Source organism: Telmatherina bonti (assembly GCF_933228915.1).
Source record: "Telmatherina bonti genome assembly, chromosome: 3".
NCBI lineage: Eukaryota > Metazoa > Chordata > Actinopteri > Atheriniformes > Telmatherinidae > Telmatherina > Telmatherina bonti.
In genome coordinates this window covers 6,830,277-6,902,365 of record NC_136621.1, presented here as the reverse complement: position 1 = coordinate 6,902,365, position 72,089 = coordinate 6,830,277, and positions in this window count along the sequence as shown.

Sequence of the window (72,089 nt, the reverse complement as noted above, 5' to 3'; positions counted from 1 at the left end):
CCATCCCCCCAACAACCCCTCCCCACAACCCTCCCGCTGCTTCCTACCCCCCCTCTCCTGCACCCTCCCCATCCCTCTCCCTCCCAAGCCCTACTGTCCCCAACAACCCACCCCTCCCTCCCATCCCACACACCCCCTCCCATTCAACCCTCCCTCTCCCTCCCAGTCCCCCCCCCCAGCGACAGCCGGCGCCGGAGGAGTGCAGGCCCCAGACCTGAACTCTCCACATTCACACACCCACACACACACACACACTTATGCAGCCAACCTGCCAGCCCCCTCATGCGGCCCAGGCATCGCCCAGGACAGAGGGTCCCCCGCAGTGGGGTGGAAAACGTGGGATAAAGTTATTTCCAACGATGGCTGGTGAGTTTACCAAAGAGAGACATCCTGCTGCATTCGTTGCTGTGGGTTGCTGTTTTCCACTTCGTTTTTAGGGTCTGATTCAGGTTCCAACATGTAGGGCTGTATGCTATGTGTTGACATTGTATTTTGTTTTTTTTTATTGAGTTTATATTCACCTAATCCTTCTGTTTATGAGATGTTACAATGACGGCGAAAGCAGGTGCGGTGCGCGCTCCCGATGTAGTGCAGTGGCGGGAGGCGGGGCTTAATGCGGAAGAGTCTCAATCCACTCGTTTTGCCCACAGGCTGATCTGACAGCCTACGGAGAGGGTCGGTCTGAAGTAAATAAAGCCATTTGTGACAATAACTCGATCAATCTCAGCCCTTCTGGTCTCAAAAATAAAAATAAATTAGCATGAAATGCACATAATAGTTCCACTTTAAACGATCTCAGCTTCCTTAAGAAGTACAGTCTGCTCTGACCTTTCTTATAGATGTGGTCAGTGTCGCGTTTCCAGTCCAGTTTATTGACCAGCTGAACTCCAAGATACTTGTATTCCTCCACCTTCACCTCCTCTCCCAGGATGGAAACAGTGCTTTGTTTATTCTTGTTCTTCCTGAAGTCAACAATTATCTCTTTTGTTTTGCTGCTATTTAATATGAGATGATTGTCACCGCACCATATAACAAACTGACTGACCAGTTCTCTGTACTCTGCTTCTTGTCCATCCCTGATACACCCCACAACTGCAGAGTCATCAGAGTATTTCTGCAGATGACAGGACTCAGAGTTGTACTGGAAGTCTGAGGTGTACAGAGTGAAGAGGAATGGCCAGAGTACAGTTCCTTGTGGTGCACCAGTGCTGCTGACCTCCATCTCAGACACACAACCTTTCAGTCTCACAAACTGGGGTCTGTTTGTGAGGTAGTCATAGATCCAGGTGGTTGTGGAGGTATCCACCTGGAATTTATGGAGCTTCTCACATAACAAAGCAGGCTGAATGGTATTAAAAGCACTTGAGAAATTAAAGAACATGACCCTCAGAGTGCTGCCTGAATGGTCCAGATGAGAATGTGCTCTCTGGAGCAGGTATATGATGGCATCTTCAACCTCAAGTCCATTACGATATGCAAACTGTAATCAGTCCTGAAAGGTGTTTACTTGCTTGTTGAGGTGAGCCAGTAAGAGTCTCTCCAGGACTTTCATGATGTGAGATGTCAGGGCAACTGGTCTGTAGTCACTTGGTTCAGCTGGTTGTGTTTTTTTAGGCACTGGAACAAGGCAGGAGGTTTTCCACAGCACTGGGACTCTACTTTGTCTCAGACTGGTGTTGAAAAGGTGCTGGAGAATTGGACATAGTTGTTCTGAGCAGGTCTTGAGAACTCTGGGACTGACACCATCTGGACCTGCAGCCTTGTTCTGGTTCAGTTTCTCAAGTTGCTTCTTAACCTGATTGCAAGAGACAAACAAGGTGGAGGTCTCAGGATGTCCTGATGTGGAGGGAGATGAAGCTGTGTTCTGGTCCATGACTGAGCTGCAGGGTAACAGATTGGAGGCGTGACAGGAAAGCAGTGGACTTATGGAGGGTGTGTGGTCTGTTGGGCTGGAGGTAGGGGGTGAACTGAACCTGCTGAAGAATATGTTCAACTCATTAGCTCTGTCCAGACCTCCATCAGGCTGGTCCCCCTTTAACTTGAAGCCAGTGATCTTCTTCATTCCAGACCACACATCCCTCAGGTTATTCTGCTGGAGCTGACTTTCTAACTTCTTCCTGTAGTCCTCCTTGCACTTCTTAGTTTGTGTTTTAAGTTGTTTTTGTGTTGCCCTCAATAACTCCCTGTCTCCATCCCTGAAGGCTTTCTTCTTTTGATGTTCAGCAGCATTTTTCAGGTCCCTTGTGATCCAGGGTTTGTTATTGGGGAAGCACCTCACTGTTCTTGTTGGGACGATGCTGTCCACACAGAAGTTTATGTAATATGTCACACACTCAGTCATGGCGTTGATGTCGTCTCCATGAGGTTCACAGAGGACGCTCCAGTCTGTAGCCTCAAAGCCTCCTCTAAGAGCATCTTCAGCTTCAGCAGACCAGATGTTGATAGTCTTTGTGATGACTGGTTGCTGCTGAACAATGGGCTTGTAGGTGGAGGTGAGAAGAACCAGATTATGGTCAGATCTTCCTAAAGGAGGCAGGGCAGAACAACTGTATCCATTATTCATATTTGCTTAAAATAGAGTAGAGTAGGTAGAGTTGCAGAGAGGTTGTTGAAGTCTCCGGAGGTCGCCATGAATGAGTTTGGATGTTGTGTTTGTAACTGATGACGTCACAGACTGGTGTCTGGTGTGGTACCAGGTATTATATAAACCGCCACCAGAATAACACAGGTAAACTCTCTGTGTAAATAATATGGACGGAAGCTCACAGCTAACAGTTCCATGTCCCTTGTGCATATCTTCTCCTTGACAGTAACATGTCCAGGATGACACCAATGCTGGTTAACCAGCACTGCAATTCCACCACCCGTTAGCTTTCCACTGTGTTGTCTACTGCGGTCTGCACGGACCGTTTTAAAGCCCGGTACAGAAACATTACAGTCAGGGATGTGTTCATGCACCATGTCTTGGTGAAGCACATAATACTGCACTCTCTGTATTCTTTCTGAGACCTTGTTAGCATCTCGAGCTCGTTCGTTTTGTTAGCTAGCGATCTCACATTACCCATGACGACGGTCGGGAGACCATCGGGATTTGATGTGTTGTTTCGCTGATAATCCTGATTTGGGAGAGTTATATATCCATGTGTATAAATTTTGATTAATTGATTACAGAAACATCAATGAATAAAAAAAAACCCACACATTTAATCGTGGAACCTTTGTCAGAGAACACTTTTCTGGTATACTGATTACACTTGAACTTAAGTGATTTTATTTAAAGACAAAACAAGCATCAACAAGTCTAGCATCTTTTTCTGGTAGTACTGAGAACTCTTTGTAAGTAACAATAAAGGAATGTGTAGTTTTCTCTTCCCCGTTACAACACCTTTCTCTCTCCCCTTCCCCGTCCTAAAGAACACACCTAGCTCATCCTCAAGCAGATCCAGAGCAGGAGGTGATCACTTCCGTTGCAAGATCTGAGTTGACGCTGCTTAATTACCTTCACCAAGGAAGTTTTGTTTTACGTTCATCTGTTTGTTTTTTTGTATGTTTGTTTGTTTGTTTGTTTTTTGTCTGTTTGTTTGCCTGTTTGTTTGTGTCCAAGGTAAATTTTTTTAAAAAATTATTTACAGATTTTCATGAAATTTTAAGAAGTTGTTGGAAATGTGCAAAGGATCATTATGGTTTACTGTCAGATATTAATGTATATTAATGCAGAGTGTGGATGAAAACATTTATAAAGTTAAAATTACTGTAACATGTTGTAGACTGTTTAGAATAACTGGAGCTGCAGCTGTTAAAGTATTTGAAATGAAACTTTAACTTTGGGTCTGTTCAGTTTTTGACCAGGGATGTTTTTTATTCTGTTCTAAAAGTTAAATTAATTTTTCCCGACACTAATAAAACTTGGAACTCTTTTACTATTTGATTTATTTATTATTTCAAATTCAATAAAATAAAATTGAAAGTTGCTTTTTTGGGCTAATTTTGTCATGCAATTATTATGCAAGTAGCCCCTTACACATATGTCTGTAGAGGTAGATATGCAGACACTGTGTCACAAAGTCTAAGTTCTTAAGTTCATCATGACCTTTTCAGAAAGCCCACAAAGCCATAATCAGAAATGACTATATGCAATGGATTATGAAATATGTGAAAATATAAGTTAGAACATAAAATTTCCACAACACCAGGAAAAAATTATATGTATTTTACCAGGTTTTAGGTTTTGAAACATCACCGTCTGCAACAGAAAATACCATGACGTCACATGTGCGACCTTTGTTTTCAACAGCATGGACGTCCTCAAAACTGTCGTTATGTGTTGTCGTTATGTGTTGTCCAGGCGCTTTGTGTTTATTTTTATTCCGCCATCAGTACCGCTCCACATAAACGACCAACAGCAAAGGACGATATTAAGGATGGTTCTTTTCCAACACCTAACCATATCATGTTAGAGGTGTGGTTTGTCGAAGTGACGTCATGAGACGGAAGGCGATGTATATAAAATCCCAGAACTCCTATGAATGATGTATGTGTGTGTGTGTGTTTGTGTGTGTGTGTGTCTGAGAAAGAGAGAGGGAGAGAGATAGAGCTCTTGACATTGATGGTTTACAAATGCAGACAAATGATGGGCGAATGACAATTCCCGTAATCGTTCGCTCGCACACCCCATCCCCCACTCCCTGTGCCCCCACCCATCCCTGCCTGGTTGCAATACATCAGTGAGAGTGTGCGTGTGCATGTGCATGCTATCCATCAAAGGAGAGTGCAAAGAGTTGGAGTCCCGAGTGTCGCATCTGTCTGGGAGGGGAGATGGAGGGAAAGAAAGAGATTTAGCTTGTCTTTCTTAGTCTACCTTTCCTTTCTGTCTTATTTTGGAAGATTTAAGATCTTTGTGGTTTTTCTTTGTCTTTTTGTCTTTTTTTTTTTTTTTTTTTTTTTTTTTGTCATATTGTCTCCATTGCCATTGATTGTTCAGTTGAATTAAACAATAAATCCTGCAACATGAGGCCAGAGACACCCAGAATCTGCCCATGTCCAAAGCAGAGCAAACAGTGGCCTGAAATTCATAACAGGGTTTCGTTCTAATTCAACCTTGGAGCAGTAAGTCTTTCCGTCCTTCCGTCCTTCATTCCATCCATCCACCTCCTCATGTGGACTTTGCATCTTGGTGAAAAACAGACTCGATAATGACATCAGCTCCGGCTTGTCCCAGTCAGATCACAGTGCTATATGCTTATTTTTTTTGTTGTATGGTTTGTTTGGATATAAATATGATATTTAACAAGAAGGTGGTGGTCTCACATTAGTTTAGCAAAGACCACAATCAATACAACAAACTAGGGTGAATCTTATATCATCATGTGTAGAAAAATAATCCAGATTTTGTGAAGCATGTACTGTAATTTGATTATATTGTTGTTCACAGACTTATGGAGTTTAAGTTCTACAAACGGATGTAGCTTCTGCAGCTTGATTTACTTTTAGCTAAAATCCCAATTTTCTATTTAGATTGTATTTAGATTGGATAGCATGTTTCTTAATCGACACATAATGACATGAGAACATGCAGAGCCGGCTGAACTCATGAGCAGACGTCGGCTCGTGAATCTATCAAGCTTCAGCAAAAAAAAAAATAAATAAATTAAAAGCAGACGTGGACGACTGATTCGCTCTTTCCGTCCTTTATGCTGGTGTTGTTTACCATCATCCTCCTCACTCTGTCTGTTATAATATCTAACTGTCTGTCTGCAGCGCTCTATCTCTCTCTCTCTCTCACACACACACACACATACACACACAGGAAGCAATAACAATCAAATTCCTCCCCAGTTTTCCCTGACCCCTCCCCCTTTCTATGCCATCCCTCCACCACCACCTTTTACCCATTTCTCCTCCTCTTATCTTTGTCCATCTAATTTTATGAGTGTCTGGGGAGTGTGTTTGTGTGTGTGTGTCTGTGTGTTTGTGCATGGTGTGTGTATGTGTTTGTAACTGTAGAGGAAAATGGCTGCCTGTCACATTAGTGGTTGGATGGGCTAAAAAATCACTTGTGTAATCACATTTAGACGCAAGGCCTGGTCATGTTAACCGCTTTATTCAGAGGTATGGATGGATTTTAGAGAGATGGAATGATGGAAAGAAGGGCGTAGAAGAGCACACATGCTCCTCTTCTTTCCACACGTTTGATATTTTTCTCTCCTTATTTTTAATGTAAAACTGAAAATGTAGAATTTCATTTGAAAAAGATTTCTGTGCAGTAGGTTTAATGAGGGGGAACTGATGTGTTCTACAGCTTCTTAGAGGTCATGAAGCTTTAAAACAAAGATTCCCTAAGCCCTAAAAGTTACACTCAGTGGAAACGTTTTATGTTTTCACTCATTTAGATTATAGTCAGCTCAGCTGAGCTCGTAGGATTTATACATTTTCTGTAATCCTTCATGTTTATAGTCACTGGTGAGGTTAAAGCATGCAGGTTAAGGAAGGAGGAGGCGCAACATCATCATCAGCTCCCCCGATAGCATCCTCTACCCAGGATCATCTTCGTCCAGTTTCTTCTGTGGGACCCCCCCCAAATCATGTCCAGTCCAGCATCATCTTCATCTCACCTTTAGAATTTCCCCTAACAGAGTCTAATCCTGCATCGTCTTCGTCTCTGAGTTCTCCCTTAAGAGTCACTCTGACTCTTTCCCAATCTGTTTCATTTCATCTTGCATTTCTTTGCATTTAAGATGGTCTCACACACAATGATCACATCACACCAGTTCAACATTTACACACTGTTTCCAGTCGGTCACAGAAAAGATTTTAAACCTCTGAAAATCCCAAATTCCATCTGTGATTTGTTCAGAATGCTGAATATGAACCCAGCCAGACTCTTATATCCAAGGTCAGCTAGTCCAGACCAGAGTCTAAACCAGAGTCCAGACCGGAATCCAGACTCAACGTGGATACGCAACATTCACCTGCCAGTAAAGATGAATTTTCACCAAAAGAAACGTTAAAACTTCTTTTCTCATGAAATCTGCTCTGTATCTGTAAACTGATCTAAACTGAAGTTTGCTTTCAGTATTTTATTTGAATTATTTGATATGATTTTATTCTGGTTTTTGCAGACCCTTTTATATGTATTAACATGATTTTTTAAATTATTTTTTCAATTTTCTCTTTATGGTGGTTTTATGTAGCACACTGAACTGCTTTTATGTATGTGATGTTCTTTATAAATCAACTTTCCTCAGCCTTAACTGGCTGCCTGTCCATGCATCCTGCTAAAAGTGATGCTGTTGCATTGCATCAGCACACACACACCCCATAAGCATGCTTTTGGTTCTGTTATTCTAGTAAACAAAGAAAAAGTAAAAGAAACAACTCAAGTCGTGTTGCAATGGTTGATTAGCACATTGTTCTGAGGTTTTGAAGGTGTAGCTTTCCTAACAGGATGCATTATGGATGTTAACAACCACAGAGTAGTGTCCCACAACATTCTTGCTTGGTGCTGCACCTTCCATTGCTTCCCAGGCTCATTGCTCATAAAGCTGCAGCTTGTTCAAACTGCCTGTGGCATGTACGTATTACCTTCAACACAGGTGCCCACTTGCCAACACATGAATATGAAATTACAGCTGCTATAGCAGGTAAAATCACTCACTGCAGCAACCAAATTCAGGATCAAACCACTTAATATCTTTAAAAGTGTGGTGTGTGTGTAGGACTGTCCAGTCTGGTAAATCCTTATTCAGCCTTCAGTGTCTGTCAGGACTGAATATGTAAGCAGACAAGAAACCAGAATCGCTGGGGACACTGCAGCTTTCCTGTCGCTGTCACTCTGTCACACACTCCCTCCTGACTCTCTCAGGCTGGTACACCCACCGACATGCTGTCAGTCGGCTGCAGGTCAGGTCAGGGACACCGTTTCTTTCCCTGCATGCTGTATTCACAGTGGTGGGATGGCTGAGTGGTGACTCTTATCCTCTCAAGCTAACACTTCTTATTGTTGCGTTTTCATCCTGTATCTTTCTTCATATTACCGTTTTTAAGCAGTTTTTTTTTTTATTCCAGTGTAACAAATACTCCTCAGCCACAATGATCAGTAATGCAGCTATTAACATTCTCCTGAGGATCATTTTTAAAAATCAGATGATTTTTCTCTCTCTTTTACTCAAATACAAAACACATTTTAAAGCTTTGAAAGCTGTAACAAACAGCTTTATTTCTTTGCTTTGTGTATATTGACAACTCGGAGGACTTATGGGAAGAAATTCTCCAGCCTCTATGTAAGCGTTTCATAGCTGATGTTTACACAGGCGTATTGCTGTTTTAACCTTTTTGGTCCGGTTCTTAGCCCGCGGCTAACAGCAGTCCAGGAGTCGTGCCTTTGCTTACACTCCGGTTTCAAATCATCTGAAAAGATCTGACATTGATCTTAGCCCAGGGCCAATATATTGCTTCTCTGAGAAGGTGATACACTCCAGAAAGTCTCTTTACGCCAGCACAGCCCTTAAAAGTCTAACTGCAAAGATTTGTCCAGGCTGCTGCACTCTTCAAAGTCAATCCTAAAGCCAACTCCTGGTTTCTTTTTACTCTGTGGTTTAAATAAAGACACAAATAGGTGCTTTCCTTCCTGTGATTTTAGTGGCAGACTGCTCAGTTGCTTGGAGACTTCTGATTAATGTTGCAATCTGTAATTTATGCCTGATTTATGCTTGTATGCATCCTCTCACAGCTGTGCAGAAATGAGTCATGTGTATACTACTTAACAGTGTGTGTATGCCAAAAGTTAACCTTGGAAGATAATTAATATGCACATGCAAACACAGATGTCACTAACTAGAGTAAAAAAAAAAACTGCTTACAGAAATGTTGTTCTTTATGAAACCTTTAAACATTCATCTTTTGACGCTTGCAAATGTTGTTCATTTCAAACCGTCTGAGTTGGGTGAAATATGTTAAATACATGTTTTTGGTTCTTAGCAACGTTGTTGATGTTTCACCGTTTCAAACTGTTCAATTTGTTGCTGCAAAAAAAAAAGAAAAAAGGATGAAAGAAATGAAAAAGGAAAACACCCTTGACTTTATGTTTTTCAGTTCTTTTTCATTTGAAACAGACAATTGAAAAAGTTTGTTTTCAGTCTTTAACTAGAATAAAAGTCAGACAAAGTGTGTCTACATTCTGACTTCTGCAATGAAAAAGAAAAAAAAAAACATAACAGGCATCTCAACTTAGATTTGTTTTCCAACTGTGAGGTCATGTGACCCAGGTGGGGGTCAAAGACCACATTTTGGGGTCGTGGCTTAAAACGTTTGAGTCATTGATCTGAAGCAGTGGTCACCATCTCTGGTCCTGCAGATCTACCATCCAGGTCCTGCTGGTCCTGCTGGTCCTGCTGGTCCTGTGGGTCCAGCGGGTCCTGCTGGTCCTGCGGGTCCTGTGGGTCCAGCTGGTCCTGCGGGTCCTGCGGGTCCTGCTGGTCCTGCTGGTCCTGTGGGTCCAGCGGGTCCTGCTGGTCCTGCGGGTCCTGTGGATCCAGCTGGTCCTGCGGGTCCTGCTGGTCCTGCTGGTCCTGTGGGTCCTGCGGGTCCTGCGGGTCCTGCTGGTCCTGTGGGTCCAGCTGGTCCTGTGGGTCCTGCGGGTCCTGCGGGTCCTGCTGGTCCTGCTGGTCCTGTGGGTCCAGCTGGTCCTGCGGGTCCTGCGGGTCCTGCTGGTCCTGCTGGTCCTGTGGGTCCAGCTGGTCCTGTGGGTCCTGCGGGTCCTGCGGGTCCTGCTGGTCCTGCTGGTCCTGTGGGTCCTGCGGGTCCTGCGGGTGAGGGTGAGCGGCTGCTTAATGACTGGGAACATCCTGCCGGTTTTAGATGTTTCCCTGCTACAACACACCTGACTGTAAGGAAAACGTCTGTTAGTAAGCCGTTGATGTGAGTCAGCTGAGTTGAAGCAGGGAAACATCTAAAACCTGCAGGATGTTCCCAGTCATTAAGCAGCTGGTCACATGAAACTGTATTGACTTGTGAGACAGCATGCAGCTATGCAACACAGTGTTGGGTTTTACTACGTTTTTGACAAATAGTTACGTACGAAACCATCCACAATTTATCACTTTGTCTCACCAAAGTCACATGATTCTTCTAGCCAATCATAAAGACGGACTATTTTACTGGTTTACTTATTATGCCAATATCTTGTGATTTTCAGTTTTAGGAATTTAAATAATCATATTTACTTTATCATTTTAAAAGGATTTATTTTCATAATATTGTCATTAATTTTTTTATTAACAGATTCCATAACAAAATAAGTATTTTTCACTTACTTCAAGTAGTCATATAGAGTTTCATGCATATTTTCATGCATATTTTATATTTGCACATTGAAACACACTGGACAGTCATGTGGAAGGCAACAGAACAGGTAATGATGATCTAGTAAACTGGAGAAGAGCAATGTTGGCTCATCCCTACTGTAGATACCAAACAGCCAGTTTCCCCTTGCTGGAATCTGCTGATTATCACATCATCTAACACACAACTTCACCACGTGTGTGTGTGTGTGTTTTCCTGATTTTACATTGATTCAACACACACTTTTATTCAAATGAACTTAGAAGTGAGAAGTGTGGGATGATTACTGAATAAGTTTGCAGCAGACAGTGTGAATATCTGCTGGGAATGATAGTAAACGCTGCAGAGCAGGAACAAAAATCAATCTGTGAATCCAAACTTTCAGTCAATAAACATGCTCATGTATTTCATGTTCCTTCAAAAGAATTGATAAACAAGTGGGTGATGTGTGGAGCTGTAGAGGTGTTCATGGGCTTTCGGACCAGTCAGCAGGGTAGTGTTTCATCGTGACCATGTCAGCTCGCGATGATGAGGCTATCCCGTTGAAATGGCTCCATCATGTTACCTGAAGAGGAAAACAAATAAAAGGACATCTCAAGGCAAGTTTATTTAAGTTCTGTGAAACAAGGTGATTCAAAGTGTTTCACAGAAAAATTAAAACATAAGAAGAAGCATAGTTTAAAATTAAATCAAGAAACTAGAAAAACACTCGGAGAGTGGAAACCTCCACCAAGCACAATGTTAAAGAATCCTTCTACAACATTCCTGGATCCAAACGGTGATCCGGATCACCACCAGAATTTCATCAGTTCTTCATTTTTACATTTCCAACAACTCTAGAAATGTTTATTAAAATCCCTCCGTAACCTTTTGAGTTATCTTGAGCAGAAAGACGGGGGGAAAAACAGAACCTCCTTGGTGGAGGTAACAACCGGGTTCATTGCACATAAAGCAGATATCTCCCCCCGCGGTGACCCCTCCCCGCTGCAGACCTGCTTCTCCTGGAGGATGGATGGACCTGACGAACAAGAAGTTTTGTCTTGTTCTTGAAGCCTCGAGAACAAGAACTCAGTTCTCGCTTCTCGTGGAGGATGTAACAAGCTTAAGCCAACATTAACAATTTTTTTTGTGGAAATACTGTTTTATTAAATCAAATCAAGCTTTATTTATATAATACTTTTCATACACATGCATTAGAAAGTACTTAACATAAGCACAATTTCCCACTTCACACACACATGCAGCCCAAACACACCTTTCCCCTGACACAAATGAAACTACCTTCCGGATGTTATCTCTGTATCTGGCTGGACAGAAACCATTATTGATTTTGTTATTTTTGAAAAATAACATTTTTTATCCAGAAATAAGCAAAAGGTGCGTCTCATTAAAGTTACCATGTGATGTGACTGAGAGGACCGTTCTCAATGTCAGAAAGACCCATTCGTCCATCCGTCCATCTGTCCTTCCATCCATCTGTCTGTCCATCCATCCATCCGTCCATCCGTCCGTCTGTCCATCCATCTGTCTGTCCATCCATCCATCCGTCCGTCCATCCATCTGTCTGTCCATCCATCTGTCTGTCCATCCATCTGTCTGTCCTTCCATCCATCCGTCTGTCCATCCATCTGTCCATCCATCCGTCTGTCCATCCATCTGTCCTTCCATCCATCTGTCTGTCCATCCATCTGTCTGTCCTTCCATCCATCCGTCCGTCCATCCATCCGTCTGTCCATCCATCTGTCTGTCCTTCCATCCATCCGTCTGTCCATCCATCTGTCCTTCCATCCATCTGTCTGTCCATCCATCCGTCCGTCCATCCATCCGTCTGTCCATCCATCCGTCTGTCCATCCATCCGTCCGTCCATCCATCTGTCTGTCCATCCATCCATCCGTCCATCTGTCCGTCTGTCCATCCATCTGTCTGTCCATCCATCCATCCGTCCGTCCATCCATCTGTCTGTCCATCCATCTGTCTGTCCATCCATCTGTCTGTCCTTCCATCCATCCGTCTGTCCATCCATCTGTCCTTCCATCCATCTGTCTGTCCATCCATCTGTCTGTCCTTCCATCCATCCGTCCGTCCATCCATCCGTCTGTCCATCCATCTGTCTGTCCTTCCATCCATCCGTCTGTCCATCCATCTGTCCTTCCATCCATCTGTCTGTCCATCCATCCGTCCGTCCATCCATCCGTCTGTCCATCCATCCGTCTGTCCATCCATCCGTCCGTCCATCCATCTGTCTGTCCATCCATCTGTCTGTCCATCCATCTGTCTGTCCTTCCATCCATCCGTCTGTCCATCCATCTGTCCTTCCATCCATCTGTCTGTCCATCCATCTGTCTGTCCTTCCATCCATCCGTCCGTCCATCCATCCGTCTGTCCATCCATCCGTCTGTCCATCCATCCGTCCGTCCATCCATCTGTCTGTCCATCCATCTGTCTGTCCATCCATCTGTCTGTCCATCCATCCACCTGCTCATGTGGACTTTGTATCTTGGTGAAAAACAGACTCGATAATGACATCAGCTCCAGCTTGCACCAGTCAGATCACGGTGCTACATGTTTATCACATCAAGTCTTCAGTCAACGAGGCTCTTAGGAAAACCACATGAGCTGACAGATCGACGTCATGATGCCATTGCACTGCTATCTGAACCATGTGATCAAACTACACCTTCCTCAACTTCTCCTGCTCAAGCTTCAACTGAGAGCTGATGTAGAAATTCCTCTACGGTGATGAAATCCACCGTGGCGAGGAGTGTTTGGTCAGGACATACTCACTACAACCTCCAGAGCTCTGAGTGCTGAGCTGAGCAGAACGCTGGAAAAATTGGAAAAGAGCTATGAAAGCGTCCCGTTTGGTGTGATTGGTTCCTTTTCATTATCTAAGGATGCTAAACTAAAAAATTAGCAGCTTCATATTTATAATTAGCAGTGATTCATTGACAGGTTGGAGGGGAACCATGAAACTGTGTTAACGTCCCTTTTTCTGGACGTCTGCAGCATCGTCTTAAATCAAATATTTTACACCAACTGTTAAACTGTTCTGCAAACAATCCAGACCAGTCTGAGACACCAGTTCATGTAGTCAGTTCAGCCAGATGGAGAAAGTAAAAATGTAACTTTACACAGTGCGCTAGCATAAAACCTGTATCTCTGTTGTAATTCCATAGCTTAACAAGGTGAAACTGAAAGATTTTCAGTAAGTTAATGTTTTTAAAGATAAAACCAGACATTTTCATTCAACAAAAGCACAACTGTGCAAAAACTGAGAAAACACAACTGGAAACCGGATTTGAGACCTGATGACCTTCAGCCTGTTTCTCCGTCCAAACAGAAGACTTTAGCTTTACTTGAAGTTTAGTGTTTCACTGAAACCCTGAAACAGCTGATCTGAGCTTCAGGTCTTCTATCCATCTACCGGACTGAAGACGGGAACCTTCAGGTTCACCATCGTTTAACCAGGTTTAATGATACAAACATTCTGCCATTTTTTGATGTTCTTTTGCATAAACGATGTGATTATTGTTGGATAATTAACTAAAAACATTAATATGGAATTACAGAAAGGAAACAGGAGAGTGTTGCTTCTTTATTTGCTTTATGTATTTTTATTATTTACTTATTTAATGTTTAATGGTATTTAATGTGTATTTGTACTGTGTAATGTACTTTGTGTTATATATGTGAAACATGACGTAGAAATTGTACATTCTTTTGACCCACTTTTCAGTTTTCTTCTTCTGCGTAGGGGTGGGAAAATCGAATTAAAAAAATTGAATATCGGGATTTTTTTGCTTCACAATTGAAAAAAGATTTTTTTTTAAAGAAAAAAAAACAAAAAACTTTTTTTTAAGTAAATAAAAATAATCCATTATAAAAAATTTTGTTATTTTTATTGTTTTTATTTGAGAAGCAGAATGATGTTCTGGCCACTGTGTTGTATTTTTCCTGATTGAAATCAAGAAAAATGACGAGCAAAATAAAATAGTAATTTTTTTTGTTTTGTTTTTAGTCCACTAAAATCAGCAATATCGAGGAATTGTGAGAATCGCAATTTAAATAAAATTGGCACCCAAAAAAATCGGAATTGAATCGAGACAAAAGCAAAATGTCACAGCCCTAAAGTATTGCGTGAATCAGTAGGTGTTTCTCTCTGTTTAACAGACCTTCCATTCTGTTTCAGCTGGCAGAAAATCCCTGAACTGGAGCCATCTGCATCACAGCCGATCCTGGTGAGTGGGTCTCTCATCTAAAACTTTTCATTTTGACGTCTGAATTTAATTCGGTCTGTATTTGACGTTTCGTTCTTCTGCTGCTGATGTGGCTGTTTTCGTCTGTCATATGCAGAACAAGTCACACTGCAGGTAAAAGAAAGTTCAATGTTTAACATCCAGACAGACTGATGCAGAGTCTGTAAGCAGGTTTTTAATATGTTTAAAATAGAATTCATGTGTTTATCCATTTACTTGTGCATTTTTGTGCATATCTCACATTCCTCAGGTCAAATACACACACATGTTCAGTAGCATAAAAGAATACTTTTATTTCGGATTTTTGCTTTTATGATTCCCTTTTAAATGTGATTACTATGAAGAAATCCAGACATGTTATGGTCAAGTGCATGGTTGGTTGAGACTTTGTTCATTTAGCTTGTAGAATGGAATAAGATCATTTGTTTTCCTGGCATGAGATCGTGGTTGGCTCATGGACCAGCTGATGTTTGCAGCAGCTTTCCACCATTGGATGATTGACCCAGGACAATAGCTCTGTGTTTGTCCACTGGGGAAAAGAAACAGAGTTTGGCAGATGTAATCCTGCAGTCATAATACTTTTTTTGTGTTTTTAGACCTCATGGTTTCATTCCGGTCATGCTCAGACATCAGTGAGGTGGCTTCATCTTGAGTGCAGAGGAGCAATGGCTGTAATACCTCCTTCCTGTTGCCTTTCATTCACTACTTCCACCAAGTAAAGCAGTTTCAGTTTTCCCTTCTTTACTGTGAGGCGACAAAATACAACATGTCATCACTGCTAAAAGAAGAGAGGAAATCCAGATGTGGGTCCGGTTTAACCATACATAACCACCAGTAACCGGGAATACCCAGAAATAACCAGCAGCAACCCGCAATAACCTGACATAACCAGTTATAACCAGAGACAACCAGCAATAACCTGACATAACCAGTTATAAACAGACACAACCAGCAATAACCAGACACAATCAGCGATAACCAGACACAACCAGTAATAACCAGACACAACCAATTATAACCAGACACAAACAGCAATGACCAGACACAATTAGCAATAACCAGACACAACCAGTAATAACCAGACACAACCAGCAATAACCAGACACAACCAGTGATGACCAGACACAACCAGCAATAACCAGACACGACCAATGATAACCAGACACAACCAGTAATAACCAAACACAACCAGCAATAACCAGACACGACCAATGATAACCAGATACAACCTGTAATAACCAGACACAACCAGCAGTAACCAGACACAACCAGTAATAACCAGACACAACCAGCAATAACCAGACACAATTAGCAATAACCAGACACAACCAGTAATAACCAGACACAACCAATGGTAACCAGACACAACCAGCAATAACCTAACACAACCAGTGGTAACCAGACACAACCAGCAATAACCAGACACAACCAATGATAACCAGACACAACCAGCAATAACCAGACACAATTAGCGATAACCAGACACAACCAGTAATAACCAGACACAACCAGCAATAACCTGACACAACCAGTGGTAACCAGACACAACAAGCAATAACCAGACACAACCTGTAATAACCTGACACAACCAGTTGTAACCAGACACAACCAATGATAACCAGACACAACCAGCAATAACCAGACACAATTAGCAATAACCAGACACAACCAGTAATAACCAGACACAACCAATGGTAACCAGACACAACCAGCAATAACCTAACACAACCAGTGGTAACCAGACACAACCAGTAATAACCAGACACAACCAATGGTAACCAGACACAACCAGTAATAACCAGACACAACCTGTAATAACCTGACACAACCAGCTGTAACCAGACACAACCAGTAATAACCAGACACAACCAGCAATAACCTGACACAACCAGTTGTAACCAGACACAACCAGTAATAACCAGACACAACCAAGTATAACCAGACAAAATTAGCAATATCCAGACACAACCAACAATAACCAGACACAATTAGCAATAACTAGACACAACCAGTAAGAACCAGACACAATTAGCAATAACCAGACACAACCAGTAATAACCACATACAACCAGTGGTAACCAGACACAACCAGCAATAACCTGACACAACCAGTGGTAACCAGACACAACCAGCAATAACCAGACACAACCAATGATAACCAGACACAACCAGCAAAAACCAGACACAATTAGCAATAACCAGACACAACCAGTAATAACCAGACACAACCAGCAATAACCTGACACAACCAGTGGTAACCAGACACAACCAGCAATAACCAGACACAACCAATGATAACCAGACACAACCAGCAATAACCAGACACAATTGGCAATAACCAGACACAACCAGTAATAACCAGACACAACCAATGGTAACCAGACACAACCAGCAATAACCAGACACAATTAGCAATAACCAGACACAACCAGTAATAACCAGACACAACCAGCAATAACCTGACACAACCAGTGGTAATCGGACACAACCAGTAATAACCAGGCACAACCAATGATAACCAGACACAACAAGCAATAACCAGACACAACCTGTAATAACCTGACACAACCAGTTGTAACCAGACACAACCAGTAATAACCAGACACAACCAATGGTAACCAGACACAACCAGTAATAACCAGACACAACCTGTAATAACCTGACACAACCAGTTGTAACCAGACACAACCAGTAATAACCAGACACAACCAGTAATAACCTGACACAACCAGTGGTAACCAGACACAACCAGTAATAACCAGACACAACCAAGTATAACCAGACACAATTAGCAATATCCAGACACAACCAACAATAACCAGACACAATTAGCAATAACTAGACACAACCAGTAAGAACCAGACACAATTAGCAATAACCAGACACAACCAGTAATAACCACATACAACCAGTGGTAACCAGACACAACCAGCAATAACCTGACACAACCAGTAATAACCAGACACAACCAGAAATAACCAGACACAACCAGTAATAACCAGACACAACCAGCAATAACCAGACACAACCGGTAATAACAAGACACAACCAGCAATAACCAGACACAACCAATGATAACCAGACACAACCTGTAATAACCAGACACAACCAGCAGTATCCAGACACAACCAGTAATAACCAGAAACAACCAGCAATAACCAGACACAACCAGTAATAACCAGACACAACCAGCAATAACCAGACACAACCAGTAATAACCAGACACAACCAGCAATAACCAGACACAACCAGTAATAACCAGACACAACCAATGATAACCAGACACAACCTGTAATAACCAGACACAACCACCAGTAACCAGACACAACCAGTGGTAACCAGACACAACCAGTAATAACCAGACACAACCAGTAATAACCAGACACAATTAGCAATAACCAGACACAACCAGTAATAACCAGACACAACCAGTGGTAACCAGACACAACCAGCAATAACCTGACACAACCAGTGGTAACCAGACACAACCAGCAATAACCAGACACAACCAATGATAACCAGACACAACCAGCAATAACCAGACACAACCAGTAATAACCAGATACAACCAGCAATAACCTGACACAACCAGTGGTAACCAGACACAACCAGCAATAACCTGACACAACCAGTGGTAACCAGACACAACCAGCAATAACCAGACACAACCAATGATAACCAGACACAACCAGCAATAACCAGATACAACCAGCAATAACCAGACACAACCAGCAATAACCAGACACAACCAGCAATAACCAGACACAAACAGTTATAACCAGACACAACCAGCAATAACCAGACACAACCAGTTATAACCAGACACAACCAGTAATAACCAGACACAACCAGTAATAACCAGATACAACCAGCAATAACCAGACACAACCAGCAATAACCAGACACAAACAGTTATAACCAGACACAACCAGCAATAACCAGACACAACCAGTTATAACCAGACACAACCAGCAATAACCAGACACAACCAGTTATAACCAGACACAACCAGCAATAACCTGACACATTCAGCAATAACCTGACATAACAAGTTATAACTTGAAACAACCAGCAATAATGAGGCATAACCGGCAATAACCTGACATAAACAGCAAACACCAGCCAAAACTACCAATAACCTGATATAAGTAATAACCTGATAAAAACCAACAATAACCTGGCATAACCAGCTATAACTAGCAATAACCTGGTATAAACAATAATAGCCTGACATAACCATTAATAACCAGCCATAACCAGCAATAACTAATTATTATCAGCCATAACCAACAATAACTTAACCAGCAAAACCTGATCCAACCAGCAATAATCTGGCATAACTAGTAAAAACCAGCAAAAAGAAGACATAACCTGCAGTAACCAAACATAAAAAGCAATAACCAGTAAACCAGACTCACCTGCAGCTTTATGAGTCTGTAAAAAGTATTTATGCATATTTTGGACATAAACACAACTTTACAGTTTTATGGTCATTATATTTATGTAAATAACGGATGGAGCATGAAGGTAGAATGATTAAACCATGAAAAACACATTAAATATTAAGCAGTAATTATTGAACATTGTTTTATCACTGCGAGGAAAAAGACCACAGAGGAGAAAATCAATACAGTAACTAGCAGGTTGAACCGGCATGTTTCTAATGGCTCCCTTTATTGTTTATGTGAATCAGTGTGAGTTTTATAGACTTTTTAATGTCTATAAAACTTACTGATTCCCTTCAGTCATTTGCTTTCATCAGTCTTCATCTTCTGGTCATTTTCTTTTCCCATCGAAACAAACAGCTGACCTGCTTCATTTGTGATTAAGTTGGACTTGTCTCCCTTTTCATTCCACCTCCTGCAATTATTACAATTATTGCAATTATTTTTTTATCCATCCATTTTCTTGAACCACTTAGTCCAATTCAGGGTCGCAGGAAGCTGGAGTCCATCCCAGCAAGCACTGGGCGAGAGGCAGGCACACACTGGACAGGTCACCAGTTCATCACTAGTCATTACAATTAGTGATTAAATGATCCATTTTCTTCTAAATCTCAGCCTGCTGTCAGTGTCAAGCCCACATGGTAAAAGTAATAATGTTTGCTATGAGTTTTGGTCCCAGTGAAAGGAGAGATTCTTTCATTTCAGCTCCCCGAGGTGAATAAAGTAAAATAAGAAGAAGTAGGAAAGTTTCAGCTAAAATAAGGGAGCAGTTGTGCCTCCGATAAGGTCTGCTGCTTTTCTCTACACTCCTGTCTTCACACACAGAGAACACAGCTGCTTTCAAGTCTAAGTGTATTGTATGTGTCCTCGGTGCACTGTGGACTGAGACCGGCGGGTCTCCGGGGGCAGCTCTGGACCCAGGACTCATTTTAATGTATGTAAAAGCTATGGCTCACTGGAGAGCCAGTACAATGGACTGATCACCCAGAGGGATGTGTCAGAGAACAGAGATGAGAGAGACAGTGGTCCAGGTTTGGACATGCGCCAGTGGTCCGCTCCAACTCTGCAATTTCAGCCACTGACAGCGTCACACACATACTGTACATAACAGCGGCCCCGGAGGTCGGATGCATTTGCATATGGCCGTCCACTGTGGCAGGACCTCGCAGTTTGACTCCATCTTAAAATGCTCCCCATCAGTCATTCTGCAGCGCTGCCATGGACAGCGACCAGCGCAGCTTTGACGTCTCAGCAAAGCGCTCCCTCTGTTCGGTGGATATTTCAGGACTCGTGCAGATCTAGCGGATCGCTCATCATGTAGCGCTGCAGCTGTCCTGTCTGCTTCTGTTATGTGCTCTTTGAATGCAGCTTATACATAAAATAAACCAATTAGAAAAGTGAAAATAAGAAGAAGAAATAATAAATAAACTGCACAGCTACTAAAGCTGAAGAAGCATCAGCCAGTCCCTGTCCCATCGGGAACTTTCATCTCATTTAGTTTGACTTTTTATCTCTAAAAATCACTTTGTACCAGTCAGGAGAAAGAAACCATCAGCTTGTTTTCAGGAATCTGCTCAAGCAGCACAACAGCAAACAAGTCCACGTAGAGCACAACGACAAAGGAGGTGCCTTCCACGCAACGCCAAAGTTTAACGGGATGTAACACGAACTTCTACCAGAAAATGTGTAAATACATTTACATGTCTAAAAGTTTGAATTCTGTGTTTTATTGCACCTTAAGAGGTATATTCTAGATTGATGATGGCTTGCATGGCAGCATGCACTTCTTTACCTCTAAATTAAGACATTTTTCATACATTTTACAGAGAATTTTGATCCAAAAGAGAAAACTTTTCTTTGTGAGTATTTCATCGCCACCAGATGTTACAGGAAGCCCCACGGATTTTTATGTGAAACTGTCCGTGTGTGACCCGTCTCCCGTCGCTGTGAGTGAAAATGATCTGAAATAACATGAGCTGTTCTTTTAGCCTGACTGGTTAGGCCTGCAGTGACGACACGACCTCCTCACTCCATCATGCATGTCAATAAGTCTCAGAGAAAACCGGGTTACATATGCAGGACAGTTTGAACTATTTTCCAGTCTCTCATGTTTACTGATGAAACATGTCTCCATCAAATAATCACGTATTACATTATTATTATTATTATTATTATTATTATTATTATTATTATTATTGTTATGTCATGCAATCAAAAGGGACCGGGACCAGGACCAGGACCGGGACAGGGACACATTCCCGCCCTCCTTCCCGCTACGCCCAGGGACGTCCTGAGCCGTTTGCAGACAGGAACTCTGCTATCTGACCGTGATCAGCTCTGCAGCGTAAACCCTCAGACTGCCTCGATACGTTTCTTCCTCTCAGATCTTATAGTTTCCCTCTCTGATCCTCTGGAATGTTCTCTGGGTTTTATAGACTTTTATTCATAAATAATAGATACAATCTTACACATATCAAAGGGGGGGGGGGGGGGGGTTCCCCAGGTGGAGGACGAACAGTTCACTTCCTGAGTGACAACTGATCAGAAAAGTAAAAGATGAAAAATTACTGAGGCATGCGAGAGAAAACAGTGAAGAAGAAGAAAGAAGAAATTGTTTATTTTCTTTGACAGAGGACGTAATTAAGCTGTTAGGGACCTGTTCACATCCTCAGCTATTACTCAGTCACTTCAGCAGCAGATAAACAGCTGCTGGGGTGTAAAATTATTACGTGTCACTAGAGCAGAACTTTGGAGGTCAAGAAAAGAGCTAAAATAGAGCCTTGTAGTGCCTGACAGATATGTGTATCAGGAAAATACTGTTTCATGGACACGTCTGACTGTGGCTTTTTCCATTCCTAGCCCCCAATCACCGAAATGTTTTACTGAAGGCGTGTGCTGGACCTGTGAGTTAAATTCCCTCCCACATATCCAGTGTCTTCTCGTCGTATTATTGAAACCATCTGATTTGTTGCAATGACTCCGTGGAGCTGCAGCAGCATGTCACCCAGTTTCTCTGTCTTCCCTGGGAACTTTCTAAGAAGCTCCTTGCACTGCAGCACTGGGGTTAGCCAAAGGTTAAAACACTTATAAATATTTTACCTGCCCATCCAGCGGAAGAAAAAAAAGCACTGTACTTGTCTGGTGTGCTTTGTTCACAGGAAGCAGTGGGGGGGAAAGAGGGAGGCTCCACGCATCGCAGGTTTGCATGCATAGAATGAATTCATGTGAAATTCCAGAGATTTAAGCCTGTTTATTCTGGTTTTTCATTAGTTTCCCTAAAACTGGGGGACTTTCATTAAACAGATCAAGTTATGTGTGAAAGTAAGCTTCATATTTATTTCCAAGTTTAAAAAATGTATTATTTTAAAGTATTATTGTTGACCTGATGTAACGACCGGATTATTACAGAGAATCATTAAAGCAGAAAGATTAGAAATATGGCAGAAAATCTGTGCATTGCCTGCGTTAAGGGAAAGACAAGAAGGGTAGAGTGTGTGTGTGTGTGTGTGTGTGTGTGTGAAACACTTGCCCTCACAAGTGCTAGGGCAGCTCCAGTGAGTCACATTGCCATGTATACTTCTCTCATCTAACATTTACAAGCCTTCTGCTCTCCCCTCGCGTTACCCATGCTCCATCGCTTCCCCTCCTCTCCATCTCCTGTTTGTCTTTGCTCATCACCATGGCTCTGCTGTGTGTGTGTGTGTGTGTGTGTGTGTGTGTGTGTGTGTAAGGGTGTATGTTCACATTTTCTGTCTTAAGGACATCTCATAAAAAATGTTTGTTTTTCTTCTGTATTTTGTTTTGTTTGTTTTCCTGACGTCAGTGTATTAGTGTGTAAATTATGATTCATGTGAGAGACGCTGCTTTTAAAACTATCCAGTTTTTATCCAGATTTATTAGTTATAATAAATCGTCAAAAGTTGAAAAGAAAAAATAGCTTCAAAGCTTTGCTAACTGCTAGTTGTTCATGCTAACATCTTCAGACGGCAGGACTAAAAGTAGCCAGTTGTTCTGAAGACTAGAGGTGGACTTTAGTTTTCTGTTGTCCCGTATAACTTCTACCAGGATTTTCCATGTATGCCTGTTCCAACGCATCTGACTCGACCTAATCAGTCACTGTGCAGAACTTCATAGGCTGTTGGATTCATTTAATGTGAGTCAGGTGTATTGGAGCAGGGATCTTGAAAACCTGCAGGACAGCGGCCCTCGAGGAACGACTTTGGACCCCCGATCTGATGCCAAGGTCAACGCTGATGAAAGATTTAATGGCGTCTCATGGAGACCCGAAAAGAAACAGCAAATTTGTTTGTTTTTATTGTAGATTTTGTTCTGGTAGGTTTTAAGAAACTCTGCTACACACTCTGTCACACACTCTGTCACACACTCTGCTACACACTCTGTCACACACTCTGTCACACACTCTGTCACACACTCTGCTACACACTCTGTCACACACTCTGCTACACACTCTGTCACACACTCTGTCACACACTCTGTCACACACTCTGCTACACACTCTGTCACACACTCTGTCACACACTCTGCTACACACTCTGCTACACACTCTGCTACACACTCTGTCACACACTCTGTCACACACTCTGCTACACACTCTGTCACACACTCTGTCACACACTCTGTCACACACTCTGCTACACACTCTGTCACACACTCTGTCACACACTCTGCCACACACTCTGCCACACACTCTGTCACACACTCTGCTACACACTCTGTCACACACTCTGTCACACACTCTGCCACACACTCTGCCACACACTCTGTCACACACTCTGCTACACACTCTGTCACACACTCTGTCACACACTCTGCCACACACTCTGTCACACACTCTGCCACACACTCTGCCACACACTCTGTCACACACTCTGCCACACACTCTGTCACACACTCTGCCACACACTCTGTCACACACTCTGCCACACACTCTGTCACACACTCTGCCACACACTCTGTCACACACTCTGCTACACACTCTGTCACACACTCTGTCACACACTCTGTCACACACTCTGCTACACACTCTGCCACACACTCTGTCACACACTCTGCCACACACTCTGTCACACACTCTGTCACACACTCTGCCACACACTCTGTCACACACTCTGTCACACACTCTGCCACACACTCTGTCACACACTCTGCCACACACTCTGTCACACACTCTGTCACACACTCTGCCACACACTCTGCTACACACTCTGTCACACACTCTGCCACACACTCTGTCACACACTCTGTCACACACTCTGCCACACACTCTGTCACACACTCTGCCACACACTCTGTCACACACTCTGCCACACACTCTGCCACACACTCTGCCACACACTCTGCTACACACTCTGTCACACACTCTGCCACACACTCTGCCACACACTGAGAAACTGATTAACATGTTATGAAGCTGCTCTGCGCGCTTTTCTCTACTGATTATTTTGTTGTCCTTCTAATTCATTTTCTTTTTCTCTTTTTGCTCCCCCCCCTCCCCTGAAAATGTTTTTTTCTTCTTCACACATATTTAATTAAATGATGTTCAGAAGAAGACCTTGTTGGAAAGCCAGAGATGTGACATTAAACCGTATTAGATTCGAAACATGTTTAGGTTTATTTACTGAGCAGTCAAGTTATTGTTTTGTTTCTTTTCATTTCTTATTTATCTAAAAGCCATTTTTGATTTAAAACAAGCGCTTCTTTTTTTTCAGCATCCTCTTGCTGACTGTAGTGCTTTACAGGCCTGCTGTTGTTTGTGTTTGAGAAACAATGTCACATGGGAAAAATCTAAAGTCATGCTTGGTTATTACTTATGCTTGTTTAAGGGAGTAGTTATCAAGTTCGATGAGCAAATATAAGCTGAAGCTTTGACACCACAACACCACCTGCCAGACGTTCTGGTCTGAGAAGCCAGCGCATCCATGCTACCTCCAGGGTTAAATAGATTCACACTTTTTAATCATGATTGTAATAAAGTAAATCTCAAGATTCACATATTATAATCACACAGACAAATAGTTTTGTTTGAAAGTGTTTTCCATTTAAAAAAAAAAACTGCATGTCACCCGTTTGCCAGCGATGCTTTCTACAGACATCCACCATCTTACTCTGCAACCACCAAAATGGCAGCAACTCTTCTGGAGAGTTTATCTGAGTGAATGAGTGTGTGCTGGTTCTTCTGCTGGCCTACATGCTGTTTTCCACTCACTCCTCACAACTCTTTTCACACACACACAGCGCCCATGTTAACACAACAGCCAGCCTGATTTGTGACTCTCAATGTGTCAACAAAACAGAGAGATTTCCACAATGCAGCTCCTGCAACCTGTTAGGCCTTCTGTGCACCCCCACCCCAGCCCCTCGTTTGGCCATCATGGAAACAGTGGTGCCCCCAGCTTTCTGGTAACCAGTCAAAAGGTTGAACACCAGAGGACGGGGTTATGGCGTCTTGCTAAGAGGTCGCACGTGTGAGAGCTCGCAGCAAAATCCTTTAAACTTTATCCTAAACTTTTGACCAACTTTCATATTGCAACATATTTTCAGTGCATATCTTCTCGTGCACATCATGAAACCTAGAAGCTCAAAATCTAGTCAACAAACGGCGAGAACTCAACCAGACAAGGAAGCGAATGCAGCCTCGGCTAATGCTAGCGTCGCAGCACAGCCACCGCAACTTCATTCTGATGGAGCTGAAACTCAAGGGACAACAACAAATAGTGAAATCCTCCAAGCCATTTGCTCGTTACGAGCTGACATGGAAAGGCATTCTGCGGACACACTGGAAGCTATCAGAAGTGTCAAGGGGGATATACAGACACATTCGCGAAGACTTAATGAGGCGGAGGAGCGATTATCACAAGCAGAGGATGATGTCACTTCTCTCCGAGGAAAAGTTAAACAACTTGAGCAGACAGTGATGTCCCTATGTGATAAAATCACTAACTACGAGGACCGGAGCAGGCGCTCGAACCTCCGTCTGGTGGGGCTACCGGAGAAAACCGAAGGAAGAGATATGTGTGGATTTCTGGAGAAGTGGCTCCCAGGGGCGCTCGGTAACTGCTTTACCTCGCCGCCAGTCATCGAAAGAGCGCATAGGATTGGGCCACTTAACCCTGGAGTTACAACGCCAAGGGTAGTGATTATAAAGTTCCTGAACTACCGGGACCGAGAGGCGGCCATGAGCGCGGCCAGGAAAATGAAGGAGATTTTCTACGATAGTCACCGGCTCAGTATTTTTCCCGACCTGTCGCCTGAAACCCGCCGTATGCAGCGACGCTACGATGGAATGAAAGCCAAGCTTCGCACTCTTAACATCCGCTATGGTATGCTTTACCCGGCCCTGCTGGTCATCACCCACAACGGCAGGCGCATTGTGTTTAAGTCTTATGAAGAGGCTGATGACTACGTTAAGAAAATGGGATCTCATCCAGATCCTGGAAACGAGGAGGACTGAAATACGGACTACTCAAGATCCACAAGATCCACTGATCTTCACTGGGGAGCAAAAGCCATGATGTTCTGATGGACAAATTAGTAAGTGACTGACTAATGTTATAAAACTTTAAATATTTGGTTTCATTCGTTAAAGCATTGGAGATATTTTCAATATATATACTTTTTAGTTTTGGTTAAGATACTGTTGAGAGCGAGCACGCGAGTATTATGTGCACTCAGTTTTACGTTACCCACAGTGTGGATGAAACGTTTTATTTAACCCAAGTTCTTAGATTGAATAGGTTCATGGGCACATTTCGTTTGGGGAAATGTGCGGTTTTTTTATTTTGGGAGCTTCACTCAAGGTATTTTCTTCTTGATGTTTCTACAAAATTTGAATGTGATAATGATATGTTAGAAAAGTTAGGGTATGTCTGGTAACTCTATTATAAAAGTATCCTCCTGGAATGTGTGAGGCCTGAATAAAATTGTTAAAATCAAACAAGTATTGGGCAGAATAAAAAAGATGAAAACCACAGTGTGCTTCTTACAAGAAACACACTTACTTGACAAAGATCTGAATCGTATAAGGTCGAGATGGCCTGGACAAGTCTTCTTCTCTAATTATACTTCGCATTCTAGAGGGGTCATGATACTAATTCACAAATCACTTCCTTTTATTTTAAGAGAGAAATACCTGGATCCATCTGGGAGATTTATTATACTTAATGGCACTATAATTTCTACTTTAGTTAATTTGGTCTGTCTATATGCCCCTAATGGGGATGACCCTGTTTTTTACCAACATTTTTTCTTAACTATGGCTTCTTACAATGGGCAGTACATAATTGGGGGTGATTTTAACTGTGTGATTAATCCTGCAGTTGATAGATCAAATAGCTCTGATACCTCCCACCAGCAAACTAGAAAAACTATTGGGAAATTTATGAAAGACCTTAACTTGGTGGAGATTTGGAGACAACTCCACCCTGATAAGGCAGAGTTTTCATGCTTTTCCAGCACCTACAAAACATACTCGCGCATAGATTTCTTTTTGGTCTCCTCCAGCTTAACATCTATGGTTCAGGACTGTTCTTATGAATCTATACTTCTTTCTGACCATGCCCCGATTAATTTATCCATTAAACTTCCAAATTGTTTCTCAAACCCACCCTCATTTAGATTCCAAGCAAAATGGTTAAAATCTATTGAATTTGCAGAATTTATTGAAGGGAAAATAACAGATTATTTTTCTTTCAATACAAACCAAACCAGCGCATCAATAAAATGGGAGGCTTTTAAGGCCTATTTAAGAGGAGAAATAATAAGTTATACCAGAACCAAATCTAAATTGCACTTAAATAAATTAAAGGACATTGACAAACAAATAAAATGTTTACAGGACCAGTTATATCACAGTGATGATACAGAAAAATATAAAAAAAACTCCTCTTATTAAAGGCAGAATATAATGAACTCAGCACCTACAAAATTGCTACTAATTTGTTATGGCTGAAACAATCATACTATGATCAGGGTGAGAAGGCAGGAAAACTCCTGGCCTGGAGACTCAAAACAATACAAACAAATAGAGCCATAAATTCAGTTGCACTTGACAGTGGAGAGAATGTTGTAGACCCAATAGAAATTAACAATGCTTTTGCAAAATACTATGAAAACTTATACAAATCCCAATATCCCGAAAGCGATAATGCACAGACTGGATCAACTCCAATTCCCAGTCCTATCTGAGGAGACCAAAAATAAACTTGATAAAAAACTAAGTATTGAGGAACTTAAAGAGGCACTTTCCCATATGAACAGTGGCAAAGCCCCCGGCCCTGATGGCTTACCAATAGAAATTTATAAAAAATTCTCAGATAAATTATTACCGCACCTGCTTGAAATGTTTAATGAGTCCTATGAGAGAGGCATCCTACCACCATCTTTGCGAATGGCAGCCATTTCTGTTCTTCTAAAACCAGGCAAAAATCCAACAGAAATGGGTTCATATCGCCCCATATCACTCATGTCCTGTGACACCAAAATATTGTGTAAGGCCTTGGCTAGAAGGATTGAATCACATTTACCAAAAATAATCTCCAATGATCAAAACAGATTTATTCTTGGACGCCAAGGGTTTCATAATATTAGACGACTTTTGAATATATTATACGAAAAGCAATCTGCCGTTGACCACGCCTTTCTGTCATTAGACGCCGAAAAGGCGTTCGACAGAATAGAGTGGAGATACCTTTTTGAAACGCTCAAGAGATTTGGCTTGGGGGAAAATTACTTGAAATGGATTCAATTATTATACACAGAGCCGACTGCAAAAATCGTAACAAATAGTCAGACATCAACACCCATAAAACTCTGTAGATCCACCCGTCAGGGCTGCCCCCTAAGTCCCCTGCTTTTCCTTTTTGCCATAGAACCACTCGCTATGGCTATACGTAACTCCCCTGAAGTGACTGGAATTAAAATTGGAGAAACAGAACATCGATTGTCACTTTTTGCAGATGATATTGTTTTATTTCTGACCAATTTAGAGAAATCTGTTAATGCAGTGGATAATATTCTGCAAAGTTTTGGACTCTTCTCTGGCTATAAAGTCAACCAGAAGAAAAGCTCCTTGTTATTTCTAAGCAAAAATAACCCTCCCATCCAAACACAGTTTACCTGCACGTATGAAGGTTTCACCTACTCAGGAATCCAGGTTAATCCTGACATAAAGAAAATTGTTCCCCTCAATTATGACCCATTAGTAAGTAAAGTCACGGACTCACTGGAAAGATGGGGAGGGATGCCAATCTCCATGATAGGTCGCATTAATATAATTAAAATGTCAATACTCCCAAAGTTCCTCTATCTTTTTCAGTCCATACCTTTGCATATCCCAGCATCCTTTTTTTCATCTTTAAATAAAAGCTTTGCCACATTTATATGGAATAACAAACGCCCCAGGCTCCGCCTTTCACTTCTGTATTTACCTTACGACCGAGGAGGGCTTAGACTACCTAACATGAAGCGATACTACTGGGCGGCTCAACTATGTGCTGCTACTTCCTATTTTTCTCCTATTGATATTCCATCTTGGATTCATATTGAAAATTACACATTGGAACTGTGTTTAAAATCATATATTTACTCAGCTGAAATCAAACAATTGCTTAAAAACACAAAAAATCCATTTGTCAGAAACACCATCTCCATCTGGCACCAGGCCCATGTGGCTTTGAATGAGGAGTCTAGGCTCTCTGCTCTCTCACCTATATGGGGCAATAACGCATTTAAACCTGCACGTGCTGACATGGGCTTTAAAATGTGGATGAATAAAGGTCTGCACTGTACAGTGATGGTGTGCTAATGTCTTTTGAGCAGTTGTCAAACGACTACAATCTACCCAAGAAACATTTCTTTAAATACCTCCAGGTCAGAAGTTTCATTACCAATCTATTGAAGTCAACTGCAGAACCCCCTTTGACCTCCATAGAGAACATTGCAGTTAACCATTATAAAAACAGAGGTCTGCTTTCTAAATTTTACAATATTCTTCTTGCAGCCTCAAAAGAAAGTTCTCTTTCATATTTACAAGCCTGGAGAGCTGATATGGAAACAGACATTTCAGTTGAGGATTGGAATAATTCTTGTTTACTTGCACAAAAGCAGACCATTAATACAAGATTCCGATTATTGCAGTATAAATGGTCATTCAGAACTTACATTACACCAGTAAAACTTCATCATTTTAACCCCAATATTCCTGATGACTGTGTCAAATGTGGTAAAGAAAAAGGAACACTATATCATAGTATGTGGCAGTGTGAAAAAATTAATATTTTTTGGAAGGAAATCATAACAATAATTTCAGACCTTATTAAATGTAGAATGCCTATTGATAGTAAATTGTGTATTTTGCATATTTTCCCCACTGGTTTTAAATGTACTGCAAACAAAAGAAAACTTGTAAATTTTTGCTTGTTACAAGCAAAATTAGTCATTGCTTTAAAATGGAAGGACACTGAGAGACCTGGAGTGAACCAGTGGATCAATCTGATGTCCAGTAACTTGGCTTTGGAGAAACTGACTTATGTGGCCAAAAACAAACAGGAGGACTTCGAAGACATTTGGCTTCCCTTTTTACGCCTTGTGAAAGACTTTGATTTGTAGAAAAAAGTTTTTGCAAACTGAGTGAATGCTGAGTTCTGGGATGGGTGGGTGGGTGGGTTTCATCTTATGTTTTGTTTTATTTGATATTGTCTTTTGTTGTTGTGTGGGTTTTTGTTTTATTATTATTACCGTTATTTTTATTTATTTTTTTCTTCTTCTCTCTAAATACAAAATTCAATAAACATATTTGTGAAAAAAAAAAAAGGTTGAACACCATCAGGAGGGTTCGTCTATTCACTGTGACCAATTTCCAAATCACTTGAGACACTCAACACGGCTGCACCCAGGTTTTTTTCCATCTGACGAAAACTGTAACTTCAATTTCCAGCATTGTTGCAACGTGACGGTCTCTCCTCCGCAGCTGAACCATCGAACCCCTTGAACCGGAAGAGGAAATAGATGGGCAGGACTACTCACTGGAAAACTACGACTTTCTTCTATTTTCAACATTTTTACAATAAAACTAACTGATTCCCATTGATATTTACATCAATGTTATTATATGGGTTCCATAACGTTTTGTATTTTGACCAAAAATTGAATTTCGGTCTCATCTGACCAAAGGACCTTCTTCCGTGTTTGCTGTGTTCCTCATAAAGCTTCTGGCAAACTGCAAACGGGACTTCTTATGGTTTTCTTTTAACAACGGCTTTCTTCTTGCCACTCTTCCATTCAGGCCAGATTTGTGGAGTACATGCCCAATAGTTGTCCTGTAGACAGATTCCTTCAATACTTTTGGACGCAGCATCTTTCAGTTTTTTTATCTGTGAAAAAAAAATCATCTGTTATTTCCATTGTACTTCACAATAGTGTCACACACTATTGTGAAGTACACACTATTTTGCAAGTGACTGTATATCAGGGTTGCTCAAGTTCAGTCCTGGATATTCGCTGTTCTCCACCTTTTAGATGCATCCCTTCTCCAGAATGCACATATCACATGAATGCCTTGTTAACAGGCCTCAGCAGAGCTTCCTGACATGCAGTTGAAGGAATTTAGCCATTTGATTCAGGTGTGTTGGAGAAGGGATGCATCTAAAAGTTGTAGGATAGCAGATATCCAAAAATGGACTTGGGCACCCCCAACATAGATTTTATTTTCTGTACAATCTTCCTCTCAGTCCAAACTAAATCTGTGAACGAGAATCAATAAAATGTGCTCTGAACAAAGCTTCTTATGTTCAAACGGCCCTGTGAACTGGCCAGAGTTGCTGAGCCCCCCCAGGTACGAGGAATCTCCCTAATGACACTGCAAGTGCATTCCTGAAAGTCTTATTTGATCTGATGTTTACTAAATCTCACCATTTCAGTGTGTCTGACAGTTAAAATCAGGTCTACAGCGTCAGTATATGAACCAGAGTTAAAGTGCCAGAATGGAACATTTAGCCTCACACATTTATTTTTATCTTTTTAATCTAGAAAGAACAAAACTTAAGGCTGTGATCAGTTGGAGCAACTGGGAGAATGTGACTGGAATTTATAAACTCCTTATGTCAGTGATGATGTAGAAGATGATGACAAGAGTTAGGGATCATCGCAACCAATAGTGTTCAGAAAAAAGGAAAAAGTGAAGCATCTGTGCTTTAAAACCAAACTTCATGATCTTTTTCACCTTGCATGAAAAAAGAAAACTCAGAAACAAAATCCCAACTCTTCTACAGCTCAGAAAAATACCTCCACCACATTGTCAACATGTCATTCGTTTTCTGAAACACACTGTTTCCTCCACCAAAAATATATCTTGATTTGATGCCAGTCAGTTTGAAAAGACCTTTCATGCCCTTCAATGGTCCATTCACATTTCTCCTGGTGAATTAAAACAGCTGATGGAGAGAGAACGGCTTGTAGAGGACACATACTGAGACAGAAAGACAACATGTGTTTCATGATCAGTGATTGATACTTTCACCCAGGCAATGGACTGGATCACTGGATAGATTTCCTTATCGGAACGGAATTCATGCCTAAAATTTTATAAGAGCTTTCCTCAAAGGTTGAGCGAAATTCTTTTAAGCGTTGAAATGTGGGAAATAATTACTGGTATGTTGAAACTGCTTCCTTTTGTGACCAGCAAGTTACTTACCAGTGTTCTGTAAGCACTCAATACCAATCACAACAAAGCCTTTTCTTATATCTGCACTTTTCATCACAGATACTCGCAAACTATTCTGAGACCACTCAGAATTTTTGTGTTTGTAATTCACTTTAAGAAACTCATTGAAATTATCTTCATCTGCGAACAATTTACCGTTGAGTCATTCACATTTCCTGTCATAACGAGGTTGTTTATCATTGATGCCAAACTGTCTCTTGGTGTGCATCACTCCCGTTCCTGTTCTGATTACATGACTGCTTAACAGCTCCATCCTTCCCTTCCTCGTGAACAAGACCCCGAGATATTTAAACTCCTCCACTTGAGGCAGGACCTGACTCTCGACCCGGCTGCCCAAAGTGCTGAACAATAAAACAACCAAGACTCTACAATTTAAAATAAAAAAATATTCAATAAATAAGAATAGAATAAAAGAATAACACACAGAGGATAAGCTCAGTTTTAATCAAATGATGACACAAAAAAGTGGGTTTTAAGTTTGTTTGTCTTTTTTAAGGTTTTTGAATGCAGAGACAAACTGGGTATAGAGCATACAGCTCTGAGGTGGTGGGGGAGGCTATTCCACAGCTTTGGTATGGTTTCCATACTGTGCAAAGACTAAAAAACCAGGCTGAGTTTTTATAAAAATGTTTGTATCTATTTGAATCTGTATTTGTATGAACACAGATGTTTGAAAGAAAAAACTTAGAAATTGGCCTGTAGTTAGACAGAACTGATGGATCTAGATGAGGTTTCTTTAAAAGTGGCTGCACAAGAGCATGCTTAAAAGCAGCAGGGACACAGCCTGAGGACAGGGAGGAATCATTCAGGGAAAAAATGACAGCACTGATAGGGCTAAAAGTATTTTTAATTAGAGCAGGATGACAGCTATCAAAAGGGGAAAAGACGGTTTTAAGTGAAACACCCCATCTGAGAGTACAAAAAGTGACACCTGATCAAACTGCCCAAAACAGCTGAGCTGTCTGAGAAGACAGCAGGATCTAAACCAGAGAGAGGGAACAGAGACATAATAGCAGCAATCTTACATGTAAAACTAAGAAATTTGTCACAGAATGAAAATGAAGGTACCACACAGGAGGACATAGAAGGATTGATAAGTTGATTTAAAGAGCTAACAAGAACCTGGGATTGTGACTATTACTTGGTACCAGGTTTGAAAAAAAGTGTTTTATCAGATTTCTGAGTAAACTGATATTTATAGAGACAATACCTCCATCAATAACCCTAAAGGGACCTGGAGTCTATCCCTTTCCCATTGTCTCTCTGCACACCTGCTCAAATGTCTGAGAGCGCAGATGGAGTTGTCCAACCACAGTTCAGATGCAGGCGTAGAGTGCCTAGTCACTCTGGTTGGCCCCCACCTCTGCCACCTCCTGGGTGGGTGCATGGTTGGCTCCAGAGTGGGGCGGCTGGGTTCTGCATTTGGGGATGGCTGCCAGTTGCCCTGGTCTCGGGGTCTTCCTGGTCTGCCTCTTGCCTTTGTGTGGGCTGGGTCCCATTGACACAAACACTTCTTCAAACATGTCTCACTGTATTTTCTGCATGTGACACAGTCCTGCAGGTTTATTCACTAACATCAGCTAGTTTTCTTTCTGTTTCTGATTTGGCTTGTTAGTTTCTGGTGCTCCTGACAGTTGTTGGCTTTGTCTTCCCGCAGGGGGACCATGAATCTGTGGTGGGCTTGTAAATGTATATATGTGTGTGTGTATATGTACATGCATCTGTAGCTGTGTAAATATGTAATCATATCTATGTAAGTTTTTCTCTTTTTGTTTCTCTCTCTCTCTCTCTCTCTCTCTCTCTCTATGGTGTTTTCTCTTCTTTTTATGTTCTCTTTCCATCTGTTTTCTATCCTCTCCAGTCCAGTCAAGCAGTATAAACTCTGTAATACAAAAAGTTATTCAAAATAAGTAGAGACATGAAAAAAAGAATCCAGAATATCAAGGGGATCATCATATTGATTAACCTCCCCTTGGCAAAGTAAATTTGCTCAGCAGAATACCGGATCCAGACCATCGTTTTGCTTGCTTAAATTCTGGCGTGTGAGAGGCTATTTGTCTGCCTGTGTTGTCACGGTAATTGTGACCCTGGACTGGACTAAACAGGGTAGAAAATGAATGAATGGAAGGTTTTTGTCTGTTCATTGACATTCCTGAAAATATTTTTAGGTGAGTGAGGTGCTGTCTCTGAAACTGCATCAAGTTGTGACTGAGATTTTATATTCATTTTATTAGCCTACAGTGTTTTAAATAAAAATCTTAATGGGGATTATTATGGCAACAGAGCAGAGGGAACCACAGCCATGCACATTGTTCTATCTCAGTGATGAATGCTCTTTCACTGATCAACCTAGAAAAAGCACTGGTGGCTTATGAGAGCAGTCCAGAGGGAGGAAGGAAAAGACGATTTTCTGCCAGACTCTTTTCTTCACTTTCTGCTGACGCTGAAGTATATCGATATTAAAATAATCATGAGGTCATTTATTCTGTGAACTGTGTGTGGAAGGGAGATTCAAAGGCATTTTGGACTTATTTTACCAAATAAATATGTTTGTAGAGTCAAAACTCTAATTTACACATTTTCTTTGCAGGCTTCCTCTGAAGCTCAGCTGAGTCAGCAAGATGCATGGTGGTGGTGGTGGTGGTGGGGGGGGGGGGGGGGGGGGTGTTCATGCAACAACCACTTACACAGATTTTACAGCAAGACATCAGAACAAGGCAAATTTACATTACATTCTGTGTTATTGTCCAAATAAAGTTAAAAAGTTCAATAGAGGCTTCAAAATCTGTATGATATGATCAAATAGGATAAAGTTGGAACAAACTCATGGAGGCAGACAGAGGACAGGCTCAGGATAATATACAGTAGAGCACTGGAATTCACTGACTGGTTAGATGAGGATGATGGATGAATTTTACATTCTGTATGCGTCAACTCAGCAAGTTGTAGCTGCAGTGCACCTGGGCTTCATTGTTGTATCATTTTTCATTATGGAAATCCATAATCCATACCTCTCATTCATTTTTTCTCCTGTTATTTAGTGGGGTTTGCCTCCCATCTGATTATTTCTAATCTCTGTATTCCCTCATTTTTGACTACAGATTAAATGTTCTGTTTCCATCATAACGGAACAAGTAACAGGAAACTCCTGGAAGAAACTCTGAAATGAAAAGTTAGTAGACCGGAAATAAAAGGTTTGAATATATATATATATATATATATATATATATAGTGTTTATATTTTAGTGTTTCCCTGGTACAACACATTTGATCCAAGTGAAAAGGTTCTCCAAGAACTTGTTGTCATCTTCTGCACCTGCCTGTTAATGAGCCATTGATTTGGGTCAGGTGTGTTGTACCTGGAAAACACTAAAACCTGCAGGATGGTAGCCCTCGAGGACTGGAGTTGGTGACCCCTGGTCTACCTACAGGTAACGAGAAAAAGGTTGACATTACAGCTCCACAAATAGATCAAAGTCCACTTTGAGTTCTACAACATGTTTTTGGGTTGTGGTTTTTCTAAATCATTGATCCCACTTCATTCTTTAGTAATAGAAATCGTGGAAAGACCTTAAAGACTCACAGAGAACTAATGTTCAGCAGGAATTGAACCTTTTGTTTGCTACGATTGACTTGTGTGCTTTACTTCCCATGTTGTTTACTTTTAGTTTGTTGGAATATTTTGGTGTGTGTGTGTGTGTTTTGACAGTGGCAGTATGTGTGTGGGATGTTATTTCTGCTAATATTTAGATCATTTGTATTTTATCACACCTACTTGTGCTGATGCTGCAGTTTAGCTCATCAAGTGAGATAAAAATGTTTGAAGACTTCAGCCACACTACTGCTTCTGCAACATTTTTCAATGTTTTCTCAGCTTCAACAGGGAAAACAAAGCCTTTGATTTCTCTTTGGGCTGCATCAGTGCAAGAAGCCTCCTGGTTGGAATCTCAGTTGCAGCTTGTCGGTGTGGCGTTGGAATATCTTCCCTGTGAATGCGTGAGTCTTTAGGTTTACTCTGGGAGAACATGAGTGATTGTTTGTCTCTGCGTTGGCTCTGTGGTGAACTGGTGACCTGTCCAGGGTGTGACCTGCCTTTCGCACGATAGCAGCTAGAATACGTTCCAGCCTACATTTGACCCTAAATTTGATTAAGCTGGTGTAGAAAATAAATTCATGGATTCATGATTTTTTTTACAAACTGCTGTTCTATGTTTTCACCTGTATTGTTCAGAGGAATCTGTGCTGGAAGCACAGAGAGGAGGTGGTCAGAGGAAGGAGAAGGAACTCTGCAGGAGTGCTATAAGGATGTTCTGCATATTCAGAGACGTATGGACATGACATCAATGCCTTGACTGAGTGCATCACAGAGTTTATACATGACTGTGTGGGAAACACTATTCCCGACAGGAAAGTGAGGTGTCTGGATGACCAGTGACCTGAAGGAGCTGCTGAACAGGAAAAAAAGGAGCCTTCAGGGAGGGGACAAGGAGTTATGAAGAGATTAAGCTGAGAAACAACAGAGACATTTAAAGGGAAAGTCTGGATGGCCCCCTCAGACAGAGAAACATGCAAAATGTCTGGTCAAGGAGGAAAACAGTGACAGTTTCAAAGGGAGGAAGCATCAGACTGATGGACAAAGCCAAAAAACTGAACGTAACAGTTTAGAATCAGCTTTATTTGTCACTGAGCCAGCGTCCCAGCACAACAAAATGATTTCAGTACAACCCGTCCAAGATTAGACAAAAGCAACATACATGTGACATAAACAGGATCAGGCAGGCTGAGGCAGCAGCCACAAAAGCGGCGCAACTTTTCATGCAGAATGAGGAAAAGAGGACATGAGAAAGGATGGGTAGGTGTGAAAAAAAGTAGTATCACTTCACCTAAAAGGGGGGAAGGACAAAGATGAGACAAAAAAACTAACCCGTGAATAAAAAAGCACATATTCAGACAGTTACAACAACAGGGAACAAATGGAGGGTGGGGGTGGGCGGGGGGGGGATCTCGGGACAGCCAAGTGTCGTGAGACTTGATAACCAGCCTGCCCAAGGCCAGTAAAGGGAGCCAGATTCAGATAACAGCCTTGTTTTTGGGTCAGGCTGAGCGTCATTTGACTCCTCCAGTGGTCTCAATCGGACCTAACCCTAATCCTAAACAGCCAAATTGGGGGTCAGTTTCCACCAAGCTGAGCATCAGCTTCTGCAAGATGTTTCCCACCCCACGGATGAGCTCTGGAACCACAACCAGCCTGCCAGTTCAGGCCAGACTGGCATCCAGTTTACAGTCCAGCTCTATCACCGCTTGAGTTCAAGTGCTGCTAGTGGCTCGGCAAAGTTCATCACAGATCTTCCAAAATTTGTGACACCAGGAAGCCGCACACACCAAACAGCAGAAACCCAGTTTTCATGAATCCAATTATGTAGAAATCTTCCACAGAAAGAAGCATCAGGCACATGACCTTCATCACATATCCAGCAGCAGGCATTCCGTCAGGACATTCGGGCTCCACTTCGCCCGTTCTTTGGGAAAAAAAAAAGGTTTGAGAGACCAGCTGACCAGATCCATGATTTAAATTCAGAAAGAAATGGAGAGAGAGGCTCAGATAGATAGACTGACAATACGAAGAAGCAGCAGAGCAGAGTGGGAACGGGAGGGAGAGGAAAAGCGTCCGTCCTCTCCGAAAGCAGGAAGTGACAAAGTTCAGCCTAAAGCAATCTCAAGTGTTGCTGCTTCTGCTCTCTTTTCTGTGATTTCACCTTCAAAGCATCATCCTGCAGTTTGCATTATGTGATTCGGTCTTTTCTTTCTACCTCATCTACAGAAACAGCATTTTACTCACACACTTCACACATACGTGTCTCCTGTGTCCTGGTCTGATGTGCGGCTGATGTGGATGTGAAGCTCACTGGCTTTATCTGAACAAAGTTAGTTTTGTAGAACACACTCCTTCTTGATTACCTGCCATCGTGACATGCAGCAGATCGGACACAAAAGAGCAAGTTTACAATGAAACGACGGCAGACAGTAGACATCTTCTAACTACAACCAACAAACCACTTAGGCTTTATTCCTTCTAATTAAATAAAATAGATCTTTTTATTCAAATATATAACAATAAAGAATTACGCAACAGATACCAACTGTTTGTCCATCCATCATCCATCTGTGTCCGTCTGTCTGTCCATGGGCGGATGGTCCATCAGGTCGTATCAGTTTAAGGAACAAAGCCCAGACTTTCCTTGCCCTCCGTCACTTCTTTAATCTCTACCAGCGGGAATCTCAGTGTGTTCATCTGGCTCCTCTGGATGTGGAGGAGTCTCCAGCCGATCTTCGAGCCTTCTCTCTGAAGGAGAACCCCAACGCCCGAAGAGGAAACTCAGTTTAGCTGCTTAGATTCATGATCTCATTCCAGAGCTTCTGTCTCAGCTGTGTGATCACGGCCAGATGAAGCCTGCAGAGCTGCATCATCCACAAAATAAAGCCAACCAGACCACCTTGAAAGGACAGCCTTAGTGGGGTTCATCCAGACATCTTTAGTCTTTGGTTTGTGTTGGGAAGATGTAGAATTATAGTTTCAAACAAAACAAACATTTTCTTTCAATAATGGCAAAAATATAGCATCTTTTTATGTCCATTTAAACAAGTTCAGTGAATCTCCATCTGATTCGGGAATTATGTTGAGTTAGAATGAGGATAAACGGTGTGTGTGTGTGTGTGTGTGTGTGTGTGTGTGTGTGTGTGTGTGTGTGTGTGTGTGTGTGTGTGTGTGCATGGGTATGTGTGTGTGTGTGTGTGTGGGTTTGTGTGGATGCTTGCTAAGCAGCAGGTATATCCTCACATCCTCTTCTTGTGCTTGTCATGAATAAACATCTGCTGGGGCTTAAGAGCTTGTAATGTGTACTGTAATACAGCCTTTCACTGGATGGGTGAGTACTATGTGTGTGTGTGTGTGCATGTGTGTGTATCTGTGTGTGTTTTAATGCTCCATATCAGAGCTGCTTGTCAGATAGCCGTGCCTCTGCATAAAGAATCCTGTTCACCAAGCCCTCTGTACTGTCACTCGTGTCCTTTCACACACAGATTGCTGACGTGGTCCTTAAACGCCTCACTCCTTCTGTCCATTTCTTCTACATTGTTTAAATTTTCCCTTTTTCTCCATTATCTCCTTAAAGTTCTTTTCCTAAACACACAAGCTGTTGCTCTTTGTGCCCTATCTCTCTCGCTCTCTCTCTCTCCCTACCTATCTATCTATCTATCCTGGCTAACCACTGGAGGACCAGTAGGGTCTCTGAAACAACTTATATGGTGTGTATGATAAGTAATTAATAGTTAAATAAAATTAAAAAAGATTCTAAATATAATTCCAAAGTCAACAGTTAATTCATACAAATAGGAATGAAATTGTGAAGTGTTTTGTAGTGCATTAAATGGAAATGTTAAAGAGGAACTGAAATTAGCTCCTACAGTAGGGTCCTCACCCCCTTAAAGCAGTCCGAGCAGTATGGATGGGCGTTAGGGGATTGTGCCCTCCTATAGGTACAGCTGTGCCAATAAAGTGTACATAAAAAGATGGGCAGAGCCTGTTTCAAAGACTTTGGCATAAACTAACAAGATGCTGGGCACTTAGACTCCATATATTACATACTGAAGAGAACACAACCCATTGTCTTAGACAGGTCTGCTGGTATAATTATTATTAACAATTATTATTAACAAATATAATTATTTTCAAAAAAATAATAAATAAATATTATTATTTATTATATAAACATTTATATCATTTATAACATTTATATCATTTATATTTATAACATTTATATCCCTGCAATGTTTGTGTTCTGTGTGAAACAGCATTCTTCTAAGCAGAAATAGTCTTCTATGGATGGAAAAATGTAGCCTTGAGCAGAAAATAACATTTCACTGACAGAGAAAAGACTGCAGCCAGTTAGCAAAGCATATCGCCTTGAAATTAGGTATTTGGTGTGTATGTTTGTATGTGTGTGTTAGGGCCGTTGAAATGAAGTGGGTGTATATATGTCTGTCAGTGCTAGGTCTTGGCAAGAGTCTTTGTCAGTCTATTAGCATGAGCTTTGCTAATCCAATAGCCAATACAAAAGCATTGTTTCAGGCTTTGGGCTTCTTCAGTGATATGGTTGTTTAATGAAAACCCTCACACAGACACACACTCAGACACAGTTAATGTTTACACAAGTATAAAACACAAAGTGGTAACTTCTACCAGCATCACAGGACCCTCTTTTATTCACTTTGGTAAGTAGTGTAGGTATGCGTGTGTGATTTGGAGTCATGGATTTTAAGTGAATCTGATTGGTTACCACGGTAGCAACCATCACAGTCACAGTGGGACTAAAACATTAGAAAAGGGCCACATGTGTCCTGCAAAAGCAGATGCTATGCAAAGTGTATTTTAACACAATGTATGATGATGGGCTTGTGCTGTTTAAACAATGAAAGTTTAAGTTAAAATACGAGGAAGACTTTGCGATGCAAAGACATATGCACTTTAATTTATTACTGGACCAGACAAGGTACCACAGAGTTAACTAGAAACCAGGTTGTCAGATTGGTCAAAATTTATTGGAAATGATGCAAAGACTTTTAAAAACTGTCAACAGTAAAACTGCTGAAAAGTAATAAGCTGAGCAGAATTATTCTTTAATTCAGTTCTGATATTTTTGTTACTGATCACAACTTGATTGTTACTGGACTCAACACTCTACATTTATCAAATTAAATCTTTGCTCCCAACTACATCCAGCTAAGGCTCGGCATTTGGACGTGACCCTAATATATCTCATGACATCTCAGGACAGGTTGGAGATTGTGTATTAGTGAAGTGTCTTTCATAAATGAGACTGCTTATATCAGAAGAACCAATCCCTGTCTAAGAGAACCAAATCTTTATCAGGGACTGGACTTTATTTTGATGGGCACACCATGGAACCATTTACGTCTGAGGAAGCCAGGATTATCTCACTATGTAAAAAAGGAAGATAAAGTGTAGTGGTAGAGATCAGACCAGGTACACAGAGTTAACTGGAAATGAGGTTATAATTACAAGCACGTCAGAGAAAAAAAAATTGTAGAAATTAACTGATTTAAAGTGTTTAAATAGTCAGATTTTGGCCTTTAATTAATAGATGTTACAATTACGCTGTTGAAGTTTTGATGGTAATATTAAAAAGAACTTCATTTTTAATGGAAAAAAAACACAAAATAGGACTTTGCATCAAAAAAAAAAAAAAAAGAAAAATAGCTTTCCAACAAACAAACCATGAATATTTGCTTATTAGACTAAAATTGAAGCTTTGAATGAAACTAAATGAAATAAAATGTGGGAGTTGAAGAGCTGACTCTTTAAGGGAGCCGAGTCAAAAGAATCAAATCTTTGAAAAGAGCTGAACTTCCCATCACTACAAGTTTGAGTCTGTGTAGATTTGCAGTGCAGCTCAGCAGATGCTGAAAATAATTATTAAGCAAACCTCAAAGCACCGTCTAAGCATAAGCAGCCATATATTTAGGACTCAAAATAAACTTGTTTGCAGAAAAGCAGATTAAAATGGGTTTCCAGAAACCAATAAAATAAAGTACCTTTCTGATTCCAGTACATGTCAATGCGCTCAGATAATGATTTGGGCAAATAATAAATATTATAAACAGCTTAAACATGACAATTTGATTAGCTTAAATCTATTGAATAAATCCAAAACTCATTATACTCTACAATCTGAAATAAACATGCTAAATACAACCAAAAAATGTTTGGATCATTGGATTTTGTAGTCTTGTGGTTCATTAAAACATTCTTCCAGAACCATGCACCTCCTGTTGCCTCTTCAGGTGGTTCAACAACGGCGAGGCTGTTGACCACCTACGTGATCCTCCTCCATGAAACGCTTGTGTGCACGCCTAAAACTCCGGTTCTTCGGCTGCCAAACAGCATCTCTTTATTCTTTTCTGTCTCACAAGTGAGGGTTTTTATCTCGACCTCCAATACATTTTTTCTTCTTTCCATAGTTTGACATCTCCCGACAAGGATTCTAGACCACCAACTTTTTAGGGCGTAACATGTAAATGACAATGGATTTCAGCTGCTGCATTATCGAGGGCTGATCACTCATACGCTGGGACTGGTCTGACACGAATGTGGTTCCAAACATAAAATCAGTCCTGCGATCAGATGTACTCTCATTTCCTTTTTGTTTGAGAAATGGGAGCCAGTGTTACTAGCATTAGCTATGGTGTACTTCTCTGCTAGTATGTAGCAAACATTAGCATGATTTTAGAACAATTGTTGCAAACCAGTAGGCTAATGGAAACTGGTCATTGTTGAGATGAAAGCATGTTTTAGTGATGTTAAGCTACTCGTCCATTTCATATTCCTCCTTTTATTATCTAGCATATTATCCAGGAAACAATTATCAGAAACGGAATACGTCTTCAACAAGCTGCTATTAAAAGTGCCGCTTTTTATAGGAAAGTAAATCAAACTGTGTTCCTGACTTCTAACTGGGTCTTCATCTTCACCACCAAACCAGTTTGTTGACCCAGGAAACCAATGCTACGGTAGCATCAATGCTTTGTTGGGGTCTAAGAGAACACTAGAGTGAATTGTACAAAGACAGTTGTTCAAAGTCACAGCCAACACTATCAATCAATCAAAATTTAGTTATTTAGCACCCCCGCCCCCACTCCCACGCACAGCACCAGAATCCAGCAACTTTTATACCAAGATTATAAAACTTCTACACACTTCACATGTAGACAAACAACCGATATACAACTCGTTCATATGAATTCATATAACAAAAAATAAGTCAGACTCACATCTTCAGACCGGAATCCCACACAGCAACAAGGAAAACTAGCTAATTCCACACAAAACGTGAACATGTAGGAAATATCAACCATACTTTATGTAATGTTGTCAATGTCTAATTGCAGAGCATATTTCTTATCAGCTTAATTTAGCTTTTAACCCATCAACCTCTGGCAGATCTCCCCGAGGTCGATCTTGTCTGCCATCATCAGTGTCTCAGAAAATGTAGTGGGTAACTCAGTGATGGAAATCTGACCCTTTAGGTGATCTAAAAAAAAGTTTTCCAGCCAATCTATCCTGTCCAGGCAGTTTACAATCTAGCCACAACATTTAGTGTTTAGTCATACTTGAGATGGTAAATCTACAATGATCATACATAGATATGGATGGATTGATAGATAGCATCAATTATCATCATGCATTTGAACAACAAAATTTGAAAGCAACCCCTTATAATACCATTATTTATCACATTTTCATCACCGTTACTATTTCACCAAGGGATCTCTATTTTCACCTGGAAATGATGACAAAGCCACTTCCTGTCAAACTTTGCACCAATCAGGGAGCTTAAATTGATGGTAATGTTGGCGGTAAATAGTAGCATAAATAACTGGAAAAGAGGGAAAATTTTCATTTAGTGATGCATTCATTTTACATCATTTCAGCATGATAATCTGACAGTTGCGGCTGTCCTGAAGACATCATGCCCACAAGCTGACTGGAATTAATAGCTTTAGTTTTTACAGAATGGTTTTTATGGAGTTTTTCATGTAAAGAATATCTTTATTTTACTGCTTGGTATTTGCCTGGAACTAAGAAATTTAGTAATTGTGCCATAACAGCTTGAGAGGCATAACTTTAATATAAAAGTTTTATGTTTATCTGTTTTGTCCAGATGTCCAATATTGCCACAGATCTTTGAATAGGACTAATTCTCATGTAAAACTTACTGATATCCAATGTTGCTGTGATTTAATGAAGCATTTTAGCCTAAAAATACTGGAGTGCCACCAGTTCGGCATGTGTTGGCATTGCAGGGAACATGGACTCCAGTAGTGAAATGCAATGGAGGGGCTGTTTTTCACATATCTAAAACCTTGAGCCAAGCCATTCGACAGTAGCATCGCTTAAGGAATTGCCGGAGGGTGGGCGTCTGAAATGCTTCTAACAGTAGGGATCCGTTGAAACAATTACTATAAATGTACGGCAGGAGCACTTTCCTCCTCATACGACATTTTATAACTTCGCCAATGAAGTTCAAATTGTGCCAACTAATTTGTCTGGCAAATTAGCTTTAGCATGTCTCGCAGCGTGATTCAACGCTTACAGCGATTGGAGTCAAATTGTTTTTTAGCATTTGTACGTCTGGCATTGTGATAAATAGCTCGTCTGAAAATTGGGAAGCGCTGTTTTAGCTATCAAATTAAATTGTTTTTAATCAGTTGGTGTTTTTAATGGTGGCTGAATGCGGGTTCAGTTGTGCTCAACGATGACACAAAGGAGAAAAATGAGACAGCTTAGTAATTGAAAGTGCTGTGACACCTTAGTTAAATAGTTGTATTATGACCATGTTACTTCGGTTTGTTCCATTGTTTATTTGTGTCTTGAGGGGCATTGCAATTGGTCTGTAACCGTCTTAATGGGCTAAATATTTGTGAGAGCATTTTTGTGTGGAGCGAAATGTAATGTGCATGTATGTGTGAAGACAATAACACAACAGATGCATAATGGTTGTTGGCTTTGTGGACGGGTTTGTTCAGGTTTTTAGTTTGAAAGTAGCAGCAGGTGATGTATGCCTGTGTATGTGCATACATTCTGTCATTTGTCAAAACAGGAATGGAAAAGTTTTTATTCACACAAACTCACAGGACACACAGGTCTACTGAGCTCATAGGAATTGTATTACATCCATTAACAGAGGTGAATAAAGTAGAAGTAGAAAGTAGAAGTCCTGTCCGGCAGCTCTTTCCAACCAGTCACGAAACCGGATGAATTTTTTAGCTCAGCTCCACTGTAAGGTAGATGAACCTGTTTGTGAAAACACCTGTTCTCAATGCATCAGTAGATCCAAAAACCTGGCAAGACTTCTACTTTATTTTTACTTCTACTTCTACTTTATAGACCTCTGTTCACAAGAACACACCTTTTTTCTCTAGGCACACATATAAACTCAACCTTACGAAGGAAATAATCATATTAGATTTATTTCTTCTGTCAGGAATTCTACAGTTAGCACCAGAAGACGTGCGATGCAGTGAAATACTGAACTCATTACCGCTGGGTCTCCGTCTCTTTCTTCTCCGCTAACTACCCGAGCTAAGCAGCAAGCAGAAGTGACAAATCCATTCTTTCTGGGTCAGAGACTAAATAAATGCTTGATTGTGTAAATAATGGATCATGTCCTTGTCTCCTGGCTGTCTGAATGAATTTAGCTTTACTCCAAACTGATGGTAATATGATGAGTGCAAGAAGTAGGCCACAGGCCAATTAACATACACACACAGACACACACATTTGAATGCTGATTGTGTAAAAGCAGGAGTGCAGGTGTACAGCTTGTGCATTGATATAGGCCGTTATGGTCTTCACAATTTATTCATTTATGTTTGGAAATGGTTTTTCTTCTATTAGATTTAGAAAGTTTTACTTTAAATTTAGTCTTTTTTTTCAGTCTGAAGGGCTGGGAACGTTTCCTTGTCTGAACCGGGCTGGGCCTAATGTCGTGCTTGTGTGGTTGAGATTTAGGTGGTTGGAGAAGTTAGTTACCACCTCTTTGTAGTTGAAGCTGGTGTAAAAGTCCAGGACAAATGTCCCCCAGGAGGACAAGGAAGTCTAAGTTTAGTCCTGAATATTTCTACATGAGGAGGAAAAAGAGCAAAGGAGCCCAGTGCATCACGGGACGTCTCCCAGCAACTGCGGCCCGTAGCAGCAGGACTAGAGGGATGAATCAGGGTCACCAAGCCAGATCTGACTGTTACATATATCAGGCATGAAAGTTTGAAGATGATCTGAAGGTAGAGAGGAGGTCTGCTTTCTGATGACTGAAGGTTCTGCTTCCTGAAGCCTGGACCAGCCTGAAATCTGGTGCTGGTGCTGGTTCTGCTGCTCATCTTGCAACACCTTGGTTGAGTCAATGAAGGACCTCAGCTTCCTCCAGAAGTCTGAGGTCTGACCTGTACTTTCTTCTAGCTGTCTCTGTGTTGCATTTCCAGTCTAGTCTGTTGTCCAGCTGAACTCCAAACTTCCTGTATTCCTCCACCACCTCCTCTCCCAGGGTGGAAACAAGGTTTTGTTTCCTCCAGAAGTCAACTATCATCCTTTTAGTTTGTTTCCGCCACATTACACAAATTGACCAAGCAGTTCTGTCCTCAGCGCCTTGTCCATCACTGATACTCCCCACAGCTGCAGAGTAATCTGAGTATTTCTGCAGATGACAGAACTCAGAGTTGTCCTGAAAGTCTGAGGTGTATCGTCTGAAGAGAAGTGATGAGAGTACAATCCCTTGTGGTGCTCCAGGGCTGCTGACACACAACCTTTCAGCCTGGTTTTTAGCTTGTCATAAACCAGGTGGATGAGGGGGTTCCACCTGGATTGATGGAGCTTCTCACATAACAGAGCAGCTGGATTTCATAAAAAGCACTTACGAAAATGCAAAAAATAGTATGATCCTCAAAGTGCGGCCTGATTAGTCCAAATAAGAGTGGGCTCTCTGGACCAGGGTCTGCAACCCCAATCTCTGCAGGACTTTCATGATGCAAAACATTAGGACAACTGGCCTGGAGACATCTGGTCCAGATGGTTGGGATCTTTTAGCTTCTAGAAAAAGACAAGTTATTTACCACAACACAGGAACTCTTGTCTGACTGGTGTTGAAAAGGTGCTGAAGGGTCCAACATAGTAGTTCAGAGCAGATTTTCACAACCCTGGAGCTGCTTTCTAAATTTTCCCCGTAGTCCTCCTGAACGTCTTCATTTCTGTTTGATGTTGTTTTTGTTTTCTTCCGTAACTTCCTGTCATTTTTTTTTAAGACTTTCCTTTTGATGTTTAGCAGTATTTTCAGGTTTCTGGTGATCCAGGTCATTACTGAGAAAGCGTCTCAGTTCTAATTGGGAAGATGCTGTCCACACAGAAGCTGAAGTCGCACACTCAGCCATGGCTCTCTCCTTGTGGCTCATAGAAGACACTCCAATCTGTGTCCTCAAGGCGTCCTCTTAGAGCATCTTCTGCTTCAGTAGACCTGGTTTTGATAGTCAGTGTGATGGCCGGTTGCTGCTGAACAATGGGCTCATGAAGTTTTAGGGTTAGAAAACTCACAGCTAACAGTTCTTTGTCCCTTGTGAAGATCTCCTTTACATGTTGAGGATGGAAGCAACAGTGGTTAAAAAGCTCTGTAGTTCCACCTCCCTGTAACTTTCCTCTGACTGGCTTATTCTGGTCTGTTCATACAGTCTCACAGAAGCATCCAGATACATCAGAGTCCAGGATGTATTTATGCAGCCATGTCTCGGTGAGACACATGATACTGCATTGTCTCTGTTAGCATCTCAAGCTAGTCTGTTTTGTTAGCTAACAATCTCATGTTACCCAACAGAACAGGCGGAAGAAATGGTTTGAATCTCCGCCGTTTTCTCTCAGCCTTCCTCCTGCCTGGTATTCTCTTTGCTTCATCTTTAATTCCTTTGGGATTTGATATCTTATTTTGCTGTTTATCTTGGTTTTGGAGAGCTTAATCATTTCATCCTGCTGGTAAACATCTCTTCTGTTACCATGGAAACCCATCATAACAAGTCTTGAAAGAGTCCAAAATACACAAAGAAATCACTTGAGCAGCACAGCCTCCAAACCAGCATGAAAAAAAAAATCCTAAAAATAAACTTGACATTGATTGGTTTAAAAAAAAAAAAAAAAGTATTTCAAAATTTAAAACCATTATAATTAGACCTACTGCTTGTTGCCACCAGGTTGCGCGTTCTATAGTGGCACAGAATAACTGAGGGTTCTGTCTCGCATTCTGTTTTTAGAACCTCTAGGAACCAGCCATAAACCTGAGGTCTGAAGCTCTCATGGGAAAAATTGTAGACCTATAGCTGAGACTGAACCCATAAGAACTCTATAACTTACGCAGGTGTGTGAGGAAGATTAATCAATTACATGGACAAACTGAAATCTATCAGATAAAAATGACTTGAACCAGCCTTATCCGGTTCCTTTAATGCCAAGACAAGAGTCTTTTATCTAAGGCCATGAGGAGATCATTAGTAACCTTCACCACAGCCGGTCCATATCTCAGTAACATGTTCAAGTCCGTGTAACTGAATGTTCTGATCCATGGTATCAGAGGCAGCCCTGATTGGACAGGACCAGAACAGACAAGAGTCTGATCTACACTAGACTGAACCGTGCACATGAGTTGAAACATTTCTTTCAAGAACTATAATGAATATTTTGTATGATTGTATTACAGATCTAGATAAAGTGATTTTTACGTAAAAGGCAGTGGTACACACCCGTTTAGAACAGATATATCATTACTGTCATTGGCTCGGGGAGCCTAGCGGCACGGTAAGGTTAAACTGCCGTACTTACTGATGAATAACGGTACGAATGCCGTGAATTATTCTCCAACAGAAACTTTATTTCTCTCTTTTTTTCCTGAAAACCACATGAAGTTCTAAGAACTGAGAGTTAAAGGAATACATGGTTCAACAGAGCTCAGACTCTTCGTCAGCGTGGCAACGGAGCTGAAAAGAAACCTGGACTTTTCTTGTTCTCCTCTATCAATGAGGAATAATAAGCTGTCCTAGCTTTGTAAAAGGCTCTCTTTTATACTGTTTAATTATCTTTTCAGACTAAGTGAAACTCTTTTCAATTAGACAAACACAGCTTTTAAAGCATGCAGCTTCAAATTAAACCAAGGAGCTGCCTTCTGTGACTGATTGCCTTCATTGTGCAGCATCCTAAGCTCTGAAGTTGTGACTGTCAACAAAATGATGGATGTGTATTTTCAGGTAGCAGAGATCTGCTGGGGAGGGACATGGAAGTAAAGAAAGTAAGAATGCAAGTGAAATTTGCCAACAAAACTTACTGATATGCTGTGAGGAAATTATTGGAAAAGACTGGGTTATCAGGAAATAGTGTTACATCTCCCATTTTGATGCCACATGTCAGAACAAGATGAGAAGTGCGCCGGCCTGAGGACATAATGAGAGAAATTAAGTCAGGATAATAGAGAATTACGGACAAGTCAGCTTCTACACTAAGTTTGTTCTTGTAAGAAAGAAAAAATCACCACTGGAAAGACTCAACTAGGATAATCTCGAATTAATTTTTCTGTATTAAATATATGAGAGAATATTTACATTTTCAGTTCCAGACATGTGTAATTAAATGTTTGGTGATTTTGTTGATTCATTGTGACCTGGAAGTTGTAAAAATGATAAACTAAAGCAAAAACTGCATTTACTTTTCCCAGTAAATATCGTGTTTTCCCTTGTAAATATCACGGAACCTAAAGTTAGTTTGACACTCCTGAATACACTATCATTTCATCTACAGCACTGGTGTCAAACTCCAGTCCTTATGGGCAGTATCCTGCAGGTTTTTGTTGTCTCCATGCTCAAACACACATGACTGAAATGAATAAATAGGTTGACAAGAAGCTGCTTGATGCATTTGGTTTGAATCAGGTGTGATGGTAGAGGTAAACAACAAAGCCCTGTGAGATGCCGGCCCTCAAGAAATGGATTGTGACACCCCAGATCTACAGATTCAGAGAAAAAGGAGGAATCTCTGTATTCTGGGGACAAGACTGGATCCTTTGTTTTTTGGGTTTTTTTTTTCTTCTCTCCAGGCTGCACCCCCACAAGGCAGTCTGTTGGTACCAGTTTTATGTCCTCTACCCTGAATCCTAATTTACCTCTGTTCTTATTTGTTGAAAGGTGGTGCCAGATAAAGCTGGCTGTGAAGCCTCAGTCTGCCCGGATCTGTGATCTGTGTAATTGTTCTATGTTTGTCTATAAAATCTTGGACAGGTTGTACTGGAACCTTGAATTTCCCCTCGGAGATGAATAAAGTATTCTTGATTGATTGATTGATTTTCTGCACTAAAAACAGACATGATTCTCAACTGGAAAACACTGTCTTTGAACACAGTTCACCCTGAAATCCACAAATGCAGGTTAAAGCTCCATCCTGCAAAGAAAAAGCCATATGTGAACAGGATCCTGAATCAGTGCTGCCATCTCTGGACCAAAGCTCATTAAAATTGTCGGAGGTAAAGTAGAATTCTGGATGAAAACGTGAAATTCTTTCAAGAAAGCACGGGTGTGTGTCCTGTAGACTAACTTCTTTGAAGCCCCCTTCATGCACATAAAAATGTATGTCCACTTCAAGCATCACCACCCCCATGATGCTGGTAATCCTTTAAACTAGCATGGTTGCTGGGCAATATATCCACCAGGGGGCAGTGCAGAGGTCACCTTAAACCTCAAAAAACAGCAATCATTGTGACGGAGAAGGAGATCATGATAATGTCAGAAAGACATTGTGGGAAATGGTGGTTGTTCATGTGGCCGTCAAGTACGTCAGGATTTCTTCTACTTCTTTCCTTTACTGCTTACTACTCAGCTCAATGCTGCCACCGTGGTTTCTGGTGGTACTACTCCATTTCTGCCATTAAAATCAAAATTATTTTTCTTGAAACAATAAATGTTTCAGTTTCAGCATCTGGCAGGTCAACAAATGTGGGTTGATGGAATTTGGAAATCATTGTATTCTATTTTCATTTACATTCACATAGCATCTCACAGTGTTATCCCCATAAATGTGCAATGATTCTGCGTGTATAAAGAAGTTTAGGGGAAAGCCCTGAATCATGATGGAAATCAGTCTTGTAGGAATGTTGTGTTGTCGGAAATTGATGAGAGAAAAAAAAAGATATCTGTCCCTCCATATTTGCTGTCGTTACATTCTTTTTTTGTTTGTCTGTCTGCTGGAGGTAGTGCGTCTATCTTAAGGACTGTATATACAAGATGGACAGAGCCTCCTTGACGTCAACCATAGGTTTCTGCACAGCTAAATTAAAGCTCAGTGGGCGGTTCCCACCATCGCCATCTTGTCAGCATCATGCATGTCATCACTCTTGGAAAATACAATACAACACTGACATCTATCAAACCCTGACCTGCCTGTAGCTAAGAGCTATATGAGCTAACCAGGAGAAAGTGGAAGCTAACCAGATAATGGAGGTAGGTGAAGCAAATTTAAATCAAGCTCTTCACTGGCTAAAAACCGCAGTTGTGTTACAGTCTGCCTTCTAGCTGCTGGATATCTGGTACCTGTCAATCAAAAGGACACAGCCCTAATTATGCAAAATTTCCAGATTAAATAAAATCTAAACAGAAGAGTTATAAAATAAAAAAAAAAGACTTCCCCCCACAGATGTCATGAAGGTCAACATGACCTAAACTTCTTTTTTTGTTTGTTTTGTACACTGTAAAAATGTTTATTTCTGCTGTGAAGTTGGCCTTTTTAACATGCGAGTCTGTGGGGATTGACTCACTTTTAGGGGAAATGCAATTTTTGGCACTTACGCATGGCGTACCTTTATCCACCAGAGGTTATAGCTCGGTCTGTCTGCTGGAGGTCATACGTCTGTCTGCTGGTACAGCTGCCGAGAGCTGCTTCATGGTCACATGATGGTCTCTGCTGCTAAATCAATAAATCTTCATCCATGGGGACAAAGCTTGTAAATACAACAGAGGTGTGAAACTCTTGTTTGTTGTGCTCAGAGCTGAGTGTTTTCAGACTCTTCTGACAGGCTGAATAGACAGATAGGTTTAGATGATAAGTAATGTGGACTATAATCAATATGTCACCATATCTCAGATGTATGGAAGGTTTCTTCCACACACCTGTCAAAACCAGTCACTGGAGGTTTCACCTAGGCATGTATGAGCTCAGTTCTTCTTAAAATGATGAACAACAACATAATTCAATCAGGAAATTTTTAAAAACAATCAGAACTGACATCATTCATCAGAGTAAATGAGAAAACTGTGTAATGCACATGAGCTTCACATCTGGCATATTAACACGTCCACATTTTAATGAACACATAAATAAATCTCTGTGTATATGGTAAAGACACATACAGATGGAAATGTCTGCTCAAAGACAGTAAGCTTACGCTGTAAGAAAAATCAGCAAAACACTCTGTAATGTTTCAGCAGCACAAGAAAATTTCTGAAACATACAAAAACAAATTTGTTAAATTGCAGTTAAACTGGATTATCAAAATGTAGTTTATCTTTGCCTTTATCTAAAGAAAAACATTAGCACATATGACAACAATTAAATTAGCCATGAACTAAAATTAAACTAGAAAAGCACTCGGAGAGTGCAAACCTCTGCCAAGGCCTGTAAAAAGTTTCTGGATCCAAATGGTGATCAGGATCACCAAAATTAAATCAGTTCTTCCTTTTCACATTTCCAACAACTCCTATAAATTTGAAGAAAATCTGTCCATAACTTTTTGAGTTATCTTGAACACAAACAAAGAAACAAACAGATAAACGCCAGTAGAAACATAACCTCCTTGGTGGAGGTAACAAAATTATGCATAGAGGTGAATGATCAGTTGCTCAGTTTTTAACCCATCTGTTGTTATCAGTGGGAGCAGTGGGATCCCTGGGATTCCCGTATCCAGATTGACCCTGGCATGTTGGTCTAGATTGGCCCAGATATGATCACAAACACTACAGATATTACCAATTGTAATTACCAATACCAATGTAAAAACTCTTTTAAGCCACTAAAACCATGCAGCAAGGTGGCAGGAATTAGTGAAATTAGACATAATAAATACCTACAAAAAGAATAGAACAACAGCTGCATTAGTATAATGTCAGGACAAAAATGTTGAAAAATAAACAATCACATTGACTACAAATTTTCTGGCCAAAGAGTACCCGACTATCAGCCCACAGCCAATAACAGATACACATTGGAAATCTGCTGAGTCACTGTTCATTTTAATCAGTCAAGGTAAAAGATTATCTTCTCACTTTCAATCAGGTGATTTAGTTCAAGAATATCTGATGTTGTAACCAGTCAACACAACCAGTTAACCAATGGACACAAGCGCTTAACAACTCAATGCATCCAGTTAACCAGAAAACTAGTTAACTTCTGAATAACTAAGCAAAATGCTTAACCCTGGACTAGACCCGGCCCAATCCCGGTCTAGCGGGCTGGTGACAGTAGGTTTTCGATGCTTCCAACCATTTGATGTCAATCTCTGCACAAACCTGTGGATGGCCTGTTCATTTTATTCAGGGAAACATGTAAAACCTGTTGGACAAGACAACAGAGGACCAGATGAAGGGTCTCTGCTCTAGACCAAAGCTATACTGTATGTACATTTAGTTTAATGTAGCACATATTAATAAAGAAAAATGTTTTAATCACATTAACGTTTAATTCAGCAGTTTAATTATTTTCTTTTAAAATTAAATTTTGGTAAAATTTTTATTTATGTGAAACTCTATTGCCTATCTGATGTGTTAAGTTATTTAACTTCACACTGGTACATGTGAACTCTATTTGCATAATCTTGTTGGTATTTTGCTCTGGTTAAAATACATTAAAATGGTAAATGGACTGTACTTATACAGGTATAGACAAGATTATTCAGCTGCCACTGCAAATCAGGTTTCTTAGCAAAATATACAAACTATAAGTTGTTTGCAATAAACAAATCAAACAAGAAACATTTAAAAAGCTCAACACAACTTTCATCATGAAGCAGTTTCTCCAACTTTAACAGAAAAAGCCACTTTTAATGACCAGTGTGGTCTCAAAATTATCCAACCCCCTGAATAAAAGTCAGCATAAGAAAATCGGGTGTGGTCTTGGGTACATCTGATTTGACAAGCAATCAAGGTTGTAATAAGTTGTGTTTGAGATGGATCAGCTCTTCCTGGATTGTTGACTGTGACACTGGTTTATTTTGGAGATGCTAAGCCAAGAGAATTGTCCTAAACTTACAGAGGACAGATCACCACTTTACATAAGCAAGGAAACGGATACCAAAAGAGAGCCAAGGCTTTGAAAGTTCCTGGAAATACAGGGACAGCACGCACATTTTTTACAACTGACTTAGCTTGTACATTTTTGCCAATAAACCTAATTTGCTGGGGAGGTAGAATAATTTTGTCTGTATGACACCTTTCTAGTTATGTGTTGAGCAGCATTTTTACACAATATGTCACTTTCACCCTTTCACAAACTCTCATACAGTACATATTGGTATTATTACACATTAGTTTTACTAAAACACATATTTATTCCCTGATAGATGCATCAGGAGGCAGTGTGGGGTTTAGTGTTATGCCAAACAACACTTTAACACATTGTGTGGGAATCCAAGAATCAATCTGCCAACTTTCCAGTTGATAGATGACTACTCTTCCACCTGATCACACCCCTGCTCCCCCAATAATATGATACAGAAACATAAACTGTAATATTCCAGATTTTTACAGAAAAGTGTGAAACCAGATGATTCACTTAAAGCTGGAGGAAACTTTTTCATATTAATGAACATCTGTGTAATTGCTTGATCTTTGCCAGATGAATTTGCTGAGTGCTGATTAAGCATTTCAGCAATCTTTCAAAATGTTGATGATGAACCGCATCATCAGCATCTGATCTCAGTCTGGCAGCACACACAAAGGAGCCAGACTGTTATGGCAACAGGTTAACACAACATTGAGGATGGAACAGCGACGAAAAACCCTGGCATTTTGGTCTAGATTGGCCCAGACATGATCACAAACACTACAGATATTACCAGTTGTACTTGTACTTGTACTTACTAAAACCATGCAGCAAGGTGGCAGGAATTAGTGAAATTAGACATAATAAATACCTACAAAAAGAATAGAACAACAGCTGCATTAGTATAATGTCAGGACAAAAATGTTGAAAAATAAACAATCACATTGACTACAAATTTTCTGGCCAAAGAGTACCCGACTACAGCCCACAGCCAATAACAGATACACATTGGAAATCTGCTGAGTCACTGTTCATTTTAATCAGTCAAGGTAAAAGATTATCTTCTCACTTTCAATCAGGTGATTTAGTTCAAGAATATCTGATGTTGTAACCAGTCAACACAACCAGTTAACCAATGGACACAAGCGCTTAACAACTCAATGCATCCAGTTAACCAGAAAACTAGTTAACTTCTGAATAACTAGTTAAGTAGTGAGCATGACCAGTCAACCACTAACACATCCAGGAAAAAAAATGTTAATTACTGAGCACACCCAGTTAACCAGCTAACACAGCTAGTTAACCTGTTAACAAACAGCTAGCATGTTTACTGCTAACCGTCAATGTCTGTATGCTAACTGTTAGCATGTATTCTAAAAATTGTTAGAATGTGTACTGCTAACTGTTAGCATGTTCACCACTAACTGGCTCGTTTTTGTCTTTCTATTATTTGATATGGGATGTTTTGCATGCTGTAATAATATTATATATAAATATGAATAAAAAAATATATTAATATTAAATCGATGCTCTGTCCTAATCTTACTCATGCTTACACTGAAATTCACAACAAACAAAGGAAGTGTAGAATAACTAATCAATTCGGCATTAGTCTTTGCACTAATATCTGACATCTGCAAATAAGCTTCTGTCAAGGAACAGGTTTTTATGTAGTGATCAATTTGGTGTATGACATGAGAATGGTTGTGAAGACTGAAGCAATGACACCAGGCTGGTGGTTTCTTTAAATGCCAGTAAAACCAAAGTTCCCCAGAAATCTGATGAGATGTTGGTCACCAAGATGCAGAACAAATAACTGAATCTGTTTTGTGGCTTCTTCTATCACTGCCTAGAGGTTATAGGTGAAATTTATTTATTGCATAAAGTCTCAACCCAATAACACTTTTTATGTGGAGTGGCACACAGAGTGCCAGCTAAATGTCTCATTTGTAATTAGGAATACTTCACATTTCAAGGTTTAGTGCTTTCAAGAGTACTCAGGCAAACAACAGGGCATTACATATCTTGACCTTTTATATCTGAATCTCTTGTGCTTTTGTATCCTTATGTGGAAAGGGTCAAAGTTTGAGGAGATTGTGGGTGATAAAATAATATCTGTGCCTCTAAGGGTAGTGAGGGTAGGTAAGGGTAGGTAAAATGAGAAAATTAGCCAGCAGGGCAGTCATAATAAGCAATCCAGTCCTTTCACTAAGCTAATTGTATGATGGTAGCCTCAACCCACAACACAACATTGAACAAAGTTTTTCTCCTCATTTTTAAATATTTATTATAATATGCAATAAAATGAATAAATTGTGAAAATGAAGAGAATATATTAAGCCTTTAAGACCCGACCCCCCCCCCCCCCCCCCCCCCAAAAAAAAAAAAAGGTAAGAAAAGTTTAATTTTTAATAAGAGGTCTTTATTTGTCCCTTTAAAAAATATAAATGAATGTTTAAAAAAAAAAAAAAAAAGGTAAAACTTTATTTAAGTTTCACTTAAGTTTTACTTAAATAAAGTTTAACTTTATTACCATGCGAAAAGTAAAAATTCTTGATAAGTGTAATAAGTGTCCATTAAGGCTCACATACAACTGTCAGGAGTCCGTTCAACAGCATTGTTGAGCAAAGTTTTTACCTCAAAGTTATGCAAAAAGTCTCTGTATCATATGTCACCCTTGGCTCTTATGGGGTAATATCCTACATGAAAACACAAAGGATTGATTGGTTTTAAATGTGTTTAGCATTGTGACCTCTGTTTGTTCTGAGTGCTGTTTTAGAACCAAGCTTCAACTGGACCAGATGAAGAAGAAGAAGACATGGTAGCCGGTTCTTTTCCCATTTTAACACAAAAACAGTTAAACTACAAGCTAAATCAGCCTAAAGTAGTCTTCAACCTCTCACAAGCCAAAGATCGTTTTTTCAATTCGACTTTATTTGTATAGCGACACTTCACAACAATGTTGTCACAGGGCACTTTACATACACGAATCAACATACACATCATTTTGAGCCAGTTCAGTTTTTTGCGGTTTCTGCTGAAAAATGTAAGGTTAGGGGGTACATCATGGGTTGTACACTTCGCTGTCTAAAATCTACAAGGTTATAACTTTGGCTATGATTGACCAATTGGTATGATTAACCCCTCAATCGAATAATTTGACGGAGTATAATTACATTGATGTCATGTTTGCATAAATCTGACCAATCAGCAATGGTAAGGCAGGAAATGTTTGTGATGCAGAATGACAGGAATTTGTCATTTTTGGTGGGAAACTGTCCCTAAAGCACATCAGGAAACAGTGTTCTTTTTCTAAATGTCGATTTATCCCAGTGGATGGGAGATTTGGAGGCAAGAGTAAAGTATTATTTTTTTTCTGCATGAAGCATAAATTTAGTCTTAACTGGTTTCTGTTTTGGTGAATCTTAACGAGAAGAAAATTATGTTTTTGGAATTGGTGCGTTCAGTAGAGGTGTAATTTGTTCCCTGCAGTTGGGTGGACACAAGCATACAATACATGTGTTTATGTAATTTTTCAGACTTTCTACCTGGTCTTTTCATTATTTATTGTCTTCACTGTGTTTGATGGTGATACAAATGTTTTTTATTACCTCTTAGCTGAGATTCTGGTCTTTCTGTGGATACCACACGTCTATATTTACATTACTGACCTGAAGTTATACCCGTTAAACAGTACTGCCCCTTGGAGCTCTGTGGTGAAAGAGATGCTTTCATGACCTTTAACCCTAAGGTAGATTAATTAGTCCACCTCTTGTTTATTATAAAATGATAAGGATGCTGAGAAAGAGATAAATCTGGAAAAATAAAACAAAGTTGCCTATGTTTTCGTATAAAACCATGTGATAATGATGACTTTTGGAATGATAGCAACACACCTGAGCTCAGAAATATGTGGTGACATGGAGCAGAATTCATGTATCTGAACCACAGCATGTGAAATGATCCTCTTTCACCAACTCTAACATGAGATGAACATGTGGTCAGTTCACGTCTGTCATGTCTCAGTTGAGACTGTGACATGTCTTTCCCCAGAACGAGGGTACACAACTATGTCGTGATTTCATCCAGCAAGTGGGAAGTAAAGTATTGATTCGGTCCTGCTGTCCATAATCACCCATAAGATTTGGACCAGCCAGCGAACACCAGGTAGGTGCTCCTCATGCTGCTTTGGCCAGTCATAGTGTCGATGCAGAACATCTCGGGGTGTGCAGGTGATCTTGTACATGGATGTTAGTATAACATCCCTCAAGCTCTGCCACATTGAGATGGCATCTTAATAGATTGGGTTTATCCCCCACTGATCTCCTCAGATTCCATCAGATTGGTTTCTCTGGGAGGTTATTGGCCAGGTAAGCACCTCAAACTCCTTGTTGTGTTCTCTGAGTTAAGGCTGTAGTGGTGAGGAAATTTACCCAGTGGTGATCTGGCTTACTGTTGAACCACACAGAATTACCTACCGTTTGTAGTATCATCACGGTAGGACGGAGCTTTTAAAAGGACACTGGATGAAAATGCATTACAAATGTCTACAACAGAGTATAGTTTTAAAACTCTCCTCACCAAATAATTTGAACGTTTTAAAAGGGAAAAGTGGAAGCTTCTCTTGTTGAACCTGCATTTCCACCAGGGTAGGAAGATGGGAGAAGATAAAATATGTGATACAATTTATAGTTTTAATACACAACATGGGGAGGCACAATATTCGGGAGGCGTGCTTTGTCTGCAGAAGTGTTCAGTAAGTTTAAAACTGAAATACCAGAATACAACAATACAGGTTTTCCAGCAACATGTTGCACTGAAACAAGATCAGAAAGTTTAGCTGTTGGTGGTTTCAGTGTTATGGATGATTGCTGTAATTTTCCTTCATGTAAGGTACAACAAGGCAAGGTAAGTTTACTTATACAGCACAATTCAACAACAGGATGATTAAAAAAGACAATAAAACATAAGAAGATAAGAAGCATAATTTAAAATTAAAACAATAAAGCAAGGAAAAGGAATTAAAATCCCTTAATGTCATTTTCAAAGTTTAAGTCTGAGTCCATCACTACACCCATATATCTGGCCTAGTTGGCGGCTTTAGAATGAAGCTCTGTGCTGACCTGTAATCGTTTTTCTTTAGCTCCAAAGACAATTACCTCAGTTTTGTTCTTGTTTAGATGAGGAAAGTTTAGGCGCTTCCAGTCATTAATCTCCTCAATCTTTTTACATTCACGTAAAGGGACTTAAGACCTGTTAAAGGACTATTCTATCTCCATGTTGTTGAATATGGATTGAAGTCCCCCCCACCTTATTAGAGGGGTTTGTGTGTCGTGAAGATCATAGAATCTATGTTGTCAGGGGCTTTATGCTTTTGGTTGGGTTACCCATGGCAAACAGGTGTCTAGGAGAGGGACCAGACCAAGTGCGGCTCAAAGACCCCTATGATGATGTAAAAAAAATGGAAGAAAAATTTTCTTGAAAAGAAAGATCTCTGTAGCCAGGACAGAGATTGGGCATCAATGAGAGTGTCTGGTAGCCAAGCCTTTGCTCACAGAGCCCAATCAGGCTCAACCCAGAAAGGTTACATTGCCCCCTCTAGCGTATTCTCTTTAACGTTAATCCATAATACATTGTCTGAGTGACAGTGAGTGTTTATTATTAATTTGCTGTGTCCTTAGACAAGCGGACGACCTCGGGGCACCACCCAGCCCTAAATTTATTATACGGTCAGGCAGGGAATACCATAATATGACAATGACATTTGTCTAATACCAGATAACCATCAGTCTCAGGATACGCTGTGGTGGAAAATACTCTGGTCTTGAGAAGTTGTAATACATCTAAGAGTCAACTGTCTTCTTACAATGAACATTTTATTATAAACTAATACAAGCACACGCTGGAGCTTGGAGAGAGAACTCTCTCTGCAGATGCTGAAGTAACACCCAATTATAAACCATGCTTAACTCCTCCTAGTTGCTGGGCACACCATATGAAACAATCATTATCTCTTATTTAAGACTAAACTGAACTCACTAAGCATCAATCACTCACTATATTACTTTATTACCTTTAACCTCTAACCTTTAGACAACTGGTCAACCAAGCAGTTGACAAAACCCGATGCCCTGCATGAAACTCTTCCTGTCTCAGACTTTGTCTGCACATTCCAGACAAGGATCATATGACTTAAAGAAAGCTTTGTGCATAGACACAAAACACAGCAGGATCACAGCAAATCAATGCATATATGTCTAATACTTAATACAAACCAAACTCATAACAATTTTCCCCAACACACTCCCTCCTCTTGGTCCTACAGGACCAACAATAAGAAGAGAAATTGTTATCAGAACGCAAAAATACATACAGAAGACAACATTCTCAAAACATCAGGAGCCTCATGCCTATAAGGTTTTAAAAGAATCTTTCAGAAATTACAATAGTGAGGAGCCATTTGCTTCAGCTTCAAAATCTGAGTCTAACAATAAATGTAAGAAAAGTGGAAACAAATCATTCCTCTTAGGGGGTGACAGAGGTGTAGTGAAGACACTGTCGGCGTTCTGGTGGGACTTGGCATATCACAGTGGCAGTGGAGCGCTTTTTTTCACCTCACACTGATCTTGCTTGAGAGCGAAGGCTGGTCTTCAGGCGTGAGAGTAGACTATCTCACTTACCCACGCAACCACAGGGATTATTCTGCCCTTTGTTGGGTGGTGCGTTATTCTTCTGTAATTTCAGACTGAAGAGCTTCAGGAGGTTCAAGCAATCTGTAGTGCCAAGCAGCTCACTCTGCGACCTTTACCGCTGTCTGGGTCGTCAGGAAAACCTGAAATGGCCTAAACCATCGATGTTGGTTCCAGCGCTGATGTTTAAAGCTTCTTATCAGGACAAAATCTCCAGGCTGAAGTGAATAGAGCTGCGTAGATGCTGATTCATGAAGGGCAGCTTTCACCTGTGTGCAAATGCCTGAAAAGGGTTCTTATGAGGTTAGGACAATATGTTAAAACATTACTTTCACACAGAGCTGTGTCTGAACAGGCAGTCTTGGAAGGAACCATGCCCACTTGGGTGAGGGTCCTGCAAAAAGAATCACAAAAAGCCCATGTTTCCATGTTACGCATGCGCATGTACATCAGAACCAGAAAAAGTACTTTTGGTCCAAGGAAGACCTGAAAAGAGAGCCAGAAGGAAATTTCCCCATCTGCAACCTGTGGGAGGAAAACATTCAGGAAAATGGCATCCAGAAAGTCATTCATAAGAGAGCGCCAAAACATGGACTTGTTTTCAGCTAAAGAGTAAGCTCAAGTAACGAGAACTGAGACGGGAGAGCTGCAGCCTCCACCGTGTCACAGTCAGAGCAAACAGCATCAAAAGGAAAATCAAGTCAGGGTCAACTAGAGGTCGGTCAGGGGCCAGGCCTGGGGGGTGCAGAGGATAGTCAGTTTAAGCTAAACAGTCATGGAGTAAAACATGAACAATACAAAGCAACAGTTAGGGCCACTCAGTTATCTGGTAGGTAAGCATTCAAAGTAACCAAATTCATTTAATTACTCATTGCAAAGTTCCTATCAGGTAGTCTCATCTTAACCAACAACCAGAAAAAATCCTCTAGTACTGCATAGCAGAACATGTGTCAAACTGGACTCCCAGCAGTCTGACCAACACTTATCCATGCTGGAAATTTCCTTTCTGATTTACTGCTCGTGTTGTTTATGTCATGTCTGCTAAATGACAGAAGCAGAACCACACTGAAGAATCTCTGCATATATTAAATAAAGCTCATTCAGAACTGTTGATTTAATCAGTAATGTAGTCTAGTTTAGTCACATGGTTTACTCTGGTTTGTCTCTCTCAGACTCCAACAGACCCATTCAGGAGCAACACACACAAAACTGAGATCATGATAAGACTGGCTTTCTATTCCAAATATATTGTGAACATAAGCATAAGCATAAAGCAACAAGATGTAAACCCATCTTTAACAGCTGGACTTCAGGTACTGAACAGCCAGAGACCTTCAGGTCATAATAAAGCTGTTTGTTTTCTATCTACATTTGAACTAAAGCAGCATTTAGAAACAAACTTCTAATACTGATGGTAAAGCTGTTTTCATCTACAACAACACGACGCACACATGTACGTGCACACACTCACAGCATTTCTTCCTTAATGATTTTAATGCAAACGTGTGTAACAGAAAAGGCCAAGGCTAACGGTTTAGCATAGTTAGCTTAACTTTGGAAGTATCAATACTGTTACAAATAATCTGCCTCATATTCATGTTATTTTGAAGACATACAGGGCTTAAATGACTTGTTTGTTTACATATTAAGCGTGTTAACTAAGAGACTGGTCTGTTTACTGGCAGCCATCGCAAGAGTTGGTTCTACTCTTTAAACAAAAATCATCTGATGTGTATTTTAACCGCTGAGCATATCTGCTTTAATTCAAAATAATGAGTTCAGATTAGGGATAAAACACCAGCTGTCAGCAAATAAAATACGGAGATTGTTGTACTTGTGTTGCATTCGCTGAAGTCAGGAAATTACAAAGCTACCTTCTTATTTAATGTCATATAGCGGCTTATTTTTTCTCTTTTGACATCTATTCTGTCTCAAACATTAAAAACTTAGTATTCATCACTTTTTTTTTTTTTTTTATAAGGCACAGCGTGCCAGAAGTTGACTTGTCTGTATAAACTGTTCAGCTTCCCTGCAGCAAAGCAGAGATGTCTGTGTCATTGTTCAGTTGCAGAAGTCTGCAGGAGTGCAAAATTTTATACATGCTCATAAATGTGGTATAAAGCTAAGCAGAAACAGTGAGTAAATGTTTGGTTGTAGGGCCTCATTCCTTGGCCTGGTCTTGTGGATAATCATTCAGCTCGTATCACTCGATCTGCTCAGGAGTCAGACGCACCACAGCCACCATGCTCTCCTCCAATCAGCATACAATCAGAAATTCATGCCAGGAAGTGCCCGACACATGTTCATCAAAGCTTCCTGGTAGATAAATCAGGTTCATATGTGTAAATAACAAAGAGTGACATGTAAAGGATCAGACAGTAGGCAAAAGTTCAAGGAAGGAGATCCAGGTTTTCCACAGAGAACTGAGTGAACCGAACAGTCTTTCTGACAGAATCAGGGTGCAGCTTATTCCAGAAAACATCATCTGATTCTGTAGTCGGGGTGGGACTTGTGCTGCCTGCCGGCCACATCCGTTAGTCTTTTACTTCCAGAAAATCCCACAACTGAAACACAGTCTGAGGATAAGGAGGATCCATCACCTCCAGAGGTCAAAGGTGAAAATCCAGCTCACATGTCCACCATAGGAGCCATATCCACACTGTTCACAGTCACAACCAACAGGGCTCTGCCAGACCCTCTGGTTCCTGGATCCCCAGGCCCCATCAGCAGCGGCCGGGTCCATGCAGCCACATCTGCATATCAGGTTCTGCTCCAGGACTCAGAGCTGACACAGAGGGGAAGTGGAATGATGCTGTAGGTTGTAGGGACCGTTTCTGCTCCAGTCTCCTGACTGACCACGCGTGACACCCAGAACCCTGCAGTGACCCGGATCAAGAACTCACTCTCCCCCAGCCCCTCCTCTGAATCCCCTTCAGGCAAGATAGACATTTTTAGGTCCAAGCTGCATGCTGACAAGGGTTTAGAAGGGAACGCTGCAATGTGTCCAACACCATACAGCAGACGAGCTTTTGAGACTGAACCATTTGGTCATGTGGTGTATTTTCTTCTCCAGTAAGGGGAAAATAAAGATCATAGCCTCATAATTATAATAGTTTTCTTCTGAATCCTGTGGCAAACATATTATGTGGACCATGTTCTGTGCTGTGAACATCATGTAACTTGAATATTACATTGTAATTGTGTGTGTGAGAGACTATATTATCAGTGGATTCATAACTCAGTTCTCTCCTGGGAAAGCTGAACATGATCTTGCTAAGAAGATACACTTGTTCTGAGAACTTCTCTTCTCGCCGTTAGCTCACATTTAGCTAAAGTGAACTTATTGCAAGGGAAATTTACTCTAGCACGTTGGTTCACCATTCCTATTTTAAGGTCAAGAATTTTCTTTTTTTCCTAACATTATGCTTATTTTCAGCATCCTTCAGCTGCATTATTTATTTCCAGTTTATCTAGATTTATTTAGACATGCTAGGCATAAATTTATAATTGCAGTAGTAAAGGAATAAAAATCACCTTATGAATGTCTGAAAGGGAACAGACAGAAACCTAAGCTTATTGCCTACACAATGTACAGTAATTTAACATAATAAGTTCCTAATACTATAAATCAAATCTCTCACATTTCAGATTTTTCATTCTTAATATGTTGTTGCTCTTTAAAATGTTCTCAGGTGATAATAGAGAATGCTTTTCCTTAGGAAAAGGTTTCCACATTCATACAGGGAGTGGCTTTTATGCTCTTATAAAAGCTTTAGGAAGAAAAGCACAAGCAGCTATTTTACACAGGATTTATATGTTTGTTTCTGCCTAACGTGCTATGACATCATCTCCTTCAGTGAGCAGAAGGCCTTTAATGAACACTTTTTTCTCACTTCCCTCTCTGGGCCTCCTTCATATCTGAAACTCTCTCATACATTTTTTGTTGTTGTTTTTTTTTCTTTTTTTTTTTTTTTTTTCTTACTGCAGTAAATTAGATTTTACACAAACAATTCACTTCAACAGTTGGATGAATGCATGTGAATGGGTCGTGCCCCCACGTTTGTCTACCCCCACACAAGCTTCTAGGCTCTCCTGCGAGAGTCCGGTGTGGCTTCACAAGACGTGGTTTCAATTCTCCACACAATCAGTCCAATCAAGTTTAACACAGGAAATTTTACACAACCACCCCAGTTTCCCCTCACATGAAGACAGAGATTTCAACTTCTTAATGGTGCTGTACATCAACCTCCTACTGCAAAGGAACTAGTTCTGTTTGCAGCGGATGTACACAGAGGGTCAATCCCACACCTTTGTAGAATTATCAGGCAAAATTCTCAATGTCTCCAGAAACCAGCCCACACAGTTTCTTCTCTGTTCCTCCTCACTCAAGATGGCTTTCCTCTCAATTTTCTAACTCAAGGTTGGCCTGGTCTTGCTTCTCGAGCTCACAGGACTTACTGACTAATTTACTGGTCTCGGTCTTGTAACTCACAAGATTTACTGGTCTGGTCTTGCTACGTCTAGCTCACAGCACTTACGACTTGGTCTTGTTACTCACGATTTTTAACTTAAACTTTAACCTAAACTTAACTTAAACTCACAGGATTTTATTTATGACGTCAACCTGATCTCGTCTTAAGTTATTCTCTTATCCCTTGAGTTGTTCTTTCGATGAGGAGGTGAGGAGGAGAATCCCTGTCACAATGAGAATAATGAAGACAATTGACCACAAAACAGAAAAATATTGTGATTATTAATTAAGATATTGATTATTAATTTGTGATAAATTTCTAGTAATGTTTGACTCCAGTTTGAGTCTGAAAATTAATGTAAATTTAGAATAACACTTCTCACCATTGTCTTTTCACACTGGTTCAGAAGGAGTCCTGGCGTAGTCGACCACGGGTGGGAGAAAGACGTCCTGTCCTCTGAAATTCTCTAATTGAGGTTCTTAGGATGAATCTGTGGATTCAGGTGGCCAACCCGTCTATCCCCAACCTGGGCGGACTGACGCAGGATCTCGAGACGAGCCCCCAAAAACTGTGGTGGAAAATACTCTGGTCTTGAGAAGTTGTAATACATCTAAGAGTCAACTGTCTTCTTACAATGAACATTTTATTATAAACTAATACAAGCACACGCTGGAGCTTGGAGAGAGAACTCTCTCTGCAGATGCTGAAGTAACACCCAATTATAAACCATGCTTAACTCCTCCTAGTTGCTGGGCACACCATATGAAACAATCATTATCTCTTATTTAAGACTAAACTGAACTCACTAAGCATCAATCACTCACTATATTACTTTATTACCTTTAACCTCTAACCTTTAGACAACTGGTCAACCAAGCAGTTGACAAAACCCGATGCCCTGCATGAAACTCTTCCTGTCTCAGACTTTGTCTGCACATTCCAGACAAGGATCATATGACTTAAAGAAAGCTTTGTGCATAGACACAAAACACAGCAGGATCACAGCAAATCAATGCATATATGTCTAATACTTAATACAAACCAAACTCATAACAATTTTCCCCAACAACGCTTACCGTAAGTTCTCGTCAGAGGGAACAAATCACTTCTCAAAGATCGATCACGCTACCATGACTTCTTAAAATACAACATATTTATTGAAACCACACCGGTTAAAATCAACAGGCACAAATGGAATTAATCATATAAACCAGAAATAGCGGGCAGCAAGCATCAAATAATGAATTAGCAAAGATGAGAGAGAGAGAGAGAGAGAGAGAGAGAGAGAGAGTATGAAAAGCTCGAGTCGAGCCGACAGCAAAAATGTAAAGTAAAATTTTTGAAAGTAAAGTTATGTAAGTAGTTTACATAACTTAAACAACTAGGAAGGTTGGAAAGTTGGCAAGTCTAGTGAAATTTACTCCTTATGTCAGGTTAGATTATCAGGCGGATACCGCGTGGGATGGATTTAAAGGGGCAGCTTCTGCTTACTAAGACACCAGCTTGTAGCCGTAGTCAGGGAAATAATGGATCAGCCTTACTTCAGTGCCCGGTGGTCGGGAACCCAATCCACTTGGAGTCAGTAGACAAGAATCCAGTGGTCAGCCTGTGATACTTGTCCAAAGGGGACCTCAGCAGAAATCAGGAGCTGCCAGGAACTGCCTGGTTTGGCATCTGAAGCTGGACCCAACTACGATAAGAATCCACGGATTGTGGGTGCCGGCAAAGTCCTGGGACGTTGGAAAAGTAACGTGCAGGTCATCCATACGTTATTGACCACAGTCTTGTGGAGGCCGGAGTGCAACTTTATGATGTCTCCAATGTAAAAATTGTTTTCTGGTGTTAAGCAAGTCAAGCAAGCGGATTTACTGCAATAAAAAACAAACAAGACTAAAAGCAAACCAAAACGAAAACAAAAGAGAAAAAGTAAAACGAACGAAGAAGAGACGAAATGAAGTATAGAGAACGAAGGAGAGGAAAACGAAGAGAGACAGTTCCGGGAAGACCCGCAGTTAAATTTGCCGGTGCTCTGGGGCGGACTTTAGGTTATCCAATCAGAGCGCAGGAACATGGGGTCTCAAAGTTCGGTTAAAATACTAAGTTCTTAGGGAAGTAAAGTTGACATTTTTCCAACCTCGAGACATGTCTGTTAAAATCCATTTATAGATGAGCAGAAGTATGAATGATTCTTAGAACAATTAACCCTTGTTTGCTGCTGTCAAAAGAGGAAATCGGTTTGTGAACAGGTTCGAGACATTTTGAATACATTTCATCAATGATTTTCACTTTCCACGGATCAGGTGGGTCAAGAGATCATTTCCACACAACAAGGTCTTACTTTGAGTCAGAGTCGTTAATAACAATGGCCTATAATATTAAGCACTGCGTATTTAATAAACCTGAAAAGCATATCTCAACCTGTTCGAGGGTGTCCGCGAGATGGCGCCATTGCTCCATCCAAGGAATCACAAAAATTAACTAATTTTCTATCTTCTTAGGATTTCACATCTGAAAAATGGTTAAAGTCTTGGATTAATTGAGAAAGGAAGAAGAGTCCTTTTATTCAGGTGTGCTGAGGATACATCCAGTATTTTATACAGTTTAAGAGTCCAGAGCTTAAGGGTCCCGCTCTGGAATCTGGTCTTTGTATATGCAGAGGGACCTCCTGTGGTAACGAACAACAGGCTCTTACCTCAGGGGCCAACTTCAAAAGGGTGCCACAGTCTGTCTGTGTAAACATTTCCTCTCAGGAACAAGATAAAACCAGCAGGGTTCCTGGTTTAACGTGGGAGTCTGTCTACGATATTGAGATGGATCTCAATTTTATGGCTTCCATGGATCTCTGTTTCGGAAACATGTTGATGGACTTCCTTTGAAGTAGAAAATCCTGAGTTCTTATCTGATTCTGGGGTTAGTTTGACCTTGGAAGGTTGGTACACCCCTCCTACTGTGTTCTCACCAGCCACAAGATGCATCATGAGTTGGGCAGTGGTCAACAGCAGGGACCCTGGCAGTACAATCCTTGGCTGAAGAAACTGGCTCTTGGGATGTGCAAAACCACCTTTCCAGTAGGACAGAAGCTTGAGCTGGTGCACAAGGTTAAACCCTGCTGTCTAGATATAGTTGGGCCCACCTCAACGCATGGCTTGGGCTCTGAAACCACAGTCCTTGAGAAGGAAGGGTTGAACCTTCCTCAGAATGAGGTCCTGCCTCAAGTGGAGGAATTCTGATATCTCGGGGTCTTGTTCATGAGTGAGGGAAGGATGGAGCGTGAGATTGACAGGTGGATTGGTGTGGTTACTGCAGTAATGCGGACTCTGAGCCAATCTACCATTGTGAAAAAGACACTGGGTAAGAAACTTGGTCATCCGAGTGGGGCTCAGAGTAGAGCCTCTGCTCCTCTGCATGGAAAGGAGAAATTTGAGTTGGCTTGGGCATCTGGTTGCGATGCCTCCTGGACGCCTCCCTTAGGTGTTTCGAGCACGTCTCTGTGGGAGGAGACCTTGGGGAAGACCCAGGACATGCTGGAGGGATTATATCTCTTGACTGGCCTAGAAATGCTTTGGGATCCACTTTGATGAGCTGTTAACACTCCGCCAGGGACCATGTTGTTTAATCGAGCATAGCTTTCGAACCATAAAAGATAGAAACTTACTTTTTTTCCCCTGTTAATCGGGAGACTCCGGGCTTTCAAACGATAGTTCCGGCATCACTGTAGCCCATTCATCAGTGATACAGTGTTGTGACAAAATAGGTGTTCCAATCAGGGCCTTTGTCTTTGGCGCATGACATGTGTTTTTGTCCAGAGCCGATGATGCCTCAGGGAACGCCTCCAAACAGTGTCAATCGCTATGCATCGGTGTCATTAGCAGTCGGATAGCTGCCTTCTGTATTTACAAGGCCAATAAATTATGAAACAACAGCTTTTACGTACGCATACCATGCGTAATTGCTCAAACAAACATTTGCATTACTTTTGCATTGCATTAAAAAAAAGTCAGGTGAGGTTTATTTCTCTAAAATACCCTTGGTCCCCAGAGGGTTAAATGAGGCGGGGATAAGTCTGGGCTTCCCTGCTTAGGCCTTTGCCCCTGTGACTCGACCCTGAATAAGTGTCAGAAAGTGGATGGATGGATGGTTATGAAGCCAATTCATATACTAGTGGGCAGTGCAGAGTTCAGAATTCACTTGTGTGTTCTGATGTCCGTTTCAAGTGTTGGTCGTGGTTGTGCACACGTAAAGCTGTTCTCAACCCTCTAATATGCCTGACACAGTTGCTCTTCAAAACCTCCCACCATCTCTACAGTTTATGTCATCATCTTCTTCTTCCTTCTATTTTTCTTCTTCTCTGGTTTATTTCTTTTGGTGGTTTCATGTCAGCTATCCTGCTCAACACTGGTGCTGTGGTTTCAAGCAGTTTTGCTCCATTTGCTACATTAGGCAACAGACTTGCAAGGCCCCTGAAAACAGACCAATTACATGTTTAAAGGACACAGTAGAAGGAGGTAGAAAAGTGTTTTTCTGTCTGGATATACTTTTTCGTCTTCATCTGTGTCTCTCTCTGCATATCCGTCTGCATATCCATCAAAGTATATATCTGCAAATACATGTGCATGTCTATCTTCTGCATGTCCGGCTGTCTGGGTATCCATCTGTGCATCCATCTTTGTGTCCATCTACGTATCCATCTGTGTAAATGACTGCATGTCCATCTGCAGACCATCTTACAAGTTCTTGTAAGATGGTCTTCTGCTATGGGTCTGGGGTGGACCCCTGGATGGGGATCTTGGCTGCTTCATTACTGGAGGGGCTAGGTTTCCAGACCTGGCGGGGGGCCTTGGGTTGATCAATGGTTGGAGTTGCCTTGCGGTCGTGGGGCGAGGTTGCTGGCGGAGGCTGGATCGGCGGGTATTGGCTCCGTGACGGGTGGCCGTGCCGCTGCGGGGTGGGCTGGGTGCGGGTCCTGGGCTCCGGTGCCCAGGGCTGTCCCCTGCTTCTCGGGGATGGGGGGTCGGCCCTGCCGTGGGGGGGGGGGGGGGGGGGGGGGGGGGGGTTGGGCTGACCTGGACCTGCCGCTGCAGTGGGGGCGGGTCCGTGCCCTGGTGCCCGGCAGAGGGACCCGGGCCCAAGATAGTTGAGGATGGGGGGTGCCTGTGTATATATGGGGTGTGTATGGAGGAGTGTAGTGGTACATGAATGTATGGGGGGTAGGGGTGCGTGTATGTGGGAGTGTGTTGAGGCATGTATGTGTGGGGGTGTAGGGGTGGGGGTTTAGGGGAGTCCGAAAGTACATGAGTGTGTGGGGTGTAGGTGGTGTACGTATGAGGGAGTGCGGTGGTGTATATGCGGGGTGTGTATAGAGGATTGTAGTGGTACATGAAGGTATAGGGGGTGAGGGGTGTGTATATGCGGGAGTGTGTGAGGGGTGTTGGGGTGGAGGTTTAGGGGACTGTGATAGTACATGAGTGTGTGGGGTGTAGGAGGTGTGTGGTGGTTTATATGTGGGGGGTTTATGGGGAGTGTAGTGGAGCATGAGTTTGTGGGGGGTAGGTTTGTGTGTAAGGGGGAGTGTGTTAGGGCATGTAGGTGTGGGGGTGGAGGTTTTGGGGAGTGTGATAGTACATGATTGTGTGGGGGGTTGGGGGTGTGGATGAGGGTGTGGGTGGTGTGTGTGTGGGGGGTAAGGGCTTGTGTGTGGATAATCTGGTGTTAAATGCATGGGAGATAGGGGTGTGTATATAGAGGAGTATTGAGGTGCATGTGTATGGGGGGTAGTGGTCCGTGTGTAGGGGGGAGTGGGGGGGTGCATGTGTATGTAGGTGTATAGGGGGGTGAAGGGTCATGATTATGAAGGGGGTCGGTGCGTGGAGGGTCTTGGTGCTCGGGGAGCGCTGCTGGTGCACTGGGGTGCGGCCTGGCTGCCGCTCGGTGGCGGTCTGGGGATCCCGGCCCTCCATCGGTGTGGGCTGGGCCCTCTGCCTGCGGGGGTTGGGGGTTGCTTCCGGGCTCTTGGGGCCATGGGGCCCGCGCTCTGTCTGCCCTGGGTGGCCGGTGCCCGGCGGGGCCGGTCCTCGCTGGTCCGGGCCTGCTGGGGCCTGTTCCCCCTGACTGCGGGGGACTCTGGCTGGGACTCCCCTCTGCCACCTCCTGGGTCGGTGCATGGCTGGCTCCGGGGTGGGGCGGTTGGGGTCTGCGCCTGGGGGTGGCTGCCGATGGCCCGGGTCTCGGGGGTCCTCCTGGCGTGCCTCT